The sequence below is a fragment of the Ambystoma mexicanum genome, chromosome 3q, assembly GCF_040938575.1.
Source record: "Ambystoma mexicanum isolate Mex_15411 chromosome 3q, UKY_AmexF1_1, whole genome shotgun sequence".
Classification (NCBI taxonomy): Eukaryota; Metazoa; Chordata; class Amphibia; order Caudata; family Ambystomatidae; genus Ambystoma; species Ambystoma mexicanum.
This window is the reverse complement of record NC_090926.1, coordinates 582,888,255-582,960,343: the sequence shown is the minus strand read 5'-3', so window position 1 is coordinate 582,960,343 and position 72,089 is coordinate 582,888,255. Positions and strand designations below refer to the sequence as shown.

Genomic DNA, 72,089 nt, shown 5'->3' with positions numbered 1-72,089 from the left:
ACATCTGGGAAAAAGGACGGTCGCTACTCAAGAACCCGTCCACGGCTCCTGCGAAGAGGGACCGTTATGAGAATTAGTACCAGGTCCCAGATTCCACCCGATGTACCTCAGAGCTCAGCCGTCCCCGGATTCAGTGGTCTGCGCAGCAGCCAAGAAGAAATCGGCAGGGGCGACGGGAGCAGCTTCCACTTCCCCACTGGGCAGCGGGGGAAAAAGCTGGAAGCCATGGGGCGACGAGTCATCTTGTCGGCGGCGACGACAATCAAAGCGGCCAACGCCCTCGCATTCGTGGCGTGCTACGACAGGGAACTGTGGTTCAAGATCGCTCCCCTCCTGGACTTCCTACCAGACAACAAGAGGCAGAAGCCCTTGAAATCCTGCAGAAAGGTGAGGTGGCTTCGGACCACACCATCACGGTGGCCACGGACATCGCCAACACCGGCTTTCACCAGATTGGCAACAGCGTTTGCCTTTGTCGGCACGGTTGGCTTAAGGCCACCGATTTCCGTCAGGACGTGCAGACCAGGGTACTGGACATGCCCTTCGACGGGAATAACCTTCAAGGAGGACACTGAGACGGCCCGGGCCTTGGGTTCTCTCCAACAACGACGGCCGCCCTTTTGGACCTCCGGAGGCAAGTCTCAAGGTGCCTCCAAAGGATTTGGTGGCGGTTCCTTGTCGTACCGCCAAGCGGCCCATTCATCATCACAGGAGGCCTAGAGAGGTCGCGGCAAGGGGTCGTCGTCGCCAAGGCGCCAAGGCCTCGCGAAACAGGATTGAACCGGCCGCGGCATCGGGCTCCCACCAAAGCACCCCGGTGGGAGGCCGGCTGGCGAAATTCGTCAGCGTGTGGGAGTCCATCTCCACCGACCGTTGGGTGCTGGTCACGCTGGGTGGCGCGGGCACACTATGGAATTCAAAAGAAAGTGTCCCCGTCTACCACCTGTGGCCAGGAAGGAAAACCACGTCCCACAGCTACTTCTGGAGGTACGAGCAATGCTGAAAAAGGGCACAATAGAACACGACTCGAAGAGCCTCCAGGGCTCCGGAGTGTACTCGCGGAACTTCCTCGTCCGAAAGAAGACCAGCGGTTGGCAACCCATCCTGGACCTTTGTCGTCTAAACAAATACATCAAGTCCCAGAAATTCTGGATGGTCACCCTCCAGCACGTGCTGGGGCAGCTGGAGGAAGGCGACTTCCTATCGTCGCTGGACTTGGAGGATGCCTACTTCCACATCCCCATTCTCAAAGGACATCGAAGGTTTCTACGATTCGTGGTCCAAGGACGACACTATCAGTTCAAGGACCTTCCCTTCGGATTGAAGTCAGCGCCCAGGGTCTTCACCAAGTGCCTGGCACCGGTGGTGGCGCGGATGCGCCTGCAGGGGATCCACATTTACCCCTAACTGGACGATTGGCTCATCCGAAGCAAAGTCAAGGAAACTCGCCGTCGATCACACAGCGAAGACCGTCCAACTGCTCACGGATCTGGGATTCTCGATCAACTTCGCAAAACCCCACTTGGTACCGTCACAAGACGCCCTGTTGCTGGGAGCCAGACTCGACACAGTGGCGCGATTGGCTTCGCAGTCGGAGGAAAGGACGAAGGCCATCTTGGGCAAGGTACAATGGCTGTTGACCATGGACGTGGCTAGGGTGAGGTCCATCAAGTCCCTACTCGGCATGATGTCATCGTGCATCTACCGCGTGCGCCTATGCAGGTTGCAGGTGCGACCACTGCAGGAGTTCCCCCGACGCCTGTTGGATGCAAGGGCGGGCAGCTTCAAAGACAGGATCTCACTCAGCGAGACTTTCCACCAAGCGATCCGGTGGTGGGGCACCCGTGCACATCTAGCGGCTGGCATGGACTTCCAGACCCAGGCACATCAGGAAACGGTGACGACGGACTCCTCCCTGCAAGGATGCGGAGCGCACACCGGAGATCTCCACGCAAGAGGCCTTTGGTTCCCGGAGGAGAGGTCACTACAAACGTCCTGGAGCTCCGAGCCGTGTTCTGGTCCCTAAGGTCGTTCCTTCCGTCCCTCAAGGGCAAGGTGGTAAGGGTCTTCACCGACAACACCACCACAATGTCCTACATCAGGAAGCAGGATCTGTGGAACTGGGCCGTTGCCCAAGGGATGTTCCTGGTACCTTTACATCTGGCAGGAATAAAGAAAACCATCGCCGACTCACTCAGCAGGGTGATGCGCTCGTGCCACGAGTGGGAGCTTCGACAGGATCAAGTGGATCTCCGATTCCGACGATGGGGCAATCCCCAGATCGACCTATTTGCGACGGCGACGAATGCCAAGTGCCGGAGGTTCGCCAGCAGGTTTCCCTAGCTGGGGAGCATGGGCGATGCCTTCTCATTCCCCTGGGACGGCCTGTTCCTGTATGCGTTCCCTCCGTTGCCGTTGCTGCTGCGACTCATCAGTCAACTCAGATGGTCCCGGTGCAGGATGATCCTCCGTCGCACCAGGTGGCCGAGGCAGATCTGGTTCCCGGATCTTCTGGACATGTTAGTGTCCCCCCGGTCAAACTACCGACGGACACGGATCTTCTCGCCAGGGAAGGAGGCGCCATCCTCCATCACGACCCAGGATCACTGAACCTGCAGGCCTCGCTCTTGCAGCACTAGAGTTCAGAGGGTACAATAACCCGGCGGACTGCATGGAGGTGCTTGCAAAGACCAGGGCGTCCTTGACTCTCAAGTGCTATGGACACAAATGGAAGAGGTTCTCTGTCTGGTGCCGTGCGCAGAAGATTAACCCTCTGCGGATTACGGCTCCTCAAGTGCTGCCATACTTGCTATCGCTGGCCAAGGCGGGGCTGGCACATGCCTCCATCAAGATCCATCTGGCGGCTATCTCCCACTACACCAGAACTCCTGTCAGTCTAGAAAAACTAGACACCCCTCGAACGGAAGGTAATGCATGATAATTGGTTGGCCGAAGACCAACCGCCTCATTTAAAGTGTTAAGAATATATGCTCATTAGTCATTACGTAGCTATTAGCTCAACTAGAGTGCGGCCATTTTAAGATGACCAGAATCGCCATTTTGTTTTCTCTCTGCTCTCTCTAACGTTGCCACCTTGCCTCATGTAAAACTGCTTTGCTGTAGTTATTATTTCGCTTCAATGGTCCAAGGTTACTAAAGACATGTTGAAACATTACGCTGGAGAGCCAGACAGAAATGCCCGGTTCCCTCCTTCACATATCCTTGAAGGCAAGGAGAAAGGCATTTTAATCAGTACACGGATGCCAGCGAGTCTCCTTAAACGAATAGCAATGTACAAAACTAATATTAAAAGGTTTGAATTATGCTCTTCTTATGGCCCCCTCTTTCTGAGCACTGTGAGGCCCCAGAGAGCAAGCTGACCTCTAGAGCGTGAATCAAAACCAGGAGATAGTGAGGCCTGGAATGTGCCAGTCCCCTACGCGCAGCTTGCCCATGAAAACAGAAGCGCTGTGTTCTCTCAAATAAAGAATGGTGTCTGTAAATTCGAGATTGCAAACGGTTACTAAATATGGTGATCTGAGGTGTCATATTCGTCACCATGGTCAATCATCGCCTCCAATTCAAAGGGAATGAATTAGGGGCAGCATCGAATGTGTCATTACTGATTATAAGATGCTAATTTTGTATATATGTAACTGATGTACAATTTTCGCTCTCTTGCGTCCCCCGAGGTCTGTTAGTCACACGTCTGGTGTATCAGTTTGTGTGTGGTGATTGTGCCTTGTTTCCACATCCGAGGGTCCCTCAGGGGCTTGCAAAGGCCAGGGCGTCCTCGACTCTCAAGTGCTATGGACACAAATGGAAGAGGTTCTCTGTCTGGTGCCGTGCACAGAAGATTAACCCTCTGCGGATTACGGCCCCTCAAGTGCTGCCGTACTTGCTATCGCTGGCCAAGGCGGGGCTGGCACATGCCTCCATCAAGATCCATCTGGCGGCTATCTCCCGCTACACCAGAACTCCAGGGCGGTCATCTCTGTGGTCTCATCGCCTGGTGAAGGAGTTCATGAAATGACTGTTCCGGTCGTTCCTGCCGGTGAAGGCCCCAGCGTGGGAGCTCAGCGTGGTGCTGACCAGGCTCACGCGGCCACCATTCGAGCCTCTGCATTCGGCACCGTTGAAGTTCCTGTCGTGTAAGACAGTGTTTCTTGTGGCCATCACCTCTGCATGACGAGTGGGAGAGATCCAGGCCCTCTCCTGTAAACCTCCATACCTGACATTCCACGAGATGAGGGTAGTGCAGAGGATGCACCCCTCCTTCATGCGCAAGGTGCCGTCGGACTTCCATCTCTAACGAGCCTTTGGTGGTACCTGTTTTCTTCCCGTCGCCTTCGTCGCTGGCTGAGAGGACTTTGCACTCGCTGGATGTGGCTAGAGTGCTGAAGTTCTACGTGGACTGCACGAAGAGTCTTCGGAAGACATCACAGCTGTTTGTGAACTTTGGACCTGTGAACCAAGGGAAGGCTCTCTCGACGGCTTCCATTTCCAGATGGCTCTCCGGCTGCATCATGCACTGGATCATGAACTGTCACCAGTTGGCAAACTGACCGGTGCCCGGCCGTCCGAGAGACCATTCAACCAGAGCGATTGCTGCTACCATGGCGTTCCGGTCTGGTGTGCCCCTGCTGGACATTTGCAGGGCTGCTACGTGGAGGTCGACGCACACCTTCACGAGATTCTACTGTGTCGACCGGGATTTCAGGGAGGAGTCCAGAGTTGGCCGGGCAGTGCTGCGCAACCTGTTCACCTGAAGGTGAGCCTGGTGAGGAGGTAAGAGATGCTTAATGTTGAGTTGTTGAAATACTTAATGTTGAGCCTTGCCACCTCCCCTGGTTGTGCATGTGTGTACTGCTATGTATTCTTGTATTCATGAGCATGTGAATCCATGCCAGACCCCATGCTGGAGAAGGAACAAGTTACTTACCTGTAACTGTTGTTCTCCAGCATGGGTCTGGCATGGATTCACATGTGAACCCTCCCTCCAACCCCTCTGCGGCTCTTCTCTTGACCCTACTGCCACTTTACGTTCTACCAAATCTGAAGATGGCTGCCAGAGGAGGGGCTTAGGTAGAGGGCAGTCATTGGTTGGGGGCAGTATGACCCAGAGACCAGTGATTGGTTACTAGTAGAAAGACAGTTCAGAAACAAAACTGAAACTGATTTTTTCTTTACCGAGGATTCCCAGCCCGACGACAGGGAATATTCATGAGCATGTGAATCCATCCCAGATCCATGCTGGAGAACCACAGTTACAGGTAAGTAACTTGTTCCTTACTTCCCTTGCTTTCTTATAGTTCTTAGGTCAAAGGCTTTCGACTGTACAGGGATTTTGCTTGACCTCCTGTATGACCACATTGCGCTGTCTCGACGTCTCTCCTACGGCCTTCTGGTATCTGTAGTTTCACTCAGAGATCAATCAGAGTCGACCAGAGTTTCTCGAAGCAGCACCCACGTGGTGCTGGTCCCCTTCTGCAGCTGGTCTCCCCTTTACAATTTTCTTTGAACTTCTTTTACTTTGCCACTTTGCAACTTTCATTCCCCACTATCGCCCAATTTCCATTACCCCCTTTATGGGCAAACTCCTAGAAAAGCTGGCCATCTCTCAGCTTAACCTTCATTCAGATTCTGTTGGTTGTCTCCATGACCACCAGTCTGGCTTCAGAGCGGCCAGAAGCACGGAAACTGCTCTCTTCAATATCTGTGAAGATCTGCTCTCCAACCTTGATTCTAACATTCCCTCTGTCCTCATCCTTCTTGATCTCTCTTCTGCCTTCGACACGGTCAACCACAACATCCTGCTCAACCGTCTCTGTGATAATCTGGGTATCACTGATCAGGCTCTGGCCTGGCTGACCTCTTTCCTCTCTGATTGACCCTCCCAGGTCCAACTGGGGTCTTTCCTATCATCTATCTTCCTCTCCACCTGTGGGGTTCCCCAGGGGTCTAACCTCTCACCCTGGCTTTTCAACCAATACCTGGCAACTCTCGCTCACTGCATTGCCATTTTCTGCTCAAATTTCCAGTGCTACGCTGATGACACTCATTTTCCGGCTGCCCTCAGCCACCTCCTCTCCCTCTCTCATCTCTGACTGCCTAACTGCCATTCAAAATTGGTGTGCCGCCAATGATCTTTGTCTGAATGCCAGCAAGACGGAGATTCTCCTCATCGGCACACCATCTCCATCCTTTTCCCTCACTCTCTGGCCGGCCTCCCTTGGTCCTCCTCCTACCCGTACCTGCGAGGCTAAGAACCTTGGCATCATCTTTGACTCCACACTTTCCTTCTCGGCCCATATCTCTGATGTCTCTAAAAAGTCAAACTTCTGACTGCATCTCCTCAGAGGTATTCTGCCTTTCTTCTCCTTCCCCCAGAAGCTCATGGTATCCCAAGCTCTGGTTCTCTCTAGCTTGGACTATTGTAACAGCCTCTTTCTAAATCTACCTGCCTCTACTCTCCACCCTCTACAACTTATCCAGAACAGGACTGCGAGACTTGTCCTTGGCCTCAAACCCTGGGATCGTATCTCTCCAGCTTTGAAATCTCTCCATTGGCTCCCAGTGGATGCAAAGATTAAATTCAAAACCCTCTGCATTGTCCACAAGGCTTTCTGGGGCCTGGGTCCAAAATACCTTCAGCTATCCCTCCGCAAATACCTCCCCTCTCGAGCTCTTCGCTCCTCTACCTCTAACTCCCTCAGGGTCAGTCGTTTTTCGAAGAAACGAGCTGGGGGTAGATCTCTATCTTCGGCTGGGTCCTCCCTCTGGAACAGCCTCCCTGCCACTCTAAAACTTGAGGAGAACCATCTCCGGTTCCGGAAGCACCTCACAACCTTCCTCTTTGCTTCTGCCTTCGCTCCCCTTCTCCCCTGCTGATCTGCTCTCTTGGCACTGTGCACCCGGCCACCCTCTGTCCCCTGGGCCCAGGTACCTGCTCACCCTGCCACCTTCCTGCACTTCATCCTGGCCACCCCTTGCACTGGGGACTGTATCTGTACCCATGCAGCCTGCCCATTTTTCTTCTTTTTCTGCACTTATTCAGACTTACCCAGTCTGCTGCCTTAAACACAGCACTGCCCACTTGCTGGCTGCACTACCACAGTTTGCCTCAATTTTCTATTTATTTTATTTATCTGCGCTCCTCGGCTTCTGCACTTTCCACTTTCCCCCTTCCATGCACTTTTTCCCTTTTCCCTTTCCCATGCACTTGCGCGTTCTCAATGTCACTGGGCCGAGTAAGATCGTTTTTATGTTGTGCTGTGTTCTCCCTTGTTCCCTTCCCTTGCCTAGTCGCGCTCTGAAACACCTGTGTACTAGCGCGATACAAATAAAATATATCATATCACAGCCCGGTTCTTATCTGTTTTCCCTTCGACTCACTGGCTGTGATGAACTGCTTGGTTTTCTTTGCAACTGGAATCAAGGCCGGTACCATGGTAGCAGGAGTCTCCCTCGATCCAGCTTATCAGCATCAATACGCTTGGTGTACCTTTGACATCTGTTGCAGGACACTTGGGCTATTGTCCTCGGTCTTACGATTCCTTTTGCAGAGGTTTCGCTGGGTTTTATCAAGAAGGGCAAGGTCGTGTCTCTCCTCGTCTGCCTCTCGATGTTTGTCGCCTTTCTCCTCCTCTTGAACTGCCTGGTCTTGATAGCTGTCTCATTGTGCGGTCTGCCTCGCTCATACTGTGCTCTCTATGCTCTCTTGCTCCCCTTTTTATCCCTCTGGGGAAGGGAAAGGGCCGTCAGGTGTGTGTGATTCTGATAAATTGCCTGACTTTTGCCTGACCCTGGTATTGGGACAAGTCAGGTAAACGGCTCTGGTGTTAGATCATTGTCTTTCATGTTGTGCAAAAGTGTTCGTGTCGGAAAAGGGGGGGCAGTGTTTTTGAATGTCCTACGGAAGAGGATGGGGAAAAGGTGTTGAAGGAAGGGGGATACCACGTCTCACCCGTCAGTGTCCCACTATCCGAGGACACCCCATCCAGGTGATCCTCCCTCACTAGTCCACCCACAGGATCCAATAGCGATGGCCATGTCCTGGCCACCTGGGCGACAGATCTTCGGGAGATTTAGCCAGGGTGACACCTTCAGGTTTCTCACAGCGGTTAAACAGGCATTGGGTGCAAGCTTTAATCGGCCACTGAGTGACTACTGTATGTTTTTTTATGTTGAAGGGAAAGTGTGAAAGGGAATTGTATCTGGGCAATCACAAACAATGGAGGCTCTGCCAAAACTAGGGTGAGTTGGAAGTTAGTTGACAAGTTGTCCCACTGAACTTGATCATAACCCTGGGGAATGGCTTCCTCTGAGGGTTTGACAACTGAGAACTAGGTCTGCCTCCCATCACAGTCTTCAGCTACAACCCAAACAGACTCGTTTATGGGACACCGAGAACGCTAGGATCCCTCGCTGATTGTTTCAATGTGTCCCTCCTCAGCACACGAGGGAAGCGGCTACATCCCCCATGCACATCCCCCACCCACTCACACAAATACTAGAGCAGCGTCTTCCGATTCTAGAATAGGTCTCTGAAGTACAGGCAAGTCCCAGTTCGGTCCAGAACCTTGCTACGACCCAGCTCAGCAAGCTCTACCCCATGAGGCAAACGGGCGGTTTTAGCCCGGTCTGCCGCAGGGCGTCCTTCTATATCTGGTGGGTGATAGGCCCCCACTGCCACACTAGCTCAGGGAAGCCTTTCAGAAGCTACCCTGTACTGGTGTAGCAGCAACGTCCTATTTAAACGAAAAGTTCCAAGCTGCTGTGTACGAGCGGAGAGCTTATCACTTAAATAGTGCGCCGCTGCCACACCAGCATGGGCAGTCTTTCAAAGGCTGTCCCATTCTGGTGTAGCAGCAGTGCCCTATTTAAATGAAAAAAGTCCTGCTCCCGTGCTGGAGCACCCAGAAGAAGGGACATTTGTTTTTATGAGGAGCAAATCGTGATACATTTTTCAATTTTTCAGGGGTGGGCTGCAGGGGCCACAGCTCTTTCATTGTTTAGAATGGTAGTTATGTGCAGTGCATGTAAAAGACAAATCAGAGCAGGCATATTAACCCTTTGTGCAATCAAACTGGGAATGAGAAATTCAGAACCCGTAGGATACAAGTATATCTCTGTAACAGAGACATTAACACCCCTGGCTATATTACAGGGACTCAAACTTACTTTTATCTCTTATTTGATTCATTTTTTATTTGACTTTTTATTTTAGTAGAATTATTTGAGTACTGATTACATTTGAATTTTTAAGTTTTGGCTCCATGAGGTGGTGGTTTAGTTCTCCTCTGCATGTGAGCCAAAATGAATGCCCTAAATGATGACTTAGGAAATAAGGCGTCAGGTTCAGTCCTTACCTCTTTGCTTCTGGACTCCTTTGCTGGGAAGAGGTAAGGCCTGTCCTTTCAGGTAGCCACCATGCAACCCGATTACAGGATAACAGGTAAGCACTACGGCTACCCCGGGAGCCAGGTCCCAGGGGGAAAAAAACAATGTGCTGAGAAGACGTTCCAGGTAAATTTGTTATTCTGGGAATTTGTCTTTACAGGAACCAGGAACAAGTAGAAAACACGAGGTCGCAAGGCAAACTAGCGTTCTGCAATACAAAACAATTGCAATGCGAGAAGCCTTCTGAATTACCTCTATTTATTTCCGGGTATCAGATGTTGCCGAGCACATGAACATGATGATGTCACCGCGTGGCAAGAGCGTCTGGGCCCCATCTTGGATCGGGACGCAATTTGAAAGCGTTTCCAAAATGAAACCTGATCAGATAAGCGCCAAGTAGGCAAAAGCATTACATAAGGGTTGGCAGAGGCAGATATAGAGTCTGGCTTTTGTTTGGCTGAACTGTCTTTTGTCTTGGTTATCTGCAGTTAAAAGGTTTTGCATTTTGCATTATTCATATTACCAAACGTTTTTTAGGATCAGACAACAGGCGACCATTGCCAAACACAGTTGGCCATTGCTGACTTTCGCCAGCGTCCAAACCAACCACAGTTGCCTACCCCCAAGTCAATCATTGCCAACCATGGCCCACCATCCCCAATCATAGCTAACCATTGCCAAGCATCGCCAATCATGGTCAAGTCTTGCCGATCATGGACAGTGATTGTGGACCATGGCCGACTATAGACATCTGTTGAGCCAGTAAGGTTGTTCTGTGGGTTGAGTCCCCACCACAGAGATCTGAGGAACACCTCTAGACTGCACCTTTTATACTTTCACAGTCTATCAAAGACCTTGAAATTATATGAGGTTAATGGTCAAGGTGTATTATTGAAGTGGCAAGAGTGCATTTAGTTTATGGAGTGTGTTTTGTCAAAGATTGTGTGAGAGAGAGATAAAGACAAACACTTACCATTCCAGCACCCAATACGGCATCCAGAAAATCATCATGGAAGGGATAAACACGTTATAAATATAATCCCCACCTGTGGAACACCACCAATCACTGGGGCACCCTTGAACAGCATTAATAAGCATGCCAATTAATCTGTTTTTACATACTGCCTGAGCCTGCTGTATGCATCTCCTTCTTAACAAATGTATGATATACACAGCCTATAAGATAGCTAGACTGGTAATATTGCTGTGGAGAGGATTAATACACTTGCTACCGTGATCTCCATGTGAGCAGGTAGGTATAATTTTTATTTTATTTATTTCAAATATTGTATGGTGAAACATATTCCAATGAGGCCTCACAGCGTTGACAACATTGGTATGGAAGACTTTGCTAAACCAGGGGATTACACCAAGAACTGATCTAGAAGCAGCGAACATGCTTTAACAAGCTTGTGGCAGTGGGGTTTGAAAGGGAAGGCTGTATCAATCCTACTCACTGACAAATAATCCGGCACGGCTTCTGTATTGATCTGCACAAAAGAGGAATACATCAGTACAGTACTCCACTCATGCACATCTTCTGAACTAAGGATGTGAGACCAAAGGACATGCAGGAGAGAAGAGGTGGCACTTTGCAGCAGCACAACATCTCACTTATCTCCTGACTCGGGGTCTGAGCCCAGGCCATTGTAAAAGGGAGGCAACATAATGCGTGCCTGCTGCACCCATGCACCAAAGCAGTATCCCACTTGTGTTCGGAATTGAGGGCTTCTTACCTGCAGATGCTGTAAGGGGTGAGAGGCACAACATGCATGCCTACTGTGTTGATGTTTCTGCACAGCATACTGTGTTGCCTGCATCGCTCTGCCCCACGCCACAAGGGCACGCCGTTCGTGGTCGAGGAGGCGTGTGAGGGCCTCGCAGGGCGCTGCACAGAAAAGCACAGAGTGGCAGGCAGAGAGGTTGCTCCCATGGGGCTCTCCTGCTTGTGGAGTGAACTACACTATGCACACCAGCCGGGTGTGATAGCAGCTGTTACCAGGCCGGCACAGTCGTAAATCAACTTCATGTGTAGAAATGCTCATTTCTACACATATCTCTCAGGCATATTACCTCCATGTTCCTCTTCCTTGTCCCAGTACCTACTTTTAAGGTATCAGCCTCTTTGACGGAAACCCTTCAGGTGTCGGCATATGAGGAGGGTCACACAGCTTTCAGACTTAATTGCTGCTGTAAATACGCTACTAGTGTAATAAAAATGCTGAAGCCAGGTCTGCATTCAGCCACTTAATTTATAAGCATTTTGTGTTTATTTCATTGAAGTGCTGTTAAGCACAAGCATTGGCAAAGCCAACAGTTTTGGCTTGTGTATAATATTAGGAACTTGCCGGGCACTGCTTAGATGCCAAGGTACTGCCACCATTTTGCACCTGCAACTACCAATGGGCAGTTAATACCAATATGACTGTGCCTGACAAGTGCCTTTGCTATGCCTACAAAAAAGCCCAAACTGTTTGCATTGCTAATGCTAGTTGTATCAGTGTGCTCCATCTTGTAGATGTTCCTGTTGCTGTCTGTCACAAACACACCTTGTACCCACCGACTTTCCTTATGTATTGCTGTTTGTGGGTGTTTTTATTAGTGCCTCTTTGATGGAAAATTGTATTTGAAAGGTTGCATTTCTCGATTTATGTAAGTAATCTGCGGCGGTATATGATGAGGATGTATCACTTTGCTGAAATTACTATTCACACTCTTTCTTTAATATAACATTTTGGCAAAAAAAGTGTAGAACCTAATGGAGGAAGTCTTATGTGGTGTGTTAAGGCCCTTCAATCAGGAGGATGGGTGAAATGCACAAGGGTGGTTCATGAACTCATAGATGTGGCACCAGGGACTGTAAAGCTTCATACCTTGATCGGCTGGAGAACAAATGGACACAGTGGCGTACTGAGCGGGGGCTGGGGGGCACACTGCCACCCCACAGGCTCTTTTGAGAGCCTGACCGGGACTTTCGTCAGTGGGCCACCTCTCCTGTTCGGCACCTCAATGAAGGTGCCCAAACGGGAAAGGTGTCCCCCTGGCAGGACAATGTGTGCTGAGTAATTCCTGCTCAGCACAGTAATTGTCCTAGCAGCAGGACACCTTACCCTTTCCGAAGCCTCTGCCAGGATAATGTCCCAAGGAGCTCCAGGCAGCAGCAGAGGGGCTCGCAAGTTGCGCTGTGTCAACAGAGCATTTCAATGTGAACCATTAGGTACTGATGGGATGGAGGGTGGATTATTAGCAGGGACTTTTGTCCCTTTAGAAATGTGCATGGGAGGGAGTGATCAGGTGTGAGACTGTTGCATAATGCTGCAGGCTTTATGAAATAATGAGTATGGCTTTACCCAAGGGGGGTTTGTTAGGCTCACATTAATCTGCATGATGCTATTGTGACTTTGCATGCAGGATGGAGACAATAAAACTAAATACATCCTCTTATTGTTCAACATATTTCAATAATGATGTATAGTTAAAGTTAATAATGAAAGGGTAGTTTCTTATGTAATGTGCTTTGCTTCCAAGGCATTGCTATAAAGTATTATTTAAGCACATGAAATGCAAAGGGAAACATTCATAAATATCTATATAAACTAAAACTGTGAAGATGTGCTCAGTTGCTTAAATTGTCCACATCCCAGTTTCACCATTTAACCAAAGTATCTGATCCTGAGCAGACCATGTATTCAGACCATGTCTTATCTGCAGTTCTGTAAGTGATTCAGTTCAAAGCTTTAATATATCATGCTGTTATTTTTTTTTTTAAAAAGCCCAACTTGCTCCATATATAACAGCACAATTTAGGTATTTTGCACCACAAAATGAATTGCCACTTGGCTTACTTATGACAACTTATTCTAAAGTCAGTTGCATTTTGCCTCCAAGTATCAAAGACTGATAATGCTCCTTGCGATTTGCTTTCTGTGAAGTAATTTCTGTTGGTGCAATCCATATGCAAATTAGTTGATGTGCATGTATTTTGCCCCAGAGCGCCTGGGCAGAGCTCTAATAGATGAGTTCCCTGAATCTGTAATGATTCTGCCGTTTTTTTTTTGTTGTGTTAAAATGCGAGATGCCACTAGTAATGTTACCAAAAAAATAGATTGGGGCATGGGTGGGCGGTTTGTGTGCGCAAATGAGACAACCTGGAATTGCGTGCACTGCATTTGAGGGGAAAGTAGCAGGAGTTTCACTGTGGCTGTCCCCCTCACCACATCTGGCAATGCTGAATACTCCACTTACAGGATAAGATAGGGAGGCTCAGTTTCATGAACTGTAAGGTGTCATTAATGGCTTCAGTCGAAGCCTCGTATTTTAAGGACAAGTTAAAGTTTATGCAATGCCTAGCTTCGTTCCGTTGTGGGTATAGATTAATCACTGTTTATTATTCTGAGAGAAAGCTTTACATCAGCGACTTCCTCAAAGACAGCCTTGCGTTTTAATGCAAAGCTTTCTCTCCGAATGAACAGTGTTTTATCTAGTACAGCAACGGAGGCAGCTCACTCAGTGCTCTGCTGCTTATGTCTATGAGAGCTCGGAAGAGGGGCCGCTGCTCAGGCTTAATGCAGCCAATCAACAATCAGCCGAAGACCAGGGGATACCGGATCGGTATGGGATACCAAATATTACAGAACACCCCTGACTCCATCTGGTGTCTTGCAGAAACCTTCAGGGTATCCCAAAGAAAATGTTCATTTTAACCTCAGCCAACCAAGAGCACGCAGATTTATGCTGTTTTTGCAGCCTGGTGGCCAGAACCTTCCCGGTTCCCGCTCACAAAATCACGACTAGGGACAAGACAAAGTGGTGCGTCCACCATGTATCTTGCAGAAACGTTCCCGGTATCACGAAAGCCAAGATCATAGACCACGCCGGGCATCTTGCAGACACTTTTTATATTATTCCGCCAACCTCGAGAACGCAAATTCCGTTTGCTCTACCACTGCCAGCCGAAGTTTTCACGGTAGCACTCACGAAAACTGCTCACAAAAATCACACTGATGACGTCGACGCTACGTGCAGAGTAGGGAACGTGCCCAAAGTCACGTGAAGAAGAGTAGGCGGGGCGTTGGTATGGTCCGTTTCTCGAATGGGAACTAGACACTACCCTCCCTTTACCAAAAGCTCCTTTTCAGTTTCCAACTTTCCACACGGCATCAGGTGAGTACATACGATACAGCTGTTGTAATGCATTTTTATATACATTTCTTTTAGCGTCCATTAACCCAGTTAAATATCACCCCTTTGTTGTTATATTGGTTAGAGGAGCCCTTTTGCAAACTCGAAATGCACGTTAAAGTAAGAGACTGCAGCTGAAGCTGTAATTCGTTGTACTGTACTCATCACATGTTAAAATTACACATTGTAAGTACGTGCCTATTTAAACATTTGGTTTTGACATTGTACAGGGCAGCCTGTTGTTGTTGGGATTGTAGACACAGTGGCTGCTCCGAAGCTCATTTACTTAGGGTCTGGAATGCTCGCAGACGCAGTAACTCTGCTGCGCAGCTGCTACACAGACCGTGGTCTGGTGTAAGAGAGATATATATATATATATATATAAAGTACCCGCGCCGGATAATGACTATCTCCAGTTCCATTGGCTACTTTGAAAGTAATGATTCCCCAGGTCTAATAGCTGCAGATCCGGTACTTTCCCTGCGTCTAATGACCTTCTTTGGATAATAACTGCAGGCACAGTGTCTGTTATAGGTCTAATGGCTGCAGACACAGAAATAACACCCCGATGAACATCGGCAGGCACTACCTTCTCTAGCGCTACAGCGAATGAGTGAAGACACAGTACCTGCGTTGGCGCTAATGACTTCCGATACTGTACGTACTAGCTCATCAGCTACATCTGACAAATACCTGCCGTGGGGCAAATTATTACAGACACAGTACTCGATCTGGGATACCAAACCCAGACACAGTACCTGCCCTACAACTAATGACGTTTGATACAGCACCTGCTAATCCATTACATATAACAGAATACCTGCCCTGGGGCCAGGGCTTTAAGTGGGGTAAGAAATCGAGGGTGGGGGGTCGTTTGTTGGCGTAGTTTGTGGGATGGGCGTGGCCTTAAAAACGTACACAAACATTTTATATATTTGTATGTGTACCTTACTATGGTTTGTGTAGTATGCAAGCTATCTTTTATAAACATAGAAATAACTTTTAATATGTTACATAGAAATATGTAACATATTAAAAGTTGTGTGTCAGTGTGAGGCATCACCGCGCTGAGCCTGCAGGCCCTGGCTAAGGTAAGGGGCTGCTGTGGGTTCGGAGCCCTGTTTATGCCCCAGGCTGTCCGTTCCTCAGAACGTGCTGTTGTCTTCAGAATCGATGCAGGACCCGGTGGACAACAGGTGGTGTTTGTGCCTTCCAGGGGCAGGTTGACCCCCTCCTACGGTGGGGCGGGGGGGTTAATTGTTGTTTTTCTCCAGAGGACCTGAAGTTGAATCACGGCAGTGATGGCCCGTTGCCAGGGGAATTGAGTGATAGTTCTCCCTCATTGGAGGGTTTTCTCCCAGTCGTGGAGTTTAAAAGTCGTAGAACTAGTGTTTATTGTGTTCCTGTTTTTGCTTTGTTTGTGCTGCTTACACCATGGGAAAGCGCTCGGGCACCTTGTCATTTCCGCGCTCAGTCCTGAGCTTCGCAAGAGGAAGAAGGAAAAAGTCGAAACATTTTCCTTGTCCAGGAAGGACATTCAAAAGTTGCTTCTTCAGCATCATGGCCACATGCAAGGGCACAAGCGCCGGCATTGGTCGTCTTCGTATTCTGCCGCTTCCTGTTCCTCATTGGCGGATGCGTAAGGAAAATATCTTTACAGGGAAGAGGTGGAGGAAGTTGTGGCACAAGTTTGGCACTGCATGGGGTTTTCAGAGCCCTTGGTGCAGGTGGATGGGGCTGACCCTACTATTCGACAGTACAAGTATACCCCAAGGATGGGGTTGCCTTTAGTCTCTGACCTCCGGGTTAAGATTCTTTGTGAGTGGAGTGATCCGGAGAAAATTGACATGCCGCGCTTTATGGCCAAGATCTATCAATTTGGGGGGGTGGGGAGAAGTTGCTTTCGGACTCTTTAGAAGTTGATGATATCCTTGCTAGTCTGGTGGGTCTGTATCGGCCCAGGAGACGGCTGTCTGGGACCCAGTGGTCAGTAGGGTGAATTCCAGCCTGAAGAAGGTTCAAGGCTGGTGCACATCTGGCCCTCAGGGCAAATATCTACAGCTCCTGCACTACAAAGACTGCTGAGTGGTTTCAGGAAGTTGAAGAAGGCCATAGAAGGTGGCTCTGACTGTGCCCTGCTGCTGGCTGATATGCAGCGGCAAGTGGAACTCTTGTCCAATCTGGCGTTTGATGGAGTGCGTGCGTGTCTCGGCCATGGGGGCTGGTATGTCAGCCCGCAGGCATGTGCATCTGCAGGATTCAAAAATGGAGGGGTCACAGAAGGCAGCTGCCCTTAAACTTCTTTTTGACGGTTCCAAACATTTTGGTGATTTGCTTGAGGATAAAGTGCATAAGGTGTTTCGTGCTGACAAACACGCTGACAAATTATGGCAAACGTCTACCTCGACAGTCAAGAAATCTGCTTCTGGTGCGGGGACCGGATGGTCGTTCCGTGGTTCCTCTTCCCGATCCTTTCGGAGGCCGTCTCGTCAAGGGCCAGTCCAGAAGGTTGGCGCTGGCCGTTGGCCAGCCATCTCTGGCTGTTTTTTCCAATATGGGACTAGTGGTGCTCGGATTTTTGTGCTCTGGAGACTATCCGGAGGCGTTATCAAGTGAACCTTCTGTCTCCCCCTGTCCAGGGTTGCATGGTTCGTACTATTGTTCCCCGCTCGCTGCCCAAGAAATTGGCGATGTCAACAGCTCTGACCGAGTTGCTACTAAAGGCGGCTATCATGCCCGTTCCTTTTCGGCAGCAGGGTCTGGGTTTTTACTCGCGGGTGTTTCTGGTCCCCAAACCTTCAGGGTAGTTTTGCCTCATCTTGGACCTCAAGGCTCTGTAATGTTTCTTCCGGAAGGAACGCTTCAAGATGGAAACTTTAGAGAACATTCTCCCAATGTTGTCCAGGGGGGACTGGATGGTGTCCCTGGATCTCTAGGATGCATATTACCACGTGTCTCTCCGCACCTGCCGGATGAAGTTCTTCCGCTTTACAGTGGGATCTCTGCATGTTGGGATTGCGCTCAGCCCCCAGGGTGTTCACCAAGCTGGTGGCACATCTTCACCTGAAGAACATTCAGAATTTTGCCTACCTGGATGACTGGTTGGTCAAGGCAGCCCTCCTGCAGGCGGTCCTTACTCTTCTCCAGCTGGTGTGCCATGCATTGTGGGACTGGGAGTTTCTGGTGAACTGGCAGAAGTCTCATGTGGAGCCCTCTCAGGATCTGGCTTTCATCGGGGCTCAAGATTTGCACCAGGATGGGGAGGGTTTTTCTGTCCAGGGAGAGGGTCCAGCACCTGATATCTGTTCTGCGTAGGGTTCTCAGACGACAGTGTGTCACGGCTCGTATGTTGCTCATGCTTCAGGGGCACATGGCGTCTTGCGTCTTTATGGTTCCTTGGGCTCGTCTTCATCTGCATCCTCTGGCGTCTTACCTACCCTCCCACTGGCTCCCTGCTTCTCAGGCTTACAACACCTTGATCCGGGTGTCTCAGGCTCTGAGGGCCTCCTTACTGTGGTGGTTGCGGGTTCCAAATCTCTGGGCAGGGGTGTCCCTGGTCCGTCCTCCTTTAACCACTCTTATTAAAGACGCCAGCGGAAGGGTTTGGGGGGCCACGTTGGGCGTCCTCTCGGCCCAGGGGTTGTGGGCTCTGGAGGAGGGCCATCGTTCGTCCAATTGGAGAGAGTTGTGTGCCATTCTCAGGGCCATGTTGCACTTCAGGGTCTTTCTGGAAGGACGGGCAGTGTTGGTCCAGACAGACAATAACACAGCATTGACATATGTCAACCGCCAGGGGGTCCAGCCGCTCCTTGAATGCTCTTGCAGCTCAGATAGGTTTCTAGGGGGAAGTCACATTGGTTGTTCCTGGTGGCTTCTCATGTCGGGGGTGGACAGTGTTCGGGCAGATCTACTCCAGATCCCCCCCTCCTCTGCTGAACTGGTTCTGTTGGGTGGGGTACTTGCAGAGATCTGTGTAAGGTTTGGGCTCCCCGCGCTGGATCTCTTTGCCTCTCTGGCCTCTGCAAAGGTTCCTCTCTTCTGCTCCCGGTTCTCGGCAGAGAAGGTTCGTGGGGGTGGATGCCCTCACTGTGGAATGGCTTTGGCGTCTCCTTTATGCGTTCTCTCCTCTCCCCCTTCTTCCCGGGTGGTTCAGCGCATCAGGGAGAGCAGGTCGACTGTGTTATTGGTTGCTTTCCTGATCGCAATCACGTCTGCCCGTAGGCTGGGGGAGATTGGGGCTCTGTTGTGTCATCCCCCTTTCTTGCGTGTTCTACCGGACTCTGGTTTTGCGGTGTGATCCGAAGTTCCTGCCTAAGGTTGTGTCTCAGTTACACACCTCTCAGGATCTGGTTCTCTCTGCACTTTTTCAGGATCCACAGACGCCAGAAGAGTTGGCTTGGCATGCCATTGATGTGGGGCGGGCGATTTTTGAGTATTTGGCTCGGGCTGCTCCTTTCCGGCAGTCTGATAGCCTCTTGGTTACTTTTGGCCCCGCTGGTGTGGGACGTAAGGCCTCTGTGGTTTCCATTAGCCGGTAGATCTATGTTGTTGTCTCGATGGCTTATGCGGCTTCTGACCTGCCTGTGCCTGCCCACGTTCAGGGTCGCTCTACCAGGGGTTTTGCTGCTTCCTGGGCAGATATCAGGGGGGTTTCTCTGCAGGAGATTTGTAGGGCGGCCACCTGGGAGGATCAAAGCACTTTCGTCAACCACCATTGGTTGAATGTCTCCCACTCTGGGGATGGTTCCTTCGGGGTTGGGGTTTTGTCTGTTGGGATTTGATTTTGGAGTTAATGGTGTGAGTTTTTGTTCTGCACTTTTGTTCTGCACTTTCTTGCTCTGTCTCATTGGGGCCTCTCCCTGTTGCTGCTATGGTATGCCTCATGCGGTAAGTACTGTGATGAGGAAGAGTGGACGTGGAGGTAATGCTCCGATTACTTACCTGTAATCTTAATTACTCCTAGTCCTACTCTTCCTCGTCACAGCACTACTGACTCTCCTCTTCCTCCCTGCAGGGGAGGTCCCATGCTCCGGCTTGCATATGTTTCAACTGGATGACAGGGTTTAAGGGGAGGAGTTATACAGGACAAAAGAAATAGAAGAAGGTCCTGTGTCGGAGGCAGGGGCCTCATGAGGTAAGTACGGTGACGAGGAAGAGTAGCACTTGGAGTAATGAAGATTACCGGTAAGTAATCAGAGCAACACCTTCTCAGCGACAGTGGTGGAATGCACAGTACGTACTCCGGGGCTAGCGATTCCAGTAACGGTATCTGCTCTGGAGCTAATGGTATTTAACACAATACCTGCTCATGAGCAAATCTGGAGTTAATGACTGCAGAAACAGTAATAACCTCATGAACCGTTTCCTTCCCTTGTGTCCTTTCCCATTCCTAATTTTTCCGACACTTCGAACCACACTCTGTGAAATGAACGTATAGCGTAAAGAAGTGATCAGTAGGGATAAACCATTGTTCCACGATTTACACGATTTGTTTGGTGCAACTGATGGGATGCTCATTCACTTCACTTGCGCCAAACAGTTGGTGAACCATGCACAAAGGTCATTGAAATGTCTGCATCATAGTTGTGCACATTGAGGTGCTCTTTTCCCACCAAATGCACAACTGCACAAGGCAGAGGGTTTAAAGGGTTCTAAATCTTGAATGGCTAGTAAACCAGTGACGTCAAATGCGAAAGATTGTCCTTTTTTAGAGGAACTGATGAGGTACAGAACCTCTCCTGATGAGCCATTCAAGATTTAGAATGGTGAAACATGTTTCGAGAGTGGATATTTTGTGCATAAATTACCTTCATTTTGAATCAACATCAGACTTTGAAAATTATTCTAGCCAGTTCGTACTGGCAACATTATTTGATACTCTATTTGTTGGTGCAAATAGACAACTATCCCCACTCAAAGAAAGATTGTAATCTATCCTGGAGAAGGAGGAGTGGACGTGCGAGTGTTAGGTATACTATACCCCTTTATTTAGCCCTGAACAACCCGCTAGACGTCGTGTAGTGCCAGCATTGCAATTTTTTGCTTAAGTGCTTTCGACAGCGTTGTATGTGCTGAGTGGCTCGCATGCTCCTATCATCTTGGGGGACCCATGCCATATTTAGGTCCACTGTCAATATTATGTGCCTTTTAGTAAAGCCCTCCAGTTGCGACCGTAGTCTCTATAGGAAACCATCTTGTCCCACATTATGGTTAAGTTAAGAAAGATAAATCTTCCCTCTGGTCTGCCTGAGAATACCGGATTTGTACTTTCAGCCTATCACTGATTGCTATGAGTACCACCACTGTCTTATTCCTAGAGTTAGCTTGATATATCTGGGAGTAACCTCTGATTTTGAATTTCCCCGTCCTTTCTCACATGGGTTTCCTGATACATTACAATGTCCGTTTTTGCTGCCCTTAAAAATGCTTCCAATTTCTTTTTTTTTTTACTGGGGTATTCATGCTTCGAACATTACATGTCGCAATAGAAATGGTCATCGTTCTGGTGCATTCCTTCCTCCATTGTCTTTTCCACACTTCCCAATTGCTACTTCAATTCTTCTCTCTGGTAGTACCCTCCCTGCCCCACTCCCTTCCCCTCTCTAATGTGAACTCCCCAACCCCTCTAACAATTCCTCCCTTACCCCCCACCCCCTCCCGTCGCAGTCCCCTTGCCCCACCCTGGGGAGAGCCAAAGTTCCTATGTGCGCCCAGACGTGTATTCCACTGCCACTGGCCTGCCAACATTCCCAAAGACTTCCCAGGGCATCTATCTCCGCCTTGGATTCCTGATGGACTGCAGGTGGAGTGTTGGCCCCTTGTGCCACATGTGTATTTGAACATGCGGTGTCTTGCGCCCACTATCCATTCCATCTTTTCCCGCCAAGGGTCGAAAAGACATTTTTAGAGGCAAAGCCCACAGGAGTGTGTGGCAGAGACATGGTGGGCATGCTTTCTTATAGTACCATTACTGGCATTATGCGCAAAGCAAACCTGAATACTATGTGAATTCTGGTATATATTGGTGCAGTCAGCATGGAAATGTATTGATTGTGAGTGTACTGGGTTCCTGCTTTTGGCTGCGATGGCAAAGGATTCTCACCCAGGGGGTGCATGCTATGTTTAGGTTTCTGCCTTCTCAAGCTTTACCCATGGGACATTGGAGATCATTCAGCACAAGTGCAGCTAAGCAAAAGCTGAATGACAATCAGTATTAGTCTGCAAATCACCCTACAAACCCTGATGCTCTGAAGTAATCCGTAAGTCATCCTAAAATCATCAGGAACAAATAGTTTTCTAAAATAGGGATGATGTTAGCATAATCATTACGTCATCCTTAGCTGATACCCAAATCATCACCCACCATTCGGAGACATTTGCTGATGACTTTAACATTGTGATGACGTCTGAGGATGTGGGAAGGACTTCTAGTGTAGTTTGATGATCATCAGATGACTCCAGGATGGCCTCTAAGGTCATCCTTTTAGACCAGGGTGCCCTCTGGCACTGTTAGCACTGCATTGGTTCTTCATCCTGGCCATGTTCAATTCTGGGCATCGTTTATCTCTGTTCTTATTGCATGTGAGCCCTGTTATGTTTCTATTCACAGCTGGTTTTGACCCTGTGCTAAAAACATCTGAACTTCTGCAAAACTATTTTGTGGTACTAGAATAGGTAATCTGGTTTACTACTGCCACTCTGAGTAGACCCTGATTCTTTCACGACTCTGCTCTCTTCGCGTACAAGCTCCTCTCTGATTCTGTACTAACTTTCCCTGGTTCCATACAGACTCTGCTCTAGTTCGGTGGAATCTCCTTTCTTGTTATGTGCAGTTAATATCAATGGTCTGGCAAGTTGTGTACTGGTTCTGTATTAGCCCAGGCCAGTAGCAATCCAGTCTTGGTTATCTCTTAGCTCTGCTCTGGTTTTATATTGTACTACATTGGTGTGTGCTCTTTACAGTTTTGTTCTGGTCTATCGTTTCCTGTTCTGGTTCTGTAATATGCTTGTTCTGTACGTATTAGATATATACTAGTGGAAAAGCTAGTGTACATGGGCTAATGTCTGTGAAGGAAGACATTTTCAGAGTTTAGTTTAGTTTATTTTCTTATATAGCGTGCCGAACCCAAAGGTAATATACTTAGTTTTGTATGGAGGGTTACAGATCACCATACAAACAGTTAGACAATATAATTACAGGTTACCGATTGTCATCAAGCATTTACAAGTTAGGCAGTCATGAGCAGCTGGGAAATGCCTGGCTACAAGTGATACAATATTTACAAATTTACATTAGCTTTACATATATACAATAGATTTACTGTTGTTACCCAGATCTGATGCAGGATGAGCACCTAACTAATACAGTGGTGAGTCCTGAGAACTGTGGGGAGAAGGCGTTGCTAGTACGTAGATTGAGCCAGAAGCCATGATTTGGTTTTGGCTCTGAAGGTCCAGAAAGCGGATTCTGCTGTAATGTCTGGGGGGAAAGGAGTTCCAGGATTTGGCCGCTAGCACAGGGAAGTTAGATCCTCCTGCAGTTTTTAAGTTATATTAGGGGATGGTGAGTTGGTTGAGGTAGTTGGATCTAGTCGGTCTGTTAAAGTGATCTCTACAGAATCTGCCGGTCAGGTATTTCGGTGCCATGTTATTATAGACGTTTGTGTGTGATGACTAGCGATCGTAAGGTGAATCTATCACGTGCTGGTAGCCAGAGTGCCTTCCTTCTGAGGTTTGAGATATGGCGGTGGTGCAGGATATTTAAGGCTGATCTTAGGGCATTATTCTGAAGAACATGGAGCTTATTTAAATTCTGCGCAGAAGATCCGAGGAATAGGATGTTCAAATAATCCAACTTTGAAAGGATCACAGCTCTGGCAAGAGTAATGCAGCTGTTCATGGATGAGAATGGTTTACATGCATTTATGAGTTTATTGGTGTGGGCCGTGGATGAGGCTGTAGAGTTGATTTGTTTTTTTAGTGATCAGTGGAGTCAAGGTAAACCCCAAGCATTTTGACTTCACTAGAGACTTTTATGGTAATTCCATCGATGATGAAGGCTGAGTAACGACTGTCTAATTTGTTGTGGCGGGCTTGGGAGCCAATGATCAGAAGTTCCGTCTTGTCATCATTTAGACACGGACTGTTGGTGGCCATCCATGCTTGGATGTCAAGATAGATGTTGTTGATCAACTTAGTGTCTTTCGCGTAGCATCCAGTGAGCGTGATGAGGATCTGGGTATCATCTGTGTAATTGGTGTAGGTGACACCCAGATTGTCAAGACGGTCAAAGAGAAACTTTGTAAATATATTGTAAAGCGTATGCAGAGTGTACATATATATTATGTGGTGTTTTTTTAATATTAGAATTGTAAAGGATCGTCCTCCTTGCACGTGGAGTAGTAACCTCAAACAAAATCTTTCAGAATCTGTTGAAAGTTCAACGTAGTACATACGGCCAATTGTTGTATCTGCTCCTCATTGTCTTGGATTCCACTTTTTGATGTAGCAGGGTTATCTTCCAATGCACCTTATAGGGTAAACAGTGTAAGCGGGCACACGATATACAACTTTACCCGCCTCTTACCTGTCTCCAACCCCCGCTCTCCTGGGTTCAAGATCACCCTGGTGTACCTTGCTAGTAAGATGGTATGGGTAGGCAAGATCAAGAGTTTAGGGCAGACATTTCCTCAAATAACAGGCACTCGATGATGCAATGCCTCTTCTCCCGGTCTGTAGCTCTCTGGTCGTGTATCATCTGGTTGGTCTGGTCCGTCCAAAGTTGGTCTTCCCCTTCACCCCAGGGGTTGGTTAATTCCCAGCGAAGGGACTCAGCAGGACCTAGGGGTCATGCTCAGATAGTGTTGCAATGGCCTCGTGTATCACGTCCCTGAAAGCATCCGCCATGGAGGAAGTGATCAGTTCGGTGCCTCTATCCTCTGGTGTAGCACTGGCACACGCTCCAAGCCCTGTAGGCAGGAACAAAATATACAGCTTAACCCGCCACTTATGAATTGACCCGCCTCCTATCTGTCACCAAACCCTGCTCTCTTGGGTTCAAGATCACCCTGGTGTACCTCGCTAGGAAGGCGGTAAGTGTAGGGAAGATCAAGAGGTTAGGGCAGGCAGGTTCCCCAAATACACATAGGAGAAAACTCAAGGTTAGAGTAACTGGAGCACAAAAGGAGAGGCGGACAAAAGGATTGCAGGTGTACAGTTCTTATTATTTGTTAAATGCTTACTTATATACCTTTCCGGTACAACAGCAGGGTTTTGTGAGTTTTTTTTTACAAAAAGGAGCAAAACACAAGACCCAATATACAACATAAGTTCTCCTAAGTAGCTGCATTACTAAAAAATAAAACGCAACAATATAAAAGGAGCCCTTTAAATATATCAAAGGGTCTTTAAAGAAATATGCAAAGTCTATACAGTGGACTGTATGAAGAACAATTTATAATGACCTTACTGGCCAGGGTTGTCTCAAGGTCCTTGCTGCTGCTCTCGGGTTCTCCTTTCCTCCTGCACTCTTCAGTGGTGCTTCTTGTGGCAGTAGGTGGCAGGCAGCAACAGTGCAGGGGACCCCAAAGTCTTTGTAGGGCTGGCAATAGGCAGCAACAGCAGCAGTGACAACAGCAACAGTGTGTGGGCCACAAGGTCTTTACAGGGGCTGGCCTTGCATGTCATATTCAGCCCAGAATTCAAAGGGAATGTGGGGGGGGGGCACACTACTCACTCCACCTGGGCCACGTCTGCCAGGTGTGGCCCAGGGAGTTCTGGTGTGATACCTGTAAGGGAGGAGGCCCTTATTTTTAAATGAAGCCCCCAGGATGGCTAAAACACATTTAAGGCGCTCCCGAGCTATGTGCCCCAGGCCCCAGCGGAGCAATAGCAGCGAGGGGAAGCAAAATATTCAAAGCGCTCCCCTAACAAGGGGAGCGTCAGCATAGAGGCCCGGGCTGCGGTCATTGGTGCTGAGCGGAGCACCTCTAATCCTGTTGATGGGTTTTTCCAACTGTCACCGGCGATCCCCTTGCACCAATGGCTTCTTTCCTCCTTTTTTAGAGTAATGGGACCCTCACATGCGAGGGTCATTTAATCTAACTTGTTTCCCTTCTTCCGGGTCCCCGGCGTAGCTTACGTTGCAGACGCAATTTTTCTTTTATTTTTTCCATTTCGGGATCCCGGCACGGCTTCACGTGCCGGGTATCGTTTTCTTTTAATCCCATCCAACCCCCCCTACACCCCGGGGTTTACAGGGACGTCAGAGTAATATAATTCATGTGCAGCATGATTCGAAGTAGACATGAGATCATAAAAAGTACATTTTCAAACAAAATTTAAAAAGTACATGAAGATTATTGATATAATAATACATACCAAGAAATATTACAATGAATAATTGCATAATGCATAAGTACATTGAAAAAAGTTCTTTATTTTGCTAGAGAAATAATGCTTAATCAAATGAATTTCTGTTTATATGTTTATTTTTAAATGTATATATTTTATTAGTGTATGTAACTTGAAGTATGCTATTAAAGTGGTATCCCTGTCTAATTGCATGGTATCATTGTTGAAATACCCATTTTGTTTACCTGGAAGATGAACTTGAAGTCTTATTGTTGTAAGCGTAAGACAACAGCTCACTCTAGCAGTGATAACAGGCAAAGTGGGCAGGACGGCTTCAGACAAACATACATCTGGCCTTTTATTATATCGTATATATGATACTGGCCTCCCCTAGATCAACTTTGGCTCTAGCTTTGGTTCTGCACCAGGTTTCTCTGCCACTCTATTAGCTCTTTTCTGGTTCTGTAGTACCTCTGTGCTTGTTCTCTTCTTGCTCACCTCTGCCCATTTACTGGCCCTCTTCTGTTTCTGTACTAGATCCGCTCTCTTTGGGTTCTGAAGTAGATTTGAACTGGCCTTCTATGACCTTTGTTCTCTACATTTAGTATTCTGGTACTGTACTAGCTTCTTGCTTGTTCCATGCCCTGGCACCATAGCATATAACATCCAGTACTGTAGGTCTATAATGGTTCTATGCCTACACTTTTCTGTTTCAATTCAAAGTTTGCTGTAACTCTTGTCTTTTTAGCACTGTTATGCTTCTGTACTTGCTCTATTCTGGGTCTTTTGTACTAGACCTAATATGGTCATGTACTTGCTCTGTGCTATTTTATTTTTAGTTCTGTATTAGCACTCTTCTGGGTCTGTAATAAGTGCTCCATTTCTACACTGGTTCTGTTCTTTGATAACTCTTTTTTCAGTACTAGAACTGTTTTTTTGTTTTGTTCTAGCTCTTCTTTGATCCTGTATTGGCTACCTCTGTAAATTGAGCTTTTTGAGTTGTGTACTTTTCTGGTCTTTAGTAGAGCTCAATTATTATTTCCCATCTTGTAGGATGAAAGAGACACTCTTCCAAGTCAGAGATCATGACCATCACCTAAACACAGCAGTCCTTCCTGTCAGCTACTATTGGGGCATTCCACCGCCCCATCCCCAAAAGGGGAGTAATTTCTGTTGTCTGACAATGACCCAAAAGTCCCTCTACTTCGCCCCTAACCTCTCCTATCTAGGCATCTGCACATGGTCGTAAGCCCACAGTTGAAGGCCTGCACCCTCCATCATCCCCCTCCCACTGGCACAAAGAGCATGCAAAATTCATCTGTGTTACTGGCTCCTACGACCAGCGTTGCTTGCCCTAGCCATGGCTCTTAATATCATTGAAGGGTTAAAAACTGCTGGGATTTATTTAACTTGTAGCCCAGAAGAGCCAGGTTACCTTAATGCCAAATGCTACCAGGAGCTACTCTTGCCCCTTAGGTATGTTTGTGTGGCACCATTTGGCCTATGTACAGCGCTATAGATAAGGGGTGCATCAGCCACTTTTACTCCCTAAAAAGAGGCAAACACGCTCCATAAATAAACCTAGGAAGGAAAAATATTCTTAAAAAAAAAAAATAATAATAGAGAATGGACACATAAGAGCATGTCCCCATGCTTTCCTCTAAATCGCTCCATGGATATGTTTGGACCAGAAGTAGATGCAGTGCCACAAGTAGAAACTACTATTATTACTACCTTAACTGAGGAGGTAAAAATGCATATTTTAATGTGTGCATGAATATAAAACCTTTCTGTTATGCAGTTAAACATTTGTTCTTGCTTATTAAGTACTCATGTTGGGAATGATACTTACTTTTTTACTCCCTACAAAATAATTCTTCTCCTAAAAATAGAGAGTAAAATACTCCCACTTTTGGTGCACTGATTATGTGACAATAATTCAGTGCATTTGGAAATATGTATAAAGGAGCATTTGGACATATTTACAAGCTGTTTAGAAAACAACGGGTAATATATAATGCACAGGACGTTAGAGTTTTGCCTCTCATGTGGGAGTTAATTTGTGGCATGCTGGGAACTTACTCCTCATTCCCCCACAGAAGTAGCTCCTGCTAATTTTATGATGCCAGATACGTCCCAGGATCTGCTTTTATCTCCTACGCATCAAATCCTTATTCCAAACTTTGCATCAGCTCAGAGCACCTGCCCATACCAGCCCCTTAGTCCAGGCTGTACCTAGCAGAAGTTCTAGGCTGCTTTACATTTTGTGGCAGGCTGACAGCTGTCCTACAATTTAAACCAACCCAGTCGGCAGCTACAGGCCCACTGCCCATGTCACTATAACTCCCTGCTAGACCTTTTTATTAGTCCGCAGCCAAAAAGAAACCCCTAAAACACTAGCAGACACTTGTTTTAACTGACAGTGGTTGATGCAACACTTTTGGCGATAAGACACCATTTGTTTAAAAATCGTCCAGCCACTGATTTTGTAACCACAAATACTCCTGATAGACCATTTGTACTGCACAAGATCTGGTAAACTCAAGACCAACTGGATATTCCACAACCCTGATTGCCTAACACAGACCACCACTCTTCTATCCCTTGTCTGTGGTAAAGATGAAGTCCTGTTGCTCAAATAATTAAGAAAGACATCAATACCAACAGGCCCGCACTCTAAGCCTATTTCACAATGGCACCATAATGGTCCAAGCCAATTAAGAGGCAATATATGCGCCTTGTAATTCTACAAGTTAGTCCTACAAGCCCATAAAGGTCCTAATACCCCGCTGGATGCAGAGACTCCACTGAAGAGTCAGGGAAGGAATACATTCCATCTGTCTCAATGCCCTTCCCACAACGACTAATAGAACCAAGTATGGTGAACTACAATTTCTAACAAAATTAACCCGGTAAATGCCCACTTGACACCCAAACGTGCTTTGGAAATGTGAGACATATTGGAAGAAAATTACCTGTATGGGGCATTAGGGAATATTGCCATCGCACCAATCGTTTTGATGTAGTCGACAAACATAAAGAGTACACTATCAAAATTGGTTAATAAAGAGGGCAAAAAATATCTACAAGAGATATAAAAATGTCGAAATACAGACAGTAATGAAGAATTCAAGGTGTGAGTTGTAGTGTGGAAAAACGTTCTATTAGACTTCAGTAAAAGAGAGTATAAAAGGGAGGGCAAAAAAGAGGGTTTACAGGTAGAAGTGGTCACGAGGATTCAGAGGTGCCCCCCCTGTAAAGGTGTCAGGGTTCTAGGGCATTTGACACACATTGTGTACTGAGTGATGATCTGACACTGGTTAAGCTACACAATTAGTGAACCTCTTGCTTACCTTGCAAGATGTTTTGAGAGAAGTAGTAGAATTTAGGTTGGTTTTATTGTGTGGTGATCCATAACCTGTAATACAGACAGTCGAACTCTGCCCAAGCTAAGGTGGAGGAAATGTAACTCTGGGGAAATAACTTTGACCTCAAGGCATTCTAAACTGCCTTTCATCACAGAAGCTGCACAGAGAACACCTTTTGGTGATGCTCTGAACTAAGTACTTAATACAAGATAATGTTAAGCTTGAAGAAGGAATCCGAGGACACTGGAAGAAGCAGGAGTGAAGATCTAGGAACATTGCTGAAGATAAACTGGTGGGAGCGCTACAATTTGTTTATTATTCAAACCTGCTGCGCGGAAACGAAGTGAACTGACCAGCGTTAGGTCCCATCACGTGTCTTTGTTATAGTTAAGCAAAATTCTAATAAAAATAATTCAGCTAGATATACGTGAGGAGGCCACCAGGGGGTGCGTGGATGACAGCCTAAAAGCACTGCTCCGTCACCCAGGCTGTCTTAAGTGACTTTACCCCCACTTTCAGCCCCCCAGGTGATGTGTAGACCCCCATGGGTGGGCATCTGAGCCTGTTGGCTCCACTCGGGCCGAAACCCAGAGAAAAACACGCCTGGCAAAGAGGAGTTTCAGCTCCTTCCTCTTGCCGGCGTGAAGCATATGTTCTTGAAGATGGCCGATATTGAGAACCGCAAACAGAGAAATAACCTACGCTTCTTTGGGATACCGGACGTGGAAGGCTAATCAGATAGAATCCTGAGGAGGATCATACACAGTATTTTTTATTTATTTATAGTGTGACTTAGTTTAAAAGTGAAACGCAGCTAAAACAAAGAACTTTCATATAATGGTAAAAGCGTCTTTAGAAGATTTGCTACATTATTTTTCTTTTTGCATTTTTAAAGCGCTCACATAGCCCGTGGACATCGAGGTGCTGTTGTTTTTTAGTTGCGTAATTGTTTTTGTCTTGGTTGCATATTTATAAAGTGCTTAAACACCCAGAGGTTTCTAAGCGCGGACCCGGGGATCGAACCTGTGTTGCTTCGTGTCGTCTTGCTTCCAAGGCATGCATGTTGCAGCTGAGCTATCCTCCCGGGACATTAATTAGCAGCCTATCATTTGGATTTAGCAGATCCCACCCCAAATCGTCCCAATATAAAAATGTGCGAGTACTAAAATATCCTTTAAAAGTCTCTTCCCAAAGAGCTGTTAAGATTGAGCAGTCAGCAATTAAATGTTTCCACTCTCAATTTACAGCAAACAGCATAAACGATCAAGTTGTGGCACACCAGTACGACCCCCTAAAAAATCATTTGTTAAAACAAGATTTAATTTAATGCGTAGCCAAAGAGTTATGAAGCGTGCTCATTCAAACATTTCTGTAAAATATTGAATGGTTTGATTTAAAAGTGCTTAAATACTTTGTTTAGAGCAAGCTTATCTCAATTTTTAATCCAATCGGCCCCAAAAAGCAACTTCTTCACTTTGCCTGGATTACGATCCAACTCTTTAAGGGAAATGGATTTGTCAGTCAACGTTTACAAAACAGATTTCACCCAATGTTCGAAAACCACACAGTTCCCCTGATTAAGCAATACATTAAGTTGAGTAAACAAAGTGAATACAGGAGGAAACAGTACAGAACGCAAGATTTCTTTCCCGTCCAACATCGACCTTAATGAAGTAATGCCCAGAATATGCTTTATCGCAGGGAATGGGGTGCCCCCTGGAAGTTTCAAAAAGCGCTTCCACATAAACGCCTCCTCCTTATCCCAATCTAATTTGACATCCTTAATTTCAGCCCCCTAATTCAGTTTCGGGACAATCAGCTGATTATATCGTTTTAAAGCAAGGGTCATAGAAAGCAACCATATTTTCTGTCTAATACACAGAGTTGAGCTGCCTCTGCAATCATATTTGTCTTAATTCATTGGCCCACCAGCAGCTTTGAGCTCTTGCAGCTAAAAGTGACTCCCAAGTATTTTAACTTGGTTGCCACCTTTAGCCTATTACCCTCAATATGCCATATAAAGTTAGCTCTCCCTGACAGTCTTTTTACGATTCAAGATCAGAATCTTTGATTTTGGAACACTAATCTCTAACCCCAATTCCCTAAAAAAAAAAAAAAAAAGTTATGAGCCCGCAAAAGAAACCTCTGAAGTCCAACTACCATGTAATCAATTAACACAAGGTTGTCTGCATAAAGGAGATATTGTATTGTGACATGACCCAATCTAAAGAGAGTGACCCCTGAACCTTCCAGTGCAGCCCTGATGCCCAAAATATACAAAAAGGAGCTAGAACACACCATTGTCGTAGACCACGGTCAACCGAAATCCACCCTGAGTAACCCCCCACCCCCAGCTTATGGTTAGGTCAAGGAAAGCGAGATTAATTACGAAAGACGGTCTGATTACAGTACTACTTATTTGCCAATGTAGCCCACCTCTCCAAGGCGTGCAATAGGAATCCCGTTTCTATGCCGGTCCGATAGCACAGCGAATAGAGTGCTCGCTTTGACATCTGTGCAGGGCCTGCAGACGCAGGTTCGAATCCCAGCAGGGCCAAACTGAGCCTTTCATCCTTCCGAGGTCGATAAATGAGCACCACACACTGTGGGTAATAAGCAGCGCTCCCATACCTGAGGGTTCATAGTGCTATATAAATGCAACATTTCTATTATTATTTTATACGAAGAGTCCAAGGGGGAGATAGGGCGGTAGTTCCCCGGATTTGCCCTTTTTCCCCTTTTTGTATATTACAACAAGGATGGCCTCTCTCCACGTCTCGGGGGAAATGCATTCCACCCTACCACATTGTGGTACAGCTGTAATAAGACCACAGCCCATAGAAGGGGTTGTGATTTAAGGGTTAAGTTAGTTGCACCATCTGGACCAGGATCATTTGAAGACGTAGCCTTCTGTATGGCCAATATAATGCCTACCAAATCAATTTCTAACAGATCCCAAGCATTTGGGCCCCAAGAAACATCAGATTTTATAGTCGAACCCCCCCTTTTTTGGAACCATGTAGGGTATACAACTCTGTAACGTACACCTCCCACACCTGGCCTTAGACTGATGCTACAGCGAAAGCTGCCGCCCCTCCCCCCCTCAAATTAGGCTCCAGAAATTGGCCGTCTGACGGGAGAACAGAGCTCTGAGCATTGTTTCTGCATCCGCTTGAAAGAGGAGTGCTCAATGTCCTTTTAACCAATTCCTAAAGGCAGTTTAAGTTTAGCAATTGTTTGTTCAACATTTATGCCCATTTTTAATGTTTTCCTGATGTTATCTCTCAATTTTCCCTTCATGTCACGAACGTCCACATTGTACCCCTGTCTCAAGGCTGTAGGACAATTCAGCCCTGTGAGAGTAGCGGCTGGTATCAAAGCAGTAAGTGTGGACTGAAGGTAATACGGGCATGACTGTGGACACATCTCCACAAAAAGACCCTCCAGTAAATCTTGATCAATACGGGTATTAAATCTATGGGCATACCTGGGTGTCCATATAACTGCATGGTTTTGCGGGTTAATTGTCAGAGCGTCAGAGAGCAAGTCCAACACTGGTATATTCATACTGGCAACACCAGCATTAAGACGTGCATGGTCGCTGGCAGCATCAGACTTAACATAAAAATTATCGATAAAGGGAAGAAGGGAAGAGGACACAAACACAAAGTCTAGAGTAGATCTAGACCTGCCACTCGACCAAGTATATCTGGGCGGAACATCGTCTTCAAGATTACCATTTAGGGAACAAGATCAAAAGCATCAAAACATTCTCAAAACAATAACCCTTGAGCTCTGGCAGATTGATAGAAGCACCGATAACACCTGGAATCTAAACACTCAGAATTAAAATCGCCCAAAACTATAAAACAAACATTAGGTAAAAGGACATAATCTTCAAATACATTGGAGATTGCTGCAAGAAAATCTGTTATGACAGCAGTTACAGGATTAAAATTAACATGTAAAACAATTAATACTCTGCACGCTTGCATCAAAGGATCAACCCACGTTCTTTTACACCCCAGCATGTCAGACCGACCAACACATAGATCCACAATATTTGAATTAGAAGAGATACGCCAAGCACAGAGCAAGCCACCAAATGGGCGCCCTTCCTTGCTGGCTCATGAAGAACCGTGAACCCATCAAGCAAGGGAACGTCCAGCATAAGTGATTCCTGTATGCAAATTAAGTCTGCGTGACCAAAGTTTCTCATTTGTGCTCAAATTGGTGTACCCACGCGTGTTCCATGAAAGCAACCTCACTGGAGAAAATTCAGCGAGGACGACTTTGCAGTGGATTATGCTGGTGCAATGAATTAATGATGTGGGACCAATCATAGGTCACCTGGCGATTCGTTGTCAACTGAACAACATTGTTAATCATTTGCCCAACGTCCACTTGAACATTTATCTTCAGAGGTTCTCACAGATTAGTGACAATTCCTCCCTCAGCACCTAAAGTACATATAACAGAACCCTCCTCAGGCCAATCATTAGATAGCAAATAACCCATATTACACAAAAGTTCTCCCAAAGCCATAATCAAGTTGTAGACAAGTTTTGAATGAAAAACAAGTTTCACCATATCAGCCTGGCGAAAATCTAAGAAGAACATTCTGGCAATATCTTTAGAGGAGAGTGTGATTGAAAGCTGGGTATTTGGCCGAAGAGAGCCAAGATGTATTGTCGATTGAGGGGATAAAGGTCTTTGACATAAAAATGATGACTCGGGTGAACTTAACTCAGTTGGTCATCAAGAGGGACTGGCTGGGAGGCGGACAGTGGCAATGAGCTCACCCCGAGGGCCTCGTTTCTTTCAGGGAGGCTAAAAGTCGAAACCCCCAGAAGACCCCTCAGTGGTCTCGCAGACACTGACAGCCGACCACCCAACCCAGATCGCAAGACCAAAGACTTCCTTCTTGCTTCCTTAGTTAAGAAGCTTGAAGGAGCTGTATTCGAAAGAACGATTGGCTCCCCGTTTGGCACAAACAAGCACCCTGTTGGGTCAAGTTTATTAGCAGTAATAGAGGGAGCTAAAATGGAAGCTGGGGCCACTTGACTGGAGTCACTTATCACCCTATATGGTAAAGAAAATTCAGAAACCACCACCTAGCATGCCTTGGTGCCTACTACATCCGAGGCGTGAGAGTAAGTTGATATGGAGGAGATATTAAGCTCAACCTCATTTGCATCAACCTTGTTGGGTTTAAGGTAGGCTGTTCACAAAGATTTACTACCACAGGAACTGAGATGGGGGGCATAGCAGATGTTTTAGGTCTCACAATCAAGGACCTCCCTTTCTCACGTGCACACCCCCCTTCGAATGTTCCCGTGTCTGTACAGCTTGATCATCCTCCTCATTCGAGAATATTTCAGTCTGGCCCTTCAAAGATCCCAAACATTTTAATGAACCTTTATTATGCCTACAAAAGTCCGGCTTTGGTTGAGTGAAAATCTTAACTTTCTTCCTCCTTCTTTCTGCGGCCGGCCGCCTTTGGCGCTACTAAAGCAGCCCCGACAGAGGGTTCAGAGGGAGACGTCCCACTCACACCCTCCGACATTAATTCGGAGGGGATAGGTTCAAAGGCTACCGTAACTGAAGGAATAGAGACCTTAGATAATGGTCTCTGACCACAGGTCACCTCACCCTCATCTGAGCCTCCCGCATGTACGTGATCCGACCCTGGCTGATTTTCCAGCGACGGAAAAGTTTGCATGTGAAATGTACGAACCACAAAAGGTTTGTACATTTCCCATGCGAAAACACGTTCAAAACCCCTACACAACCAAACCCACACCCCCAACATAAACAAACCCTACTTACCTTTTAATCACGCTGAGTCCCTGCGGCGCCAGTTCCCTTTCACTTCCGTGATTTTCTTTTTTTTTTTTAACAGAAGACTGCAGGGGGTTCCCCTGCTCACTATCCCACACAGTATAGTGAGCGGGGGGGCAGCCCCCGTTTTTTTTTTTTTTTTTTTATGTCGGTGTGCAGCAGGGATGTCCCCTCCAACCCCCGCTCACTATACTGTCAATATACAGTTTTTTTTTTTTTTTTTTTTTAACTTGCCTTCAATTCATGCTACCACCAAAGGTTTGAACTTTTGGTGTTCGAACCTTTGGTGGTAGCATTTGTCTGACTTTTTGTGCGCTCAGACTTTTTTTTTTTCCGTTCGTACAATTCCAAGCCTCCTATATTGGTATTTTGAATAGAAGTGAAAGGAGGATCATCATCATCAGCAGTTTGACTAGCAACAGATACTGCCTTTGTACCACTCAACCATGCATTTTTTCAAAGTGCCCCTGGGGCACCCAGGGCCATAATGAAACCCTCCAAGAAGTTCATTTTGACAAGCAGATCTTTCAAGGACGATCAAACCTCTCCAAATTCATACGTATTCCTGTTATGGCCCGATCCATAGTATCCGAAATTCGATTTAGGACGGGAAAGGAAAAAACATCCACTATAGGCTCTTCCTGAGTCTGCAGAACTTGAATTGTAGTAATGCGCTCATTCTTATTGTCCAAAAATCTTGCCTCTTGTACTGGGGTTGAACAAGAGGAGACTCCAGGCTCCCCGGTTGGTTGAAAAAAGTGCGAACATCCGCCGATGGCGGAGAACCATGGTAACTAGTAGGAAACCTGTCTGGCTACAATAGTTCCGATGTAGGAGGGAGAGGCTTTGTACAGTTTCACCTCGTCCATACCTCGTTTGCAAGACGGAGAAACATACACAGATATTGAGTTGGGGCCACCCAAAGAGAGGTTAATTCTTCTTGCGAATTCAGAAGACACTACCGGGGCCAAACTAGACACGTCTGAGATTAAGTTAGATCCCACACGCCCTGTCAAGTCTTCAGGGTCAGCGTGAGTTAGAGAAAGAGAACATACAGCGTTGGATGGTGCGTCAATAAAAATGGTTTGAGATGATAGATTTAGCTGATCCGACTTAATGGGTCCTTCTCCCTGTCGCACTTCCATACATTCCAAGTTACAAGAAGCAGACTTCGTAAGACTGGCATGATAAGAAAGCAACTTGTAGCAAGAACTGATCTGCAGGTATGCATTGGAAGTCCCTTGTTCAAATACTCCACGAGGTTTAAATCAATAATAGCCTGCTGAATCAGGCAAGTGTTATAGGTCAGTATGATCAGAGAGCTCAAAGGCATCAAGGCCCACATTTGCACTCTGTACGGTACTTATAAGCACAGTCCCGCTACTTCAAATGGCCCAAAAAATGAATGCGTGCGAACTGCCTTACTAAAAGATGTCAATGGGATTAGAGCCGTTGAAGAGGTGACACTTTAAAAGGCAGCAGCCATAATCTGCATCCAAGCAAGTAAACGGAGTCGGGGTTCGCAGGTCACGGCCAACCGCCAAACACTCTGACCCACTCTGTGTTGCTCTGCTTGTGCAAAGGGGTTTCAACGTGGAAAAATGAAGAAAAAAAAAGAGAAGACAGACTTCCGGAGCCTCGTAGCTTCCCACGTTGTAGAAGTAAAATGCAGCAATAAAATGTAGCAATGTTTGTCAAACACTGCCCAAACACTCTGACTCACTCCGACACAACACACTCATACACAACATTACTAAGCTCCTCTTTGAAGACGACTCTATTAAAAAGACGAAAATTGAGAGAGTTGATAGAGCCGGGGGTTCTGGGAGGGGTCTGAGGTCAGTCCTGGCCCGGTTTTCATATTTACCAGGATAAACTCAAAATCTTGGAAAGGGCAAAGGCTAAAGGGCCAGTAATGATGGGTGCCGCTAGTATCACAATTTTTGAAGACCTGTCTTCCCTGACCCTCACAAAGAGAAGAATGTGTAGTCCCCCTGAAGAAATGGCTGAATGAGAAAGGAGTTTGGTACAGGTGGAGATTTCCATTCTGTATTTCCTTTTGAACTGGAGGGCCTGAAGTACAGACTTGCTACGGAGGATGAGATAATCAAAACAAATGGTGAACTGCTCGGAGGGGATGAGGGGGCCTCGGGCTCTCAAGGCAAAGGTGGAGTGGACAGACAATGGCATATCAAGGGCCCCAGAAGGAAGCGGGTCACGAAGATCCAGAAGCAGAATACTCTCCCTGCTGGCACGCCCTGAACACATTACAGGCCGGGGATGCATATCGGCTGCAGTTGTTTGAAGGGCTTTATGGGTCAGTAGGCCCATTGTGGGGGTGGGGGGTAGTTGGAGTCTGGGGGGAACCAAATTTGAGGATTTTACTACTACAGCGGGCTTAGTGGGAATTACTGGATTTGTAAGCAGTTGCATGTTTTGAACACTTGTTGGGCTTGAGGGCACTGGGGATTGAGGTATCATGAGCTGGGGCCTGGGTTTCGGGCCTGTCTGGTGGTTCGGTACTCTTCTAGTGAAAGTAACTGGAGGGGGCGCGGGCGCCTAGGGTGAGGGGGGTAGGGTGAATAGGCTCTCGAGAGTTAAGGGGGTTTTGGAATTTCTTGATCCGACAAAGATATACGCACACTTCCGTTCTGATCGGGTGCAACGGGGAGGGTCAACTCCTTGGTGGTTAATGTGTTGGTAAACAAGATTAGCGTATGGCTGACACAAGGAGGGGTGATAGGTGGGACAGCCTGAAGGTATGTACGCTGAATGTGAAAGCGCTGAACTCCCCGACTAATTTACCTCTGGTTGCTAGGGAATTTAGAAGATCTGGGATTGATGTCCTATTCCTCCAGGAGACTAAATACTTGAGGGGCGAAGAACTAAGGATTCCTTGTGGTCTGGTGGGGGACAGTACTGGGGCTCGGGGATAACGAGAATGGCCGGGGTTGGGATTTTGGTCCTTAGGGGGCTCTAACTGGAGGTTACAAAAGTGTGGTCGGATGTCGAGGGAAAGGCGGTTTTGATCTCTAGTCAGATTCGAGGAATCAGGTTCACATTTGCCACGATGTACACGCCCAATCGAGGTCTACGGAGGTTCCTGCGAAGAACTCTGGAAAAGATCATGATCGAGGGTGGGGAGACACCATACTAGGGGAAGAATTCAACGTCTGGAGCGATGTTAGCCTGGACCGATAGTCTGGACACTTCAGGGAGCAGGAGCCCCCGAATCAGACAGGCAGGGAAATGGGAATGATCATGGAGCTATACGGGATGCAGGATACATGGCGCAACCTCCATCCACGTGACAGGGGGTTCACTTTATATTCCGCCCCACACACGACCTTGACGAGAATAGATTACCTATACATGTCCAGGGACCTATGGGATTTGGCCTTGGGGACAGCTATCCATCCTAATAGTTGGTCTGACCATGACATGGTGTCGGTAGATATTGGTTGGAATGGCCTTTATCCCAGGGGCTCGAAGTGGAGGTGTAATATATCTCTGTGGGAGGACCCATGTTTTAAGGAAGAGCTGGAGAAGGGTATCACAGAATTCTTTGAACTTAATGACACTGGGGAGGTGGGTAAGGGCATCGTGTGGGATCCAGCAAAGGCTACATGGAGAGGGATATTGATTAGAGAGGGGGCTCACAGAAAGAGGGAGCGCACCCTCATAGAGAGAGGACTGAGGGATAAAATAAGGGGTTTGGAGAGGCGGGCGCAGTTGACCACGGATGTTAGGGAGGACCTCATCCGAGGGGCATGAGGGAGGAACTGAGAATCTTCAAGGAAGGAAAGATAGTCCGCAGCCTATAGTTTATGAAACAGAAGTTTTATGAGAAAAGGGACAAGGCGGACGCTCTTTTGCCAGCTAGGCTACGTGGTCAGCGAGCAGAGAGGTAGATTGCAGAGGTGGGGGGCGGGAGAGGACCTCTGAAGGTTTGGCTGAACGGATCCAGGAGACATTTGCAGTGTTCTATGAGGGCCTGTACAAGAGCGAAGGGACAACGGGTATTAAGGAAATTGGAAAATACCTAGCAGACTCCAACATCCTCCTGCTCATTAAGACAGCATCGGAAAGCCTGGAAGCTCCAATCACTGGGGAAATAATTAGGATGGCTATTGGGCGATTGAAGCTAGGTAAGCCCCTTGGGGATGACGGCTTCACATCAGGATTCTATAGGTCCTTTCTCCCGGCCCTGCTCCCCTTCCTAATGACATTGTTTAATGACATTTTGACAACAGGAAAAGCACTAGACTCTTTTACACAGGCTCTAATCACTGTGATACCGAAGGGAAGGAGGGCAGGGACACCCGGGTGTGTGGCTCTTACCATCCGATTTATCTCTTGAATATAGATGCCAAGATTTATGCCAGAGTACTAGCCGCAAGGTTGGAGGGACACTTGCTGAGACTTGTTGCCAAGACTTGTCCATTCGGATCAGATGGGATTTGTAAGGGGGCGGCAAGGGGCCGGTACCATGAGGAAGATGCTGCGTTTGATTAACGAGGTACAGGGCTGGGAGGTTGACCCCACGCTTCTCTCCGTAGTTGCCGAGAAGGCCTTTGACAGGGTGAAGTGGGACTTTTTGGAGGCCGTGCTAATTGTTTGGTGTAGGGAAGAGACTCATAAGGGGCATCATGGCACCTACGCTTCCCCCAGGGCATTTATAGCTGTGATCGGGGTATACTTGCGTTGGTTTAATCTGAAAGCGGGCAAGACAGGGGTGCCCGCTCTCCCCGACTCCATTTGTGCTGAGACTGGAACAACTGGGCAACATGTTGAGGGAGGACAGTAGAGTTGAAGCGATTAGGGATGGTCAGAATTTGTAGACGGTAGGGCTGTATGCAGCGAATAACCTACTCATCCACCTGGTAAATACATTGACATTGGTCCCCGCAGTGGTGGAGTTGGTTGAGGAGTACAGGCAATGTCAGGCTTTAAAATTAAAGGGGCAAGTCAGTACTGTTTCCCCTGGATAGAGGAAAGGACAATGATTTAGGGCGCTGCCTTCCACTGGGCATGGAGGTTAAAGTGGGGTCTCTGAGGTATCTTGGTATCAATGTTACAAGGGAGCTTGAGGGTCTATATATAAGGGCAGCTTTCCCCCGCTGATGACAGCCCTGGAGAAGGATTTTGGGAAATGGAAGGAGCTGACCATCTCTTTGATGGGACGGCTAAATGCACTCAAGATGGTAGTCCTCCCCAAGACTCTGTATCTGTTCCAGATGCTACCTATTCAGATCCCCAACTGCTATTTCAGAGCAACCAAGGGGACTCTGTTACGGTTCCTGTGGCAAGGAAAGAAACCTAGAGTTTCTAACGATGTCTTCAGTCTTCCCAAGGAAAGTGGGGGTGTTGGGCTCCCAGATATACATCTATATTGCAAGGCCACTCAGCTAAGAGTATTGATTGCACATCTTAGAGGACAGTGAGACTTACAATGGGTGGGACTTGACAATCATTACCTGAGGCCTGCAACAGTGGCTATGGGTGCCCAGGGCACAGTTACTACGTAGGATACGTGAGCACCCAATCCTGGGCACTATTTGGAGCATCTGGCAACAGGGTAAAGGGATTTCCGGTGTGACATCGTGGCCCTCACCCTTAGGGCATCTTTGGGTGCTGGGAGTTTGTGTCGAATTCCCGGATCCCTCCAGATTTCAGGCATGGTACAAGGCAGGCCTGGAGAGGATCAGGCAAATGTGGAATGGTCGGAAGTTTATTACGGTATTGGAACTGAAGGGGGCCCTGGGGATAGGTACACTCGCTGCCTTTTCGTATTTGCAGCTCAAGGGGGTCTTGACTAAGGAGGCATGGAAAAGTAAGATACAGATGGAGCTCACCCCCTTCGAGAAACTACTGGATACACTTAGAGTCGAAGGGAGTGATTGGGGCACGGTGGACACAAGGAGGGGGGCAGTGGATGGGTTGAGGATGAATGGGAAAGGGACATAGCCCTGGAACTGGATCAGCAAACGTGGCTAAGGATGTGTCGTGGGGGGGGCCTTCAAAGCCTCTGTCTCCTGCCAATATAAACTATACGCAGTAAAGGTATTACATAGATAGCAATATGACCTGGTTAAGCTCTCAAGGATGTATCGGGATACAAGCCCAGTGTGCTGGCATGAATGTGGCTCAAGAGCAGATTATTGGCATATGTAGTGGGGATGTTCAGAGGTCTAGTCCTACTGGGACGAAGTTTTGAGCTGGATCAGGGATCTGGATGGGGTTCATAGAATGAAAGCTCCCATGCTGGTTCTCTTCGGGTTGGAGGAACGAGAGGGAGAATATATTCGGGTGCCATGTATGGCATACATCCTTCTCCTGCAGGAAGGGCGTGCTTAGCAACACGTTGGAAGGGAGTTCAGTTGCCAGGAAAGAGGGAGTGGGTTAACGTAGCCCGAAATATATACGTGATGGAACAAATAACAGCAACACTCCATGGGGACCACGGGTCGATTGAGGTTGACTGGTCGGACTTCTGTTCGGCATATATACAACAGGGTTACACAAACATATAAGGGGAATAGGGATTGGCGGGGGATGATGGACCCCCAAGCAAGGAAAACGGGGAGGAATTCTACCTGAACTGGAATTGAACCATGATTATTTGCATGAAAAAAACAGAGCGTTACAGTATGTGACTAGAATGGAGCATTGGTTGGATGGGGAAATGGACAGTGGAGGGCTTGGGCATGGGGGGTATGAGGGGAGCTGTTTCCAGTTAAAACACATCTCGCAGGACATTTAAGTTGCAATTCTAGGGATGTATTGAGTGATTCAGGAGATTTTCAATGTGGCTGTGTAGCCTTGTTTCTGTTATGTTCATGAAAATGTCAATAAAGTTGAACTTTAAAAAAAGTTATAATAATAATTCAGCTATTCAGTAAGACAAAGCTTAGGTAGAAAAGTAATTCCACTGTGCATTTCAGATATTTTTTTTTAATGTACATATTATATAGTTAGAAACAGCGAATGTTTAAACATTTCATCACAACATAAAACAATCTCTAAAAAGAAAGAAAAGAAACCCTTACACTTAGAAATTGAGTACAGAAAGAAGAATTCATCATTCCAACACTTAATCAAGCCAATATATCTAAGATAATCACTATTTTTCACCAAAACAAAATAAAATAAACAATGCATGATTCCCAGTCTCCACTCATAAATCCAGCCCAGAACATATCCATCGGCAGCGACTCAGTTGCCCACACCGCCAGTAATGTTTTCCTTCGCAAGTCCTCAAGAGATCTACTGTACATAAGATGTTGCACAGTTTACAGGCATGAGTCCCCACATAGACTACAACATCATCTCTCGTTCTCCAGTAAATTTGCCCAAGCCCCCACAATCTCTGTGGTCATGTAACTGAATGATCATTTTGAGTAACCCTGGAGGGATATCCAAGTCCCAAAGTTTTCTCCATAAAGTAGTTTGGTCAACAGTGTCGAACGCTGCACTAAAACCGATAAATAACACAAATACAGACAACTTGCGCGTCAACCAAGCTTGCGGAATAATTGTTAACGGTGACAGGCTGTTGATAGTGGTATTGGATCCGTTCTCCGACTCTACAGGAGTGTACGTGCACAAATATTTGCTGGCACATCAATCATGGCCAGCAATCGGTAATTCCGTGGATCCGCATACTCTCCTTTCTTAAACACAGGGACTGTGATACTATCCCTCCAGGAATTGGGAATTAGTTAAGTAAGACTAATCCAATGGAAGAGCCAATGCAACGCATTGGCCTAGAGCCAGGGGTTATGCTTAATCAAGGTGCTACGAATTCCATCCGGGCCTGGAGCACAAGAGGACTTGGTAGCTGTGATGATCTTATATATATCTTGTGAACTAGCCACTTGGAGTTTACCCCCTTACCCCTGTCATGAACAGATCCACCACCACCCCTCCGCCAAAGATTTGTTTTATATGCAATACCCAGTTTAGTTCAGTTACACCACTGATGTCTTGGGTGTTTGGAGAATTTCCATTAACAATTTGCCAAAATGTATGTGAATCTTTGTCAAGGGAGGCATGTATTAGTGCCCGCCAACGGGCATCCGCCTTCAAAAACCTATGGTTCTTAAGCCACTTTTTATAGTACTTTTTCATTGCTTTTGCCTCACAGGCCTGGGTAGGCGGGTCTAGATTCTGCTCAACCAGCGCTCTCAATTGTCGGCAAAGCTTACCCTTCTTTTCCTTGATAATTGTATCAAAGTGATGTCTATGGGTTTTTTTATGACCAAATCCAACCCTACCATGAGAACCAGACACCACTAAGGATTGATTTTAAATGTTGACTCTATAATTTTCAAAGGCATTTATGGCTGTTGCTGCGGCTTCTTTATGAAGTGAAAGATTTATTAGAGCAGAAACCCTTGTATAATGGGCAAGGGTTTCCATTACTACCATTGATGCCTGCTCTATGTTTATATCACGCAAAGAAAGCCGATTAAATTGAGCATTAATGTGCAAGTTATCAAAAAAAATTGGGACCTCTTTCTCAGTGGGTAGATTCAAGGAAACAACTAGTGGATAATGGTTACTTCCATCATGCTGCCAGATATCCATATCAAATCAGAAAAGTTAGTAATGAAGACATAATGAAGTATTGTACTACATTTATGACCTAAGCGTGTGATTTAGGCGGACTGTCTGAAGGATACGCACTATTTACCATAATGAATCCAGCAGTATACAACAGACTAGCCCAACTCTTACCCTGATGACAAGATATCAAAAGAGCATTATCCCTATCTAATGTCAGCGAAGAGTACAAATCACCATAGGCAGGCAACAAGTTCAGAGGAATCTTTGAGTTGAAATCCCCTCCAATAATCACAAGGATAGTGCCCTCCAAAGCATATACAAAACTCTATTTCCTTGATGATCTCCCTATGTTGTTTCTTGTATGGAGCATCGTATATATTAACAACAAGGAAGTCTCCAACGGAATGAAAAGCATGCTTCTATGGTGGAGTAACTCTGATGATTAAAACATAATCCGACACACATGGAATTTCCACTAAGCCCCAGGATTTCCTTGAGATTAACCCTCATTTTGGCCGTCCCCGAGGTCCCCCGGATGGCTACTCGAGAATTAATATTCCATCCATCTATTGCCAACGGCTTGATGAGCCAAGTCTTCTGCAGTGCAACCACCGAAAATATGTCTATTTGATCCAGTAATCATCTGCCTCGTATAGATGACTGTTCACAAAAGTGTTCCAATTAAGCAGAAGAGGAGGACGGGATCATGATCTTAGCTAGGTGCAAGGAAGCCCTCTTCGATCCACCATACTGGCTAATGTGACAAACCCGTGGTATCTCAAGTAAGGACACAACACAAAAGAGCAAGTTCAAGGGTGTTTATTATTCACTTTTAAATGGGTTGAGGACTTCCTAACTTGCACTGTTGCCACCATTCAAAATAAAGAAAAAACAGTCCTAGTCAATCTTAGTCGAAAAACAATAATAGTTAAACTAAGAAACCTATTGCCTGCCCTAAGCTTATGCAAAAATGTGTAAGGGGGAATATGTATACAAAGGAAAGTCAATGTTATAGCATATATAATCAAGGTGGTTGAGTCAGCTCTCCACCCCAAGTTAAACAGCATGGGGTAAGGCGGCACACGTAGACAGGATGACCCACTCTGGGTCAAGACACCAAAAGGCAGTTAAAAACGTGAGTTGGGACCCACTTGGCCCTCCACGTTAAAATCACTAGTTTTCAAGTCTCCATCTGTCGGGCTCGGACCTCTCATCAAAAAGTACCTGATTCAACATAAGTCACTCTCAGCCTGGCTCAGACCTTTCAATCATCTTTTGTCGGGGCTCCCTTCCCCAACCTTCATTCATATTCGTTAGGGGTTCCCTTCCCCTAACTTATTTCACATTCCAGGTCTCCCTCAGTCAGGCTCAGACTTTTCACTAATGTCGAAGACTTTAGAGTGTGCAAGGATTTTTCACAGACCTCTGCATGACCACTTCGACTTTCACTTCAGCTATCCCTTTTGTTATTTACCTGGGTTATGTTGCCCTGCTGCCACCCTTCAGACACCCCGGGTCAGCGTTCCAGCATGCCGCTCTGTTGGTCCAGATAACAATTTAGGCCGGGTTTTAAAAGGTTTCCCTTGTTGGATTCAACAAAATATCCTCTCTTCTTCCAGCCCAACTGCTGCTGTCTGAGTGCTTGGGATTTAGGTAGGGATCCTCTGCCAGTCTCAGCCTTGCAGCCTCCCTCCTGGCCTCCCAAGAGCAACTGACAGCCTTTCCCCTGCAGTCTCCTTTTGTACCACTGGGAGAGGTTAATTATCTGCAGGTGTTTGGTCAGGGTTGGGTCTGCCTGACCTTGCCTGACCTCGTTGACCGAACAACCTGCTATCAGAATAAGAGAGTCTGTCCTCTGTGTCTTAGTGTGTTTGTATTGGAAATCTTTACTCCTCTCTTTACTCCTCTAGGTTGCCTCTTCTTCTTGGTATTGTGTGAAAATGGGGGTGGGTGTTGTGTTTCTGACAATATCCCAGAAAGAGAGGAGGGTGTGCGATTGTGGGTAACTGATAGAAGGGAGATACTGCGTCTCGCCCAAGGGTGTTCCCTCCGCAGAACCCAAGGACCCCATGCCTAGATGATCTCTCGTCATATGTCTGCCGCCCGGGGTGGGGTCTAAGGGCGATGGCCCTTCCCTGGCCACCTGAACAAAGGATCTCAAGGGACTTTCAGTGAGAAGACTCTCTGGTTTCTCACACTAACCAAGCCCAATGCAACTCTCCCCCTCCCCCCCACTTAGATCCAACTTCATGAGGGATCCTGCCATGGTTAGCACTTGGTTAGCACTTGTGGTAGAGATTAAAGCTGAAAGTTGGTCAGGCGTTGTGCTACGTGAGATTCATCACTCCCCGCCTGTTTCCATTGAATCTTCACTATACTTACATGCTTGAGTTCCATCCACCTCAAGCTGTGTACATTCATAGCCCAGTTTACATAACAAAGGGCTATGATCCATTATGTCCGCAATAGTGCCTTCTGTATGAAAAAATATTGGTGTGGGGGCTTTGGTGGCATTCTCACAGATGTCTACAAGCCGGATATCATCACTCGTTCTAAATCGAAAGGGGATCATAGAGTGAAGTAATGCCACCAGCCTTCAGCGATTTAGAGGTAGGCTAGCAGCACTATTGAAAATGCTTTGTATTAGCAGGATCTTAGTTTTATCATTGTTTATTAATTGTAAACAATGTGAGGGTTGAATACAAAACTTCTCACAGCTGGAACTCCCCACATCTGTTTGAACCATAACATCCAATTTATTGCTACCCCGTTGGCTGATATTCTCAGGGGCATGTTTATCGAAGAGTCTGTAGATTGTAGAACGTAGTATCTGCTTCTGTTAACAGTGGCTTACTTGCCTTTTGAACGTTATTAACAGAAATATGTTGACCATTGTAGCCTTGCTGACCACCTTCTGTCCCTTTACTGCCAAGGTACCTTTATATCTACTGGGTCTTCCACTGATTAACTTTAGACTCACATCCTCAATCATTTGAGGGGCCAAGGTAGCACAATTTGGCATAATTAAACCCTTCTACTAATTTGGCATAATTAAACCCTTCTACTACGTAACAGTAAGCCTTTTCTTATTGGCCTCTTTTAGTACAAGGCTACCACTCTGAAGAGGGGAATGTTTGGTCTGGCCTGTCCTCTCCGCTATCTCCTGGGTTTTTCTTTTCATCTTTGTGGACAGTTGTTCATACATACAGACCTGCTGCACCGTCTTTCTTTTCATCCTCTTACGTTCAAACCAAGCTGCCGACACAGGGTCAGTTTGAGTAACATCCCAGCGTGACTGAACATACGGATGCTAGTCGATCCTCAATTTTTTAAAATCGTGGTTACATCTGAATTTGAAGTATTTACCAAATGTGTAAGATAATTTATGGAGTGCTGAAGTTTACTCAAGGTACCAGATATTAAATTTGGCAAATACGCTGTTCATCCAGCCAGATATTAATGGCATCCCATTTAGTGAGCACCCGTTCCAATAGAGTTTCCAAGATGCCAAACATTGGCTCAGAGGAAATACTGCCTGTGGTTATTTGGAGATTATTCAGTTCTATCCCATCCTTACTGACCTCAGTTGTAGGATGGTCCAATGTAGTTCTCTCCAAAATGCTCTCTTGCTGGCTGTCGTGAAGTTGTGTCAAAAGATTCTCTCTCTTTTCTTGCCGCTGCATATAATTCAGGTATTGGTAACTGGAGGGATAGCCCGACTACGGCAGAACAATGGGCTGGAAATACTTGGTCAACAAAGGGGGTCTGTTCTGACGTGTGAAGTTTTCTGGGGACTACTTTTTGATTTTAGTAGGCCTAGGTTATTTCTATTATGTCAAGAGAGATACAGAAACACTTTAAATGTGAGAATGCACAAAGAGGAGTTTCAGACACAAATAGATATCAATCTGTCAGCTTTTTAAATTTATTTTGCTGCTGGATGCATTTAGTAATCATGCATCAGTAGTTTTTTAAAAAAAAAGTATTTGTTGAAAAAAACAATCAGAAAATGCAAAAGGTTCATTCACAAATACAGAATTTGCAAGGAGGTTAATTATTTGTCTTAACATTTCCTCAAGCAACTGTTTATGGCAAAATAAATTGCAACACAAGATAGTGTTTAAAAGAAACAATGTGTAACCACCACCTATAGTGACAAGTGATTAGCATGTAATCAATACACAATAACCAAAACAAAAGCAATGAATGAAAAAACTCTTGGTTATATATAGCCAGGCTGGAGGGTGACCTAACAAGTGGTCGACATCTAGATGTAGATCAAAGAAGATGTTGGGACCAGGAGGAGTATGGAGGGGCTGGTCGGTAAGACGTTTCGGCTGAAAGCCTTAATCTAGGGCCTGGAGTCGGTCTCCCTAAAATAGAGACAGGGGGACTCTATTAGTGACTGAGTAGAAAGTTAAAAACTTTTGTTTTATTAAAAAACACAAGACATAATAATTTCCATGAATATGGTACACCACTAAAAATCAGGGACAAGGGAGACACGGGACTGACCTTGGGGGCTGCAGATCTGCATGGATCTGGAATTACTGTGGCACAGGAATGGCATGAGGTGCCCAATGGTTTGGGCTTTTGGCAGCCGGCTGTGGATGGCTGCAAGACTCAAAGAACATATAGTTCTAGGTAAGAATACTGTTAGTGACGGTCAATACCAGGAAAGTGTTGACCAAAGTGCACAAAATTGGCATGTGCTCACCTTGCTAGGTTGCCACTGCGCAATAAAACACAGGAAATGCACGTGGTGCCGGCAGAGTGGTAACTGTTCATAAGGCTGGAGACCAGCATGTAATGGTGGTTTTGTGTTTCTTAATTTCCGTTTTTAACCTGAAGTTGTCCTGTGATAGAAACGAGATGCGTGCGCCCGTTAAGTTAAATGGTAAGAAAAAGGGGGTCTGTGTAGAGTGGCAAAATCGGGAGAAGTATTTACCTGGAATTGAAGTCCCGGGCTCTGTGCAGGCTGGCGTGCGGGGCTGCGTTAGCATGTAGCGACTGGGATGCTGTGTGTGAGCCAGGAAACTAAAATGCAGAGCTGTGCATGGCTGTACTGTGTGCGCATGCGCGCCACGAGTAGTGTTATGCTACTATATCGCGAGTGCGCATGTGCAGGCACGCTTTGCTGTGGCGTTAATGTGAGTGCATGACTGTGTGAGACGCTAGTCGCCTGCACATGTCCACTGCGTCACGGAATGTAAAGTCTGTCAAAGGTATACTGGAATGGATTGTATTACGTTGAAGCCTGCAATGAACTGCAGACCTATGTGAGCTGTGTGGAAGTATGAGGGCAGATGCAGGCTGCGGTTTGGTCATCATCAATAACTATCCTAGCTACTGTTGCCACAGAACTTAACAAGATGTCAATGGATAGTGCCCTTCGTGAGGGAGTACTAACAACCATGGATGAGTTCAAGCACGCCTCCACTCCTGGGGTTATTAACACCCTTACCACTTGTTCAATAGTCTTAGAACCAACACAGGGGAGAGTGGCAGTTAACTGCTCAGTGTGGGTAGTGCAGAGTTCTACAATGGCTGTAGCACGCTTCCCCAGAGATATATTAAGTGGTGGATAAGTCTGTGATTTTCATTGACTTCTTTACCATCTCAGTCACCTTGTTCTTTTCCTCCAATTGGACAGTGTGCTGTAGGCAACCCTTGGAAGCTCTTCTAGAGCTTACAGTATCAGAAGGGGTCACGTTACAGTCTGCCGCTCTCCATAACCGTATCAATGTCAATACCATCTGAAGGCAACACAGGTACTTAGAAAGATGCATTTGCTAATGCTGAGTCAATTCCAAGTTCTGACATAGGCTTCCTCTTTGCCGTTTTTGCGCCTACTCTAACAGGTGCACAGCTCTTCAGCATCAACACCAGAGAATTAATTACATGATGGACCAAAAGAAACACAGTGCGTGCAAAAAGTTGTAATCTCTCTCTAAATAGCTGGCCAAACCATCAAACACCAGACTGCAAAGTCTCAAGTAGTGTCATAGTAGAGAGGCAGGACTACTATACACTGCTGGGGGCAAGAAGAAGCGGAGGAGGCGGGGTGGATTTACACCCACGCGGCACAGCCGATCCTATATAGCAAACTCGTCCGGTCGCGGGAACCTCACCCTCCAAAACCCCCAAACGCTGCATACACTCCTTGTACTCCGCTCCAAATGGGATATAAGTAGCAGAATCTCTTCCAACTGGTGAAGTGAGTCAAAATAGTTAAAATACTTCCCAAATAATGTCTTTTCAATGAAGCAAGCAGCACAAGTACAGAGTACTGAAAACACTCCTTGCACTCCGCTCCAAATTATTATTAGCAGTACAGATATTTTAAACAATTGTAAAATACCTTTATTTCTTAAAGGCAACAGTGGAAAAGCCACCTGCATGTGTTCAGTGAAGGAGCGTAATGTTACATTTTCAAAATGTTGTTTTTGGGAAGTCAAGCGATGCGCGTGCAATCGCCATTGTAGATTTGTTTTCGTGGAGCACAGGAGATGTTACGTCGTGCCTGACAAGCTTCTATTTTGCTGGGGACACGTCAGGCAACGCGTGCGTGTCGGCAGCCATCTTTGGATCATGTTTATCCCTTTGGGTTGCTTAGCAATAAGAGCTGCTTTTTCGGGACCGATCTTTGCATATGCCGGAGATGTGTTGCTGAGCTGAGGAAGAAAGCAAAGGCATGCACGGATCGCCAAAGGCACAGTGAAAGCGCGGTTCGCAGGTAAGAAGCACTTTTTGGGACTGCATCGACGCGAGGTACGGAGTGAGGTATGTCACGCATGTAGAGGAGATCAGGAGGAAAGGATAAGCAGCTCTCGCATCAAGAGCATGTTTTCTTTTCAAGCGGCTCCTAAAAGGGTTATGTTCTTAAAATGTTTTAGGATTAAAACAAAGTTTGTAAATAGTTAAAATGTAACTTGGATTACACTTTGAGAAGCAGGCAATACTAAACCATTGCTAAATGTTATTTGGCAAGTAATTTGAATAATAGGTAAAGAACCTATGATAAAGGAAAAGTAGGATAAGTCTACTCAGAAACCTTGGTGCAACAGGAGTGAGAGCAAGCAATATAAAAACGCAGTTCATGGAAAAAGACTTAAGTGAAAAAGCATATGAGGTTTTCTCTACAGAAGAAAATACATTAGTCAAGACTACAGAAGAAAATAATACAATACAGTCTTTCTGGCAAAACCTTATTTTTTCAAGGCAACAGCTGAGGACACACCCGTATCACGGGAATATAGGAGTGTAGGTGTTCCAGAGCTCAGATTGACTCATGTTATGTTCCTTCTTCAACAGGGGAGCAGCAATTGAGAAGAAAGTGAACCTGTGCCTTTTTTATTTTATCCACTTCCCTTTTCCCTCCGGTGTGATCAGTTTCTAGACGTAGTAGAAGAGTGTCTGATGCATAAGACCTCGAGAGAAACTGTGAGGTTAAGCAGCTTCCATGGACAAAGGACCCGAGTAAGGATATTTGCAAGGCAAATGTAGGTAGAAAGTAATGTAATATCAGTTAGTGAAAAGGCATTTAAAAACCACAAAACCAGGAAACCAATTATTAAAATGTCCACTAGATGGCAGTCACAGACTATAGAAACAATCTGCATGTAGATATTCGGCACGATTTAAAAGCTGCATCGTAAATAATTTTAAAGTTATTTAGGTTTCATTATATATGCATTTAGATGTTATCTCAGCGTTAAAATCACATATAACCCATTCGATGAACTCTAAAAGGTGAGCTCTAAACAGTGTCTTCTCCATCATAAACATCCTTTGAATATCTGCTTTTGTATTTCACCAACTCACCAAACTGATTCATCATCGTGAAGCTATAAGACACAGTACAGCCGTCTTGGTTGCAATCACACTTTTTCACTTGAGTTCTTATCAAGAAACATACTTTTCATGTGCAACTTCAACCTCTGGACTGACAAACAAGACAATACTGTATGGCACGCAACCGAGAAGTGCTGGAAAGTGCCTTGTTGCTGCCGTGGACTCATATCCTTGTGGAACACGCTATTTCTGAATCCCATTACGCTGTTTGTAGTATATTACTACTGTGCATCCGAGGCCCCTTCCCCCAACACCAGCTTCTCCATGAAACTGGGCTTGTGTGCGCAACCGCGCAATTGAGAAGTGCTGATTTGCTGTCGTGGACTCTTCTCCTTGTGGAACACGGTATTCCTGAATCACATTGCTGGTAAGAGTATATTGTTGGTTTGATATAACACCCTAACAGGCCTTTATATTTATTGTTTCTAGAGTATTTAGCTGTTTGTAGTATATTACTACTGTGCATCCCAGGCCCCGCCCCCAACCTCCTTGTGCAGGTATCGTCTCCCCTCACTGTGTGAGTCTCTCACATTGAACTTCAGTTTATGCATAAAAGCCTGTACACATTAAAGTCGGGCATGCCGGCTCGCATGGTTATCACAAGAGCATCTCTGCTTCTTAAAGCCACACCTCCCAAACACACCTCCCAAACAATCTTCTGTACAGTCCGCAACAAAAACAGCGACAGCTGCTGTAAACATCCCAAAAGTAAAAACTCCAGCTGGTGACATCAGAGAGGTTTGCCTTCCTTGCGAGGAACCAGCAAACTCTCATTTGGCAGTGGGCGGCATTAACACCCCGCCCATCGCTGCAGAGTCTATTCCTGATATGCTGCAATGTAACAACAGTTATACTGATGGCAATCATATACCAGACTCCCTCATAGCAGCAGGCTTTAACGATACTCAAAGATTCTCTGCTAATGCTTTATCGCCCGTCCTAGCGTTCCCAGATCAGTCCCACCCCTACCTACAAATGACACTCAGAACGTTGAAGTAAATCAAACAACTACCAATTTACAAACATCAGCCATCATGATCGCTTCTGACTATTCTAATGAACCGGCTCAAATTGCCTCAGGTCTTGCGAAAAATCTACCTCACGATTGCATAATGCAACCTCTCCCCTGCTTTCAACCATAACAGTTGATGTGCTTCCTAACACTCCGTCTGTCACAGTCGCCGATCATGTTCGAGCAATCCGTCCATGAACTCGACTCTTTCTTTATCCTTCAGCCACCCTTCTCCTCGCAAGACTGTGGCTGCCCCTCCTTTCCGCAACCCCTACTCTCACTTCCTAATCATGTTCCCACTGCCCCAGAGGCCTCCTTATTAGAAATTACATTGTCTGGCATGAATATGGCTTTGCTTTCCCTCACCAAATTGTTTGAAACACTGGACGCCAAGCTTTCGATTCAGTCTACACACATAAATCAAATATTAAACTGGTTTACAAAAATGCAACAGGATATTATAACGAGGGCAGAACCAGCAGTGCCTCAGCCCTTCCTTGTATCATCCAAGACCTGCCACCAATGACGGAAAGTGAATTATAATTTACCAAGCTCGGTCCCTTCTATTCCAGTGCACGAGAGAACTGCTACCATTACTTAACCAAGTAATTCGCCCTATGAAAACAGCACAGCTGACTAGTTCCCTGCACTGTTTGATCCCCCACCTTGAATAGTGGCACCAGAATCAGTAAAAACGTACATCGATTTAACTCAACCGATCTATAACATGTTTGAGCAAAAACAAGAAAAAGAAAACACAGGACGTCTTAACTATGCAACCCACAAACCAGAAAAAAAACAAGAACAGGAAAACCCTGCGTCCTCTTGCCAAATCAAGCTCTTAACAGCTTGACAATTTGTTCGGTTGCCATTTTGTGAATTATCAATTCAACAATTTTATTTAAATTCAAATATATGGGACTAGAGTGGTGTCTAAAATAGTACGTGAAGCCCATATATCATAATGTTAATAGACGTGTGCATGGACATGTGAATACCTGCAGTGACTGAAATGTATGCATTGTGTGCATTCCATTCTAATGTTGAGCTTTGTAAAGGATGTAAAACTGTACTGCAGGAAAAAGGAAATCATGGGTGATAGCAATAAGCAATGCTCCAAGGTCGTGCCGTACTTTAAACTTAAAAACCATCGGCAAACATGACCTAAGCACTGCTATTAACTGCAAACGGGAATCAATGACTGAATGCAATCATTTAGAAATGGGTTTAAATGCTGACACCATATTGCAGAATAGACGTGCAACTTGTTTAAGCACTGCTGCATGAACATAGTGGGACTGCTCCCTTAAACAGAGCGCACTGTCTCAAAGCTATATAACAACATGGCCAGGGAGAAATAATACCCAATGTGAAGAATACACTTAAAGCTAAAAAAGGTATCTGTAGATATGCCAAAATAGCATTCTTCTACCTACCTTATGACATGACGGAGAGGGAGCACACGTGTACCTGGTTTCTGCATAGACAGACAAAACAAGAAGTCCCGGGGAGTCCAGGCAGGCTGTATTATTTGGACTAGGTCGTGTGGCCTGTTTAAAACAAGGTCCAATTAGGAAATATGGGTTTATTTTGACATTATGCGAGTCGCCGAAAGAATAAGAACTGTGACATTTTTCGCTGTTTTCGTGAACATTCAAGTCCCTCTCTAAACTGAGTGGAATTCCACATTTCCGTACAGTTGTTGGTTTAATATCTACAAATGTGCTGTTATGTCATGGACAAGCGGAAGTTAACATCATTCATAAACCGTGTGATTTTATACTTTTCTATAAGCAAGAGGGTAAAGTAGGAGGGATTACTTGCATTTATAGATCTCTACTGTGTTTGGTATCGAAGCAAATGGTGGACTATTAGATGAGTGGTCATTAGGCAAGAGAAAAACTATCTTCCCTAGTGACTGAATAATGACAATTCTTTGATAATAAAAACCCAGAAGTATCCATCACCATTTCGGCTTTAGTATCTCTCAAAGGATCAAAAGAACAATGACCTAGTTGGCTAAAATGAAAACCCCTTTCTGCTCATATTATCCAAGGATTGCAACGGAAAGGCCATTGTGGTAACATACTTTTTGGTTGTGTGAGACTGTTGGTCTAGGGAATACATTAAAATCTAATTGGAGTTATGTTTTAATAGACCAATCAAATTGGCTGCGTATGTATGTTACTGCCATAATTCCTATTATTTTTCCATTTCCGATCAATAATAACACTGATGTGGAAAAATGTATATCCTGATATTATATCACTTTGGCACACTGCGATGGATTATTTATTCAAAACGAAAAGTACAACACTTACATAACGATAGATGGGGATTATTACATTTTAAAAGGAGTTTATTTCCATAATGGTTTTGATTGAGAATTGTAAATCCATTGCTGTCAGCCGTCACAATCTTTGCATTCATTAAAAAACAAATCCATAGACCCTGGTGAGATTTGTAACCTCTATCCTATCTCTTTTCTCTAGGGTAAATCCAGCACAGAAAGGGCTTCTTGCCCGCTGAAAGCCCATTTCCCAGGAGACGAGGCTGTTGAACCAAAGTGCAGGAGAGCTGGCTCCGATGAGCAAGGCACCGCCAGCCCACGGCACCCTTGAACAGAATGGGCTGGGCACCATGCACGGGGCACCAGGCCTGGCCCAGCAGCCCCCTCAACTGGTGCCTGCTAGCCCTGGTGGTATGGGGGGTGGTGGCTGCAGCAGCAGCAGTAGCAGTGGTGGGGGCAGTGGCAGTGGCAAAGCCACAGCGTCAAGCAAGCAGGGCAAGAAGGGAGGCCGCATGGACCGAGCCAGCGACGAATACCGCCAACGGCGTGAGCGCAACAACATGGCTGTCAAGAAGAGCCGCTTAAAGAGCAAGCAGAAGGCCCAAGACACCCTGCAACGTGTCACCCAACTGAAGGAGGAGAATGAGCGCCTTGAGGCCAAGATCAAGCTGCTGACCAAGGAGCTGAGTGTCCTCAAGGATCTCTTTTTGGAGCACGCCCACAATTTGGCTGACAATGTGCCACCAACCAGTGCGGATGATGCCCCACCATCCAACCCAGAAAACGCTGGTCAGTAGCCAGTGTTTCCGGGCCACTATTGACCTTTTAGGTAGACCTGAACGCATTGCACCTTTTCTCTCCCAGTAAGGCTCAGCATAGAAACATGTATCTGAACACATGTACCCTGGAGCAACATGGGCCATTGCTGATCTGTGCCGCTCACTGGAATACTGTGGCCTGCTGCGCCATTGTAGAAACTGTCAGATATCTCCAGGCACCACCACGATTCCTTATTGGCCCACTGTACACTAGCCATAAAAATGAATCTCCACTAAAAATGTTGGCTCTAAAACCTCTAGAGGAGTGTACCACAGAGCAAAACCCGCTGAACGTTCTCCCGAGTGAAACACCGACGGAAACCTCATAGTAGCCTTGACTCCTGTGGGCTGACTGTTCGCTGAAACCCCTGTAGAATTCCGAAGTCCATTTTCATAAAGGGGCCTTTTCCTCTCCTCGGCTGCCGATCGCTGGGGCCGGCTAGCCATTTTTGTTAGTTGTCTGCAGAGATTGTCTCTGCCTGATGGGTGGATATATGTAGAAGAGGAGAGGGATTTTTTGGAACTTTTTAAAAGTTGCTTTATTTTTTTAAGGTTATTAATTTTATTTTCTAAGAGTTTGAGACACTGAAGATTTGATTCATACAGAAAAGAAAATAAAAAGTAAAAAATAGTTGTGCTATGGTGTGTTTTGGGATCATATGGTGGATTTTGTATGAGTTTTGGAGAGCATTATATGGCATGTCTGGGATTGCAGTTCATCTCATGGGATTGTGTTGCATGTTCTGGTACTGCAATGTTTATATTGACATTATGTTGTTTTGGCTTTGTTATAATCTGTCTGGATTGTGCTTTAAGAGTAGGATCTTATCATTGCAGTTTAGGATTACATTGCATGTTTTGAGTTTACGCTATGCATTTTGGCATCTTGTTACAACATTTGGGATTATGATTTGTGTTTTTAGATGACGTTGATTCTTTTGCTTTTGTGTTGTGTGCGTTTTGTTTGTAATATATTTTCATGTAAAGTGGCTTGTATAGCACTCCTTTGCCATTTTTGGCAGCCTAGTTGCATGTGGCTCTGCATAAAAAGGAGGGGTTGGAGTGTTAGTAGGATAGAGGGGTAGACAGATCTGAGTTGTTGATGAGCCCATGCAAGAAGGACCCGATTTGTGAGTGACGGTATGGCTCTATGTAGTTTTTGGCACCGACACCTGGAAGGAAAATCGACTAAATGACAGTGCATAGATCAGGTTAGCAGCTGTCATGGGTGGAGAGTGTGTTCGAACCAATGATGTGTACTCTAGTGCGTACTGGTGTTGCATAGTCAAAATTAATGTTGGGTTAGTAGGACTGAAACTGATGTGTCAGAGGTAATATGTGTTGGTAATGTAATGCGTTAGGAGATGAATAGTTGAGTTAATCATTTGGGGTAGGAGAGGGAATTTTTTTGAGAGTTTAAAGTTAGACTATGCATGATCGGGGAATGGGGACTTTTGTTGTGTTTTTGTCCATCGGGATACAGAGTTCTTACTGTTCCAATGTCTATTTTATGGCAAGGGAAAGGGAGACCGACCTGACTGAGTGCAATCTCCATGGTTCCTTGGTTGAGGCATTGTGTGCAGGAGTATGGCATATGCTTTTAAGACAAACCTGAAAGGGTCCCTGGTTTGCAAGGTTGGCATTCTAGTAGTTCTTTTCGGATTAGGTCTGATATTTTTTTATGTTGTGAAATGTTCAGTGGCGTTCTCCTTTGGGTGGCTTTGAGGGGTCAGAAATGTGATACGGACACAAAGGTATCGTTTTCTCAACGTTTGCCATTTATTAAATGAAAAGGGGTGAGATAAACACCTATCTTTCCCTATCCTAACATGGATGTCCCTGCCTATCAAACTAAAACTAAAGAAAAATTACCTAATGTTCAAAAAGTCTCTGACACTCACATTAATACACACAACTAAATAATAGAAGGAATATTTGGCAGTCTTTGGTTCCACAAAACAAACCGTTCTAACTTAGAAGGTACTCCTTGTGACCAGGGTTGGACTCCCTTCCTCTGGATCAATTCAGGAATACCGGTGCTAAAGTCGTGATTCACCAAAGTTCTGCTCAGTATAACAAGTATTTTCCATCCACTGCGTCCTTCCACTTGACAAAGTAGAAGTCTCTTTCACAAACACTTGTTAGAAAATCAAAACAGTTTATGTTTCCCACAATATCCCTCTGGGTAAAGCAAATGACTCTTCCTCTCAAAACACAAATTCATAAACCAAGGCAATGGTTCTACTCAGAATGCAAAGCAACTATTAGCATGTCGCACTTATTCTTCAAATGATATACCTTTGGCAGGATAGCACAGCAACTACCTTTGGATGATGCAACAGTTTTGCAAAATAATAAGATTAACAAGTTTTTGCCACCACACCTTTTTGCCACAAACATACTTCTTCAGATCATCATCATCTTTTCTGGTACATTTTCCTGCCAGGATGAACTACTATGGTACCTTTCCTGGTGTATTCACCTGCCAGGAAGAAAACGTCTAAAACTACTGTGAGCAGTGCTGAACAGTGGGTGCCTCGCTTTACAGTCTCTTGGCAATGTGGGTTCTAAGTTTCCTCAAAATGGAAACTCCGGAAAGGGGAATTGTGTCCAAGTTGCCTTTTAACCACTTCTTCACAGCCTCTTGGCTGTTGGCAATGCAGGTTACAAGTTAGACCCAGTTGGTGTCCCATATAAGGGCAGTTGTGCCCTTGCCACCTCCGTCTTTTACTTGTTCAGTATTCAAAATTATTTTTCACAATCATCTGTCCAAATTGTTGAGTTTGGAGCGCCCCGGTGGTCAACTTTAATGTCGGGCCAACTCACTGGTCTTTTGTGGCCTCTCCGTTTCATTGTCAGTTGCTGTGGCGGACCTCCTGCATCCTGCCAGCTTGGTTGCCAGCTCCCACGTACCTCTTGTGGACTGCACGGCTCTTCCTTGGAGCTGTGACAGCTATAGTGATCCTCCGTGACCTCTTGCATACCGAAGCGACACGCGCTGGAATGGGGGCACGTCTCCACTTCGGCTGGGTATCCCTTCTAGACGCCGTTTCCCGCTGCAAGTACTCTGTAATTTTGCACGCTTCCTCAGTTCCTGTCGGCATCAGCTAGCGTTCTCCCTTCCACGGCATTCACAGCACACTGGACTGCCTCTGCTACTTCTCCCCGTATCTCTCCTTCTAACTTCTCCTTTTCCCAGCTGCAACTCATTCCTGAATTTAAATGTCTCGCTCAGGTGTCTTGTGCTGCCACAACTAGACCGCACATTCTGATTAACAGCACTTTTGATCCTCACTAACTCTGAGCCCTTCTTTTTCGTCCCAGTACCACAGGCATTATGGGCATTGAAGTCCATAGTGGTGTTGGCCCTCTGACACTTAGTTTGTTTTGTAAGTTTTGTAAACTGAGAATTGTTAGTCAGAAAAGGTTTGTGATTTAATATTGGGGTTGTGACCTCTACCTTATACAGTATCATAACAATTAGAGGATGTCGGATGTAATTCCTGACCCCCCCAAGGTACAATCCTTACTCTGTTTAGCTGACTGTTCATATTATACTCGTTGGGTAGTTTCATGGGAGGGATTTGTGCAATGACAGCATGCCTTTAGATATTCAGGAATTTTAGGACTCACCCTCACAGCAAGATGAATGCTGCACCCCTCCCAACAGAGTCACCACTTTCTCATGTGATCCTCCCTCATGTTACCACCCCCAGGGTTAGGATCAGGTAGTAGCTCCCTTCCCCAGGCCACATGGGAGGAGATCTTAGTCTGGGTGTTAGTGATGACTCCACAGGATTCATGACAGTGTCATACCAGTTTGTGTCCAATGGATCTTTGGGGCCGGGTCTGGGATGGCTGTTAGTCGAGATAGGTACAATGAACTTAATTTTCGCTAGGTTACATGCTGTACTAGCATGCCATTTGCCGACTTTTCTGTCCGTTGCAGTCTTGTGAATAGTCAAGTTTTGAGGGCTTTTTTGAAGACTAGGTGGTCGTCTTCTGTTCACAGATACATTGGGATTAGAGTTCCAAAGCTTGGTGTATAGAAATGAGAATGTGGATCTTCTGTGGCATTTCCAGTTACATCTTGGTAGTGCTACTTAGGTCACATTACTTGATCTAAGCATTCTGGTTGGCTTATAATGGATGAATTTACTCTTGATGGATATTGGGCCAATGGCATGAAAGGTGCAATTGCGATACAAAGGTTTTGAATTGACTGCTATGTTTGATCTAGAGCCAGTGGAACATTGGGAGGCCCGGTAGAAGTGCAAGTGGACTTAGAGTGTTTGAGTTGGTGTTGTGTTTTAGAGTGTCCAAAATGGAGGAGAGTGTAGATTCTGTTCTTTTCAGAGGTCTGAATCCAGGTTGTGATTTGTGTAAGAGATTGTTGGTTTCCACATGATTCCAAAATTGTTGATACATGCATTTTTAAAGGGTTTACAGAGGTAACACTAGGTTAGAGATTGGGTGGTATCTTTCTGGGTAGTAAGGGAGAGCTGTTTAAGCGGTTTTGAAGGTTCACAGGACGGTGCCTTCCTCTCTTGATAAATTGAGGACAGTTTCGAATATGGGGGCAAGTCCAGGCTGTTGGGTTATGTTTTGTAGATCTTGTAGGATCATGAGTCTAGAGCTGATCCTGCTCGGTTGCTGGCATTGACTGTGGTTATGATTTATTGCATTGCGCTGTGTGCCTTGAGATTGCAGTGGATGTTTTGGGATTATGTTGTGTGTTTGGAGATTACCGTGCGTGTTTTAGGATTGTTGTTGCTTGTATTAGATTTGTGTGGCATGACTTCGGGTTGTGTGGTGTGTTTAGGGGTTGGTAACATGTTTTAGGATTGTACTTTGGGAATCGCGTTTGTCCTGTTGCTGTAGGCATCACACACATTTGCTTTGCGTGTTTTGAGATTGTTTTGAGTTCTTCGGGATTGGCTGGACATTTTGGTGTCCGTGTGATTTTATATGCATTCTAGGACGCAACGTGCTGGCTGCTTTTTGCATGTCATTGCTATGTGTTTTGATTTTGGGATTGTTGTTTGTGTTATGGGATTGCTGGCTCTTTTTTGGGGTGTTTGGGGAGTTTTGGAATTTCAATGTGTGCCTTAGTATTGTGTTTGTTTCTTGATATTTTATGTGTCTTGGGATTCTATTGTGTTTCTTTTGATTGTGTTGCTTATTTTTGGAACATTGTATGTCATGGGTTTACACAATTGTTTCAGGATTGTGTTCTGTGAGGGGTCAGAAATGTGAGACGGACAACTTTGTGAAGGTCTTTCAAAAGAAGCAATTTTATTAACGCAAAAGGGATTGGATAAACGCCTCACTATACCTACCATGGCCAGTATTTCCCTGCCCATGAAAGTAATTAAAGGAAACACTCTACCAAAAGGATTCTATAATAGAAATAACCGTTATTTTTTAAACTTGTTAACTGTTTCTCCTTGTACCCTGGGTGAGTTTCACTTCCCCAGATTCAAACAGGATTTCAATCAACAGTTCAAAAGAATAAGGAAATCCCGTCTTGCAACAAAGTTCCAATAAAGTTCCTCTTGTTCCAGTAAGTCTCGCACTTAGACTTGACCGACAGTTTAAAATGTTAAACAAGTCTTTTGTCTCTCCCATGATGGCAGAGGGTCCCCACAACTGCTTCTCAAAGAATAGGTATACTTGGCCCCCTTCCGCTCCTCTAAGGCCATCATTAATGTCTACGCTAATAGGACCGTCTTGGTCCAAGGCCCTCAGGCCAACCTCCACCTCTTTGATAGACGCTTCCCGCGCCTCATCAACTTACTTTCCTCTCCTGCTGTCCCCTCTTCTCTGTCCTCGGCTACCTTGCCTCCACCCTCTCACCGTGCCCTCTCTCGGGCTCCTTCTTCTTCACCTCCACAGGGCGTACCTCTGATCTGTACCCCTCCCCGGAAGTCCTTCAAGGATGGCAACCTTCTCCACATTGCCACTCGCAACTCTCGCTCTGCTGTCAAACATTCAGCTGATATCTGTCGCCTTCTTGAGGAACTGAACCTTGACATCCTCGGTCTCACTGAGACATGGTTCACGTCCAGGTCTGTCACCAGCTTTGACACACTGCTACCTGACAGTTACAAGATCCTCTCCTTGCCCAGGCCCAACCGTGCTGGGGGGTGGCCCTTATCTTCCCTGAGTGGATTCCTGCCATTGTCACTCCTACGCAGACCTACTCCTCCTTTGAATGCCTTGTCTGCCGACTCTCTCCTAGCCATTCCCTTACCGTGGCTACTATCTATCGGCCGCCTGGTCAAATTTCCTCCTTCCTCTCTGAGTGGGCTGACCTCTCCTGCTCACGCCTGTCCTCAACCACTCAACTCCTCTTTCTTGGAGACTTCAATATCCACCTTGATGCCTCCTGTCCTCCCTCTGCGACTCTCTCTCACTCTCTATTCTCCCGTCTGGGCCAACCCATTCTGCAGGGAACACTCTTGATGCTCTGATCTCTTCTGACCTTCCCCTCTCTGTCCCTCTCTCCACTCCTCTCTCCTGGAGTGATCACTTTCTCCTATTCTCCCACCTCACCGTCCCTTCCCCACAGGCAAAGCCACCCTCATCACTGCCACCCACCTTCGCGGTCATCCGACCCATGAAGCGCGTGTCAGTTGAGGCTTTCGCTACCACCTTCTCGCCCCCCCCCCCTCTCCCTTCGGCTGACTCCCACCCTGACGCAGCCCTCTCTACGCTGATATATCTGATACCCTTGATATCCTTGCCCCTGTCATGAGAATCCACCTGAAGCCCAAAGCCAGATGTAACTCCTGGTATGACTCGGATCTCGACACCCTTAAACACAAGTGCAGGGTGGCAGAGAGGAAATGGCGTGCTTCATGTTCATCCTCTGACAAACTGGCCTGCCGCCTGCTCCAAAGGCATACCGGCTCTCCGTTCTCACCAAGAAGAGAGCCATTATCCAAGCCCGCATCTCTGCGGCATCTAACAATTCGGCCATACTCTTTAAAATCTGCAAGGAGCTGGCCAACCCTGCTGCAGCCTCTACCTCTCCTGTCCCCTCCCAGGCCCTCTTCACGGCACTGGCCTCTCACTTCATTTCAAAAACTCAGGACATACTGTCCTCACTCTCCTCCTATCACCTCCCCCCCCTCTATTCCCTGCTCTTCCTCTGGCCCTTCTGCAGCCACCCCTCCTCCCTCCTTTTCTGCCTTTCCCTTTTTTTCTGCTGACGAGGTTTCGAGACAAGTCAGATCTATGAAAGTCTCGTCAAAACAGGTCCACCCCCGTTCCTCCAAAACTATCAAGGACCACATAGACTCCTTGGCTCCTGCCCTGGCAGACTTCTGCAATCACTCCTTCGCCTCTGGAGTCTTCCCACCCCCCTCAAGCGCTCCCTTGTGCACCCCCTTCTTAAACCCTCTTCCGGCACCCTCTTCCGGCACCTCCTGCCCAGCTAACTATCGCCCAATGTCTATCACTCCCTTCCTGGGCAAGCTCCTGGAGAAACTGGCCCTCTCCCAGCCTAATCTCCATGCTGAATCGGTTGGTAGTCTTCATGACCATCAGTCTGGCTTCAGAGCTGCCAGAAGCATGGAAACTGCTCTCCTGAACATCCGTGAGGACCTGCTCTCAAATCTTGACTCTAACGCTCCTTGTGTTCTCATTTTGCTCGACCTTTCTTCTGCCTTTGACACTGTCAACCACACCATCCTGCTCAACCGTCTCTGTGATAACCTGGGTATCACTGGTCAGGCTCTGGCATGGCTGACCTCCTTCCTCTCCAATCGACCCTCCCAGGTCCAACTGGGTTCCTTCCTCTCTAACATCTTTTTCTCTACCTGTGGTGTCCCCCAGGGATCTAACCTCTCCCCCTGGTTGTTCAACCAGTATCTGGCACTTCTTGCTCACCGCATCGCCGCTCTCTGTCCCAACTTTCAGTGCTACGCGGATGATACCCAGCTACCCTCGGCCTTCTCTTCCACATCCCTCATCTCTGACTGTCATTCTGCTATCCAGGAATGGTGTGCCGCCAACGACCTCTGCCTTAATGCCAGTAAGACTGAGATTCTACTCATCGGCACACCCACTCCCTCCTTCCCTGCAGCTTTCTGTCCGGCCTCCCTTGGCCCTCTTCCTGCTCCTACCTGCAAGGCAAAAAACCTCGGGGTCATCTTCGACTCCACACTCTTTCTCTCCTCACATCTCTGATGTCTCTAAGAAGTCACACTACCAGCTACACCTCCTCAGAGGTATCCTTCCTTTCCTCTCCTTCCCCCAGAAGCTCACTGTCTCCAGAGCCCTGGTTCTCTCGAAGCTGGACTACTGTAAGAGCCCCTATCTAATCTTCCTGCCTCTACTCTCCGCCCTTTGCAACTCATCCAGAACAGGACTTGCGAGACTTGTCCTTGGCCTCAAGCCCAAGGACTGAAATCACTACACTGGCTCCCAGTGGCTGCAAGGATTAAGTTCAAAACCCTCTGGATTGTCCACAAGGCCTTCTGGGGCGTTGGGCCAAAATACCTTCAACTCTCTCTTCCTAAATATCTTTCTTCTCGAGCTCTTCGCTCATCCACCTCCAACTACCTCAGGGTAAACCGCTTCTCCAAGCAATAAGTTGGGGGTAGTTCTCTCTCCGGAGCAGGGGCCTCCCTCTGGAACAGCCTTCCTGCCTCCCTGAAACTTGAGAACCATCTCCGGTTCCGGAAGCACCTCAAAACCTTCCTCTTTGCCTCCGCTTTCTCTCCCTCTCTCCCCTGCTAAAATCACTGAACCTGCACTGAATCTGCAACTGGGCCACTCACCGATCTCGGTCCTTGGCCCAGCCACTCTTCCCTGCACTGCCTACCTGCACTACGGGACTGTCTCTGTTTCCTACCACCCCTTCTCCCGGCACTTAACTTGCACTTGCCACCAGCTTGCCCTATTATTTATCTTGTATTCTACTAACCATGTACTGCACTTTCCCCTCTCCCCTTCCCCTTGCACTTTTCCCATTCCCCTCTACCCTGGCACTTGCGATCTGAATGACACCTGGCCTAGTAGGATCGTTATCTGACTCCCCTTGTTCCCCCCCCCCCCCCTGCCTCGTCGCGCCTTGAAACACTCGTGTATAGGTGCGTTACAAATGCCATATCATATCATACTTCCACGGTTCATCAGTCTCAACAAAACTGCTTCTGTCAGGATGATTCGACAACAGTTCATAAAATACTTGCATCAGCAATATTCATTTGTAATGATAATTTCACACCAATTCATAATGTACTTTTGTTCTCTTGCCACTTCTTCAATACTTTTAACTGCACCACAGTACTTCAATGACTTCCACCTGGTCCCATCACCTTCCAGATCTATAACTACAACGTTCCTTGCCCTGGTGTACTTGCATGTCAGTACCAATGAAACTACTATAAGTACTTCTGTGTAACAGTCCTACTTCACACAATTTAGAAAGTGTTTTGGCTTTTCACAAAATCAGTTTTGACTAGATTGCCACATGCCCCTCTCCTCCGGAATACCTTCTGTCAGCAGGGCAGCCTTCCTGGCACTTTTGTTTTCCACTCTTTCATTAACCAAGTACTGATAATGTTTTTCTCTCCCTCTCTGGCTCTTCTTTGCCTTGAGGAATACTTGTTTAGGTGAGTTCCCCCTATTGCTTCTTTCTCCCTCTGACAATAGGGTCTATGAACAACTTGTTTCTTAATTGCCGTCCTTGGCCTTGGAAATGTTGGTTATTTTGAACTTGCTTTGCTATTGCCATCTCTTGGCTTTGGCAATGTTGACACTTATTCTGAGCTTCAAAACCACAATGACACTTTGGTGGCCTGCTCGCCAAGTTATGTTGCCACCTTCTCCACTTCATATTAACTTGGTTTTCACAATGAGTATTGTTCTGCTTTACATCCGTTCGATATTCAAACCACTTATATTTCTGCCACTTTACTGTTTTTACATCAGTTCGGCATTCAAGGTAACCAGGCCTGGCCAGTGGGTGATCAGACCTCTCCGGGGTCACAATATGTTGGTGAACGCACCATGTTTGGCGTGTGTATCTGCTCGCTCCGCTGCCTTCGGGTCTTCTGCTCAGTTCGGCATGGAAAGCCACCTCTATGCGTTCCGCGGCACGCGCCTGTCGTAAACCGAGCGTTTCTCGCTCCAAAGGCTCTCTAGTGCTCGCCTGCCACCAGAGCCCGCCTTGTTGTGGGCAAGGCTTCTAAATTTCACACTTCCCGCCTTGCGATCTCTGCGGTCATGGTCTTCAGGCGTAAAGCTTTTACCAACAATGCTTCCCTCTGCGCAACCTCTGCAATCAAGGTCTCTGAAGGTAGAGACCCTCTCAGAACCGGCATCCATTCAGCTGCAAATGCAATATGAGGTTACTGCAATCACTCCACCTCAAACTACTGCTCTTTAGGGCCTGCACCTGAGTGGGCCTTTTATGCCTCCCAGTCTCCCTCAGGTGTGGGTCATTAACCCTATTAACCTGCAACCTGCAGTCCAGTGTCTCTGCATCCCTCTTCTTCGTCTCAGTACTTTGGGCATTGTGGGAATTGAAGTCCCCAATGTTCCACTTCTGTTAATGGGAATATTGTTACAAAATACATTTCTATCCTTATTTAGCTTTCCTAAAGGGGTATTATAAGGATCTGATAAATGGTTTGTCTTTACAGTGGGATTAAGGTTTTCAGAATCAGAATGTTAATATTTGAAGACTCACATTTAACCTTCCCTTGTTGATCACAGGAGCCTCTACCTCTATAAATGAGTGACTTTGAAAGGAGGATTCTTGTTCCCAATACATGATTGGTTATGACCGTTTATGCCACCATCATGATTATTACCTTTGGGAAAGAACAGCTCCCTTCTATAAGTAATTTCATATTCCGGTATTACAGACACTTTCTCCTCTGAGAAAGGCAAATACTGGGTCTCTCCCAACTGAGTCCTCCCGTTCCCTTGGGGACCTTCTCCCAGGTGATCCTCCTGGCTAATAGCACCCCCAGGGTTGGGATCGGGTAGTGGCGGACCTCCCCTGGTCACCTGGGCTGAGACTTCAGGTAGGAATTTTGTGAGGACCCTGCATGATTCATCACAGTTCTCTGTTCAAATTGTGTTGCATTTTTGGGAATTGTGTTGTATGTCTTTGAATTGTGCTATATGTCTATGAATTGTTTTGTGTGTCTTGGGATGGCTTAGTTCTGTGTGTCTTGCAGTTATGTTGTCAACATATGGGGTATAGTTTGAAATGATTTATTTTATTTATTTCATTTATAAAGCGCACAAACAACCCGGAGGCAATGAGGCGCTGTTACAGATAGTCGGGTACAAATCAAGGAGGTACACCTGAGTTTTACATTGGTTACATAGAGACATTGGTTACATAGAAACATTGGGGTTTCATACATACTGGTCATATTGTACATGTTGAGGTTTGAGAAAAGAGCTGACTTCATGGTGGGTTGTGGGGGGAGTTCGGAGAAGAGCTGCGTTTTGAGGGCTTTGCTAAAGACCAAGTAGGATTTTTCAGCTCTCATGGACAGGGGGTTGGGGGGGGAATTAGGTCATTCCAGAGTTTTGCGGTGCAGTAGGGAAAGCTGGAGCCTCCAGCTTTGCATCTTCTCACTTTAGGCGCAAGGAGACTGTCCGAGTAGTGGTTCATTAGCGAGTCTCATGGAATGGGCTTTAGTGATCCTTTGTGTGTATTAAGGTGAATTGTTTCTTGGAAGGAGTTGGGTGGGGAGTAATTGAGTTGAAGTTGGTAGCTGCTGGGTCATTCTTGAATGAGGCTTTTCTGTGAAAGTATTTTTTGATTGAGGGTGTCGATTTTTCCTAAAAAAGCCGCTTGGATGTCAGAGCACCATGAAGCGCCTTTCGTGATGGTGGAATTGAGATGTGTATTGGGAATTTGGTGCGTGTCATGAAATTGTTGAATATTGCTTTAGGATTTCGTTGTTTTGTTATTGTTGTGCATGTTTTGACATTTGTGTTGTGTATTTTGGGAATGTTGTGGGTTTTGAAACTGTGCTGGGTCACCTGGGATTACATTTTGTTGAGGGGTTGCATTAGATGGTTTGAGATTTTCTTGCATTTTTGGATTGTATTATGTGTGTTGAAATTCCATTTTGTCTTTTGGGTTTGTTAGTTGCTCGATTGTGCTTCAAATGTTGAGGTTGCATTGTGTATTTTGTATTCATGCAATATGACTTGCATTTTGTTTCTTAGTGTGTGTCAGATTCGTTGGTACTGCATCACACAGGTTAGGACTGTGTCTGATGCCTCAGGATTGGGAAACTTCTTTTAGGATTATTACATTCAATACAATAAGGTTACATATCCATGAATCTTAGCATCCATGCTGTGTGTCTTGGGTTTACTTCACGTGTTCTGGGATTGTATAGTATGCCTTGCTTTTGCTCTTTGTGTTTTGGATTTGTCTTGGCATTTGGTTGCTATTTTGGGAGTTTGTTGCATGACCTTCTATCATGTTGTGCGATTTCCTGGAATTGCTGGGCATGTCTTGGTAAGGACATCTGTTTTTTCATTGCGGTTCAACTTGTGCTCCATTTGGTGTTTACGATTTGATTTGGTTGGATTACAAGACAGTCTTACCATTTTTCTGATTGTGAGCCAGTTTTGGGGTTATGTTTTTTGTTTTGAATTCGGTATGTGGTTTGTAAATGTTGCTCATTTTTTGTTTAAACAATTGTATTTTGGGATCATATTGTGTACCTTGGTATGTCAGTCAGATCATTTGTTACATATATTGAGTTTATGCATACTCACAAATCTAAAAGACTTTGCGGTTACTATAATTTAGATGGTCATTGTTAAGCAGGCCTTCTGTGATCGAAACAGAAGCAGGGGTCTGACGGGACAACAGCAGGTTCAGGGTGCCAAACCTTCCAGCGCGTCTCTGGCGGTTCCACAGGTTTGCTCTTTTGTTTCAGGATACTTGGCTGCTTCTGTAGTTCGGTGTGAACTTCAGTTGATCGACCTGGAATGGACGCATAGCTCCTTTCGCGCTCAAATCTGGGATAGTCAATGGAAGATCTGCTCTCTTGCATTCACGCAAGGCGTGGGCCAATCACAGCCCATGGTGGTTCCAGTCATTCAGGCATACCTGACATACTGGCACCAGTAGTGTGGTTTGGGACCAGGAAGCCCTAACCCTCTTCCTGGGCACTAGCACCCATGACGTGCAGGAGCCCGCAAAAAAAATGCGGTTTTCGCTGGAGGGCGCATGCCCAAATAAGGAATACCTGGGTCGCTCGTCCTGGGGGAAGGCAAAGGGACAAAATGGGCAAAGGACAGAACAAAAGACTTTGTGGCACTGGCTACAGTCTTGAGCAAAACGTAGTATGGGTCATTAAAAAGAAGTACATATACTTTAAAAGTAAACTGCTGCCACCAGTTCATCCTAGGCACATTTGTACAATCACCAAAAAATCCTTAGTGGGTAGTGAGGGCCATAAAACAAAAGTACCCGTATGCGCGATACTGTGAGGTACTTGGCACATAGATAAAAAGTTACCAAGAAATGTCAACATAGTCAAAGACTAAAGGTAACATAGTTTCCCAGTATTGACAGCCTGAAGGATGTGTCCGTTTCCCCATAACAGATGAGCAAAAGCCCAGAGGAGTGCAGATGAAGGCTGTATCCCATTGGATAAAGTCAGGTTAGGTTAGCCAAACAAAAGCAAAATGTTTGGCAGGTCCATAAATGGAAGGATTATTGCACCTAGGGGAAATATGTTTCCTAACAGTAATGACTTCTGTTTGGGAAGCATATTGTGGGTACAGAACATACCTAGTGTAATGTATTTGTAAACCAGTTACCTTTATTGTTCATTTTCAGGATTGTCTGAAATACCATAACAGATTGTGACATTTATCTAGTAAAACATATATAGGGCCTCATTACACGGAAGGCGGTAATGGTTAACGGCCACCGTTAATGGTAACAGTGACCGTTAACCATTACCGCCTTACTACGAGGTCCCTTAGCGGGTTGGTGCTTTAACGCCTGCTTTTTGCAGGCGTTAAAAATCAACCCGCTAAGGGACCTCTGAGCTAATTACGGCACCGCAAAATTGCGGTGCCGTAATTAGCGCCTTCCCCATTCCCATAGAGCCCTATGGGGCAGAAATGGGAATGGGGAAGGGCAATGGCGGAAGGGGGATTTACCGCCCCACCAACCTTGGAATGGGGCGGTAAATCCCCTTTCCGCCAAGGCGGTGCCGGTAATTTACCGGCATGGTCCAGGGTGCTAATAGCACCCAGGATCACCGCCTTCCGTGTAATGAGGCCCATAATCTGTGTAAAAGGAGAAAACAAACCATTCATCTCAATTCTACTATCCTGAAAGGCACACTGCAACATCATATGTAAAGATTACATGACGACAGTAAAAAGTAACTGGCGGTGGGGGCAGCCATGCCTCCTCTCATTTTAAATAGGCCACTTGGAGATAATTGCACCGTTAATCTTAACCCATGCCATAGGAAAAGGACAAACCTCCTATACACTCCATCGTAAACGCCCAATCTACAATGTCATATGTTTTATGAATGCCCAAACTTTCCATATTCCCACCATATTAACATTTGCAATCAAGCAGCAGTAAGAGCCTGCAGAGATTCACGAATGTCTTCCAAACCGGAATAAATTTGCATTTGTTTCTTCTAGTTTACCCATAAACACAGCTAACCTTCCAGCTAGTACCCAAATAAGAACTTCAGCATTGACATTGCTTGCCTTAGCCCTAATATTGCTAATTCTTTATGGCTTTAGGAGCAGAACCATAATACACTTCTTTAGTTCCTCTGGAAGACACCCTATCTCTAAAGCCTCATATAACAGTTGCAGTCTAATAAGTCAAGGTCCCTATCATAAAACTCAAGGGGAAACCCATACCTTGCAGGGGTCTTTCATCCCTCCATCATCATGTTCTTAGCTGCTCATCATATGCCTTCCTCCCCTAACAGGGCACCCGACCTATCTCAATCTTGTCTGTATAAGTTAGGCATGCCAGCATCATCTAACAGGTGTTGTATAAGATCCATACCCAACCTCGTCTGCTGGAAGTCTTTAGAGATTTTAAGCACCTATTTAATACTTATCGAATCACTCACTAAGTTGCCAGACTGGTCACTAATAAGACTGAGGGTTCTATATCATTTGCCTCTAGTCAACAAGCCAGGTAAACAGGCTGCCAGCCTTGTGAGACATGTCATGCCCATATACATAGCTGTGTATACCCTACAAAGAAATGTGCTTTACTTATTACATGCCACATCAGGGTTCCTTTCCCCTGCCGCATATCGTAGGCATTCACCATCCACCTGTCCAGTTCTGCAATGCTGTTTTACAATTCAATGGGCCTCGTTACACATCAGGCGGTCCGAAAATAACGGTGGCGGTAAACCCGCCGCCACCGTTGTTTCCGAACCGCTTGATCCCGACTCCTGCAGGCGGGAGGTGATGTTCCCACCAGGTTTGACCTGGCGGGTTTAACACTGCCCGCCTGCAGGCGGACGAGGAAACACCGGCAGCATTACGAGATGCTGCCGGTGTTTCCATGATCCCCCATTCCCATTGAGTCCCATAGGACTCAATGGGAATGGGGATTAACACCATTCCGCCTCCGTGATTCCCGGAAACCCGGGGTTGTAATGCCACGGTAATTCCGGGAATCACGGAGGCGGAATGGTAATACGAGTCCGGCGGTAACCAGGCGGTTTTACCGCCTCGGTTACCGCCGGAATCGTAATGAGGCCCATTATCTTCACTTGAAAGCACTTTTCGAACCCCATAAGATGTGCAAATACATAATCATCTCATCTAAAATGTCACTGAGCTCTCAATCGCCTGAAGAAAATGTGTTATATGCCCCCTAACCACATTATCAAACTCTGAGTCCTTCTGCTTCCCGCTTGACTCTTGCAATTGGGGATGGGAGAAATCCTATGCTCCACTGAGCTGCCAGTGACAAGTTGTTGCATATTGTCCTGTCCAGGTACTCTAACCTCACAAACCTATGTAGATTCTTTTCCCAGGTGAGTCTGAATTGTGTGTACCAAAACAGATGAGAACTGCTAGATGTTCACATGCTCCACCAAACGATGTTATTCAATTACTTCCACTAGAATCCTAGATGCCTTTCCTAATGGCATGCGGATGGGTTGAGAGATGTCTGTCTACTCTGGCACGCAGAACACAATTGCAGAACACAATTGAAGTATCTCCCTCTCTACCACCATGTACACAAGTCATGTAATTGGTCTCATAGTGAAGCTACCATCTGGCAAATGTGTGACTCTTGGTGCATTTATTTAGCCCACTTTACAGCAGTAGATGTATTGCTGCATATCTGCATGTACCGTGTTATCAGATTTTGGGATGTGTGGGTCTAACCAAAT

At 46.2% G+C, this 72,089-nt stretch overlaps 1 long non-coding RNA gene across 1 annotated transcript; it reads left to right on the top strand.

The window, feature by feature from the left end:
• The first annotated feature begins 14,470 nt into the window (after positions 1-14,470).
• On the top strand, positions 14,471-56,317 carry LOC138582770 (uncharacterized). The gene is made up of 2 exons (XR_011305076.1): positions 14,471-14,565; positions 55,071-56,317. It is a non-coding gene; the product is annotated as an uncharacterized lncRNA (long non-coding RNA).
• Positions 56,318-72,089: the final 15,772 nt, after the last annotated feature.